General features: G+C 42.6%; 1 protein-coding gene and 1 long non-coding RNA gene across 7 annotated transcripts; one reads left to right on the top strand and one right to left on the bottom strand.

Annotated features, from left to right (window-relative positions):
* Nucleotides 1-22,510: 22,510 nt before the first annotated feature.
* Nucleotides 22,511-54,132, bottom strand: LHX2 (LIM homeobox 2). 4 transcript variants are annotated; one of them, XM_065572003.1, is made up of 6 exons: nucleotides 53,790-54,132; nucleotides 51,009-51,118; nucleotides 50,705-50,907; nucleotides 49,118-49,500; nucleotides 39,863-40,068; nucleotides 22,511-25,518 (listed from the first exon to the last, which is right to left on the bottom strand). In XM_065572003.1, exons 2-6 carry the CDS (start codon nucleotides 51,096-51,098, stop codon nucleotides 25,231-25,233), a joined length of 1,170 nt encoding a protein of 389 aa, XP_065428075.1. In that variant the 5' UTR covers nucleotides 51,099-51,118; nucleotides 53,790-54,132; the 3' UTR covers nucleotides 22,511-25,230. The 4 variants fall into 4 exon arrangements, with proteins under 4 accessions (XP_065428075.1, XP_065428074.1, XP_005279445.1 ...); XM_065572002.1 differs by having other exon boundaries at nucleotides 50,705-50,910; nucleotides 53,790-53,925; XM_005279388.5 differs by lacking the exon at nucleotides 51,009-51,118 and having other exon boundaries at nucleotides 50,705-50,910.
* Nucleotides 54,133-54,592: 460 nt separating this feature from the next.
* Nucleotides 54,593-58,778, top strand: LOC101936478 (uncharacterized). Of its 3 annotated transcripts, none has more exons than XR_010593569.1 (5): nucleotides 54,593-54,725; nucleotides 55,063-55,717; nucleotides 56,377-56,412; nucleotides 57,205-57,530; nucleotides 58,049-58,778. It is a non-coding gene; the product is annotated as an uncharacterized LOC101936478 (long non-coding RNA). The 3 variants fall into 3 exon arrangements; XR_010593570.1 differs by lacking the exon at nucleotides 54,593-54,725 and adding an exon at nucleotides 54,815-54,954 and having other exon boundaries at nucleotides 55,063-55,225; XR_002889440.3 differs by lacking the exon at nucleotides 54,593-54,725 and adding an exon at nucleotides 54,815-54,954.
* Nucleotides 58,779-72,089: the final 13,311 nt, after the last annotated feature.

Here is a 72,089-nt window from a genome sequence, read left to right as displayed (position 1 = left end):
GTAAGGTATTGTATTTTGTTTAGTATATGTTACCTGCCGTAAAGAACCCTGCATAGTTACAGCACTCTGCAAATAATACTGATAACAAAAGTTTAGTTTGCAAGCCAAGCCAGGAGAGTGTTGAGAGCATCAAGGTACCTTGGAGCTAAAAGACAAGTCTCTCGTATTCCCCTCTTCCCCCAGATCTCCTAGTTATTCATTTGTGCGGTGGAAGAACATCCACCACCACCCAGAAAACTCTGAACTCCCCTCTCCCACTCGGAGTGACGAATACTGGTTTGCAGGTATTTGTACTGTCATTGTCTGGGCTGTTCTCTGGGTAACTAAGCAGAGGAATTCACTCTCACAGGCATTCAGTCTTGCACCATTCACTGGCACTAAATTCATTCGGCTCTAATGGCAGTCCCGGAGAGCCAAGTGCTAATTCCCTCACCAGGGCCCATCCCCCCTGCAGCAAGGGCTAGATGCCTGGTGCTGCAGAGGTGGAGCAGGATCTCTCAGACTGGCAGTTTTAAATACTCTAAAGTCTTGGATTAAGTCAATCCTTTCTAAACCTGCTATTGACATTTCCCCAATCTCAACTCCTGTAGTAAAGCCTCTGTCACCAGGGCTCGTATTATTGTATCAGCTTTGAATATACTGTTATCTGAAACTAGATCAGGGACACCGGGAGCAGTCTGGTGACTTTCTAGGCTGAGCAGCAATTGCGAGCTGCTGCTTCTCTTTAACTGACACATTATCCTTCAGTAGGACACCAGTCCTTCGCTTCCTGCCCCTCACTCTTTCTGGTCTGGAATGCAGCCATTCTGTCTGGATTCTTCTCTGTGCCCCTGCTAACGCATGGCAACACCTAGAGCAGGGAAGAGCTGGTGAATGACTTCTCCGTCCGTTCAGACTGCGCAGAAATGAATGGCACAGACACGCAGAACATGAAATACTTTGTGAAAAACACTGGTGCCACCGTGCTCTGGCCACACCTTTCAAGTAGATGGTACAGAAGACAGGCTGTTTTGCAAATTTTGTTCCTGGGTTTTTTGGACCGTTTGGACTCCTATTAGAGCCCCAGTCAGGTGTTCCACCTACTGAATGAATTTATATTGGTGCTGCACCTAAATTAATCTGCAGCTACACAGCCAAAAGGCAGGGTTTAAAAAGAAGTAAAGCCCTACCTGTCTAAGTATTCATGTTGTCCGAATGAGTGTTTATAATCAACCCTATCTCAATCCAGATGCTCACATCGACACCCAGCTCTAGAGTGTCTGAATCCCTCAGAGAAGGCAAGCACCATACATGTCTTCAAGTATTAGTAGTAAAGTTTGCTTGGAGGCAGCATGTCTGATTCTCCATTCTCTTGTACAGTTATTTACACCAGTGCCAAGTGCAGACAAATGTAGATGTAAACCAGTAGAATTCTGATTAGGTAGCATATTACTTCCAACTTGCACTGGTGTGAATGACTGAACAAGGTGCACTGCAATCAAGACCCAAGTCCAGTGTATCTAGTAATTACAGCAGGAAAATTTAAGGCCAGACTCCTACGGTCCATTCCTTGCTCTGCCACTGACGTACTGCGTGACCTTGGGCAAGTCACTTAACCACCCCTCTCTCCATCACTTTACTCCTGTGTAAGACCATTATAATAATTGCTATCTTCCAACAGAAGTTATGAAGCTACATTCATTAATGTTTCTGAAGTGCTTTGAGATCTTCAGATGAGAGGTGAAAGAGAAGGGTATGGTATCATTATAAATAGGAGAAAGTCAGATCTCTAAGCCGTGATGCTGAAGAATCATTTCTTCTCTGTCTCACACTCAAAGCGGTTAGTAGCTCGTTTTGTTTTGTTTATCATCTCCTTTTCACTGTTCTCTTTGCAAACAGAGCAACCTGTGGACCTTTACCTTTTGTCTCTTGCAACCCAATTCTCCTTTAAAATTGTTCTTGATTTGCTATTTTATTCTCTCTCCCTTTTCTCCAGGGCAATCTTTCCTCTGTGAATTTCTGGGTATGGACAGTACACTTATCTCATTTCCTTTCCCGATACTTGCCATACATTTTCATTATTTGGAGTCTACCTTTAGAAAGCACTAGAATATGTTATGCTCATCAGATCTCTCAGTCTCTGAATTGTAGGCGTGTGTATCATTATTTACATATATGTCCCTAAACATGGCTGTGTATAAAAGCATATATGTCTGAATATTTGTCTTACACAATGTTGATAGGATAGTTTCCAGACCAACATGCCTTGACTAAGTTAAATAAGTCTTAATAATAAAAATGTTGGTAGGTTGAAAGGCAAGACTGCAAGGACTAATTGTTTTAAAATTGTATATTTAACTGCTATAACATTAACTTTAGTGGATGCTAAATTTAATTGTCACACAGCCTGAAGTAATAGGCTTGTCAAATCTGCACATTTTCATGTCTTGGGCAGCAGTATTAGTTGGAAGAGAAAATTACCAGTTCATAGAGATGGTTTTTCATTCTATATTTTCTCAAGATTCTTCACAGGTTGTGTGCCTGAGAACTCAAGTTGAGATTGTTCCTGCTAATGAAGATTAAGCTTTTCCTCTGCAATTTTCTTATACATACACATGCACATATGTATATACAGGGATAGCTAGACGCTGAGGGCCTTGAATATCCAATGCTCAGATCTATGGGCAAAATATTGAGAAGACGTCTTGAATTTTGTCGCCCTCCATTTTGGGGTGCCTCACTTTAGACCTGCTTTTCAGAGGTGCTGATCATCTGCAACAATCTTTGACTTCAACGGGAGCTGCATCTGCCCAGCACCTCTGAAATCAGAGCTACCGTGTCTCAGATTGGGGGCCTCAAAAACGAAGGTGCACAAAATTACAGCCCACCCATGAAATCGGTTACTATCCACAGCCAAGGCAAAGAACACAGCGCATGAGCTCTGAGCGTCCGTGATGCAGCTCCCTGCCAGATTGCAACGCCAGCCACCCACGGAGCTGTTGTTTGGGTTCACCTTTGCCTTTTGATATTTTCCTTCAGGGTTCTACACGTCTCACAGTGTCTTTACAGAGTTGACACAAGTCTAAGAGGTGGGGCGGGGGGGGGGGGGTGAGTTTCCTGCTCACCTGGAGTGAGACTCACTACCTCTCCAGTAAAGTGCCTCAGGATTATTCTGTCTTCCCCTACTCCCACAACTAGATTCTTTGCTTACTCCATCTCAGATTCTTTTGATCCTTTTCGGTACTGTAAATAGTTTTGACAAAGCCAGGCCTATCCAGGAGAACAGAGAAGATGGCTCCTTTCTGATTGCTGTGATAATTAGTAGTAGTGGTAATTTTATCAGTGCTAACGTGTGCCATTTCCCTCCAAATAAAGGCCTTCTTCTGCCCTTCTGTGTGGTTAAATTATTGAATCCAAACTCTATTTCAGAAGTTCTTCTGATTAAATGCTGCTGTGTTCCTAAAAGCAATTTAACCTTTCATCTTTTATGGATGGAATTCTCTCTTTTTTTTTTACAAAAATCCTATAGGGCGGTTTTTCTCCTCATCTCCTTCTGATCTCAGTGATATTACGTGATGTGGCTTTTGAAGAAGAAATGCCTCCTGTAGCTAATGCAGCTGAAGAAAGGAAAAGGCAACTTGGAAAAAGTCCCCATGTTAATATTTCTATCACAAACTCCTAAAAAGAATTCCTCAAATTGATTGTATCTCTTTCTAAAATCTAAAGACAAGTGCTGTGGAAGAGGATCAACCCGCCTGGAGATTTTGCTCAATGTAACATCCATGTTTTCTAGCTTTGCATCTTTTCATTACATTGATGACTCAGGTTCCACTTGGTTTTAATTCTTTATTTTCAACAAATGATCATACGTTGTCCAAACTCCTGGAATAAAGAGGTTACTCTGAAAAGAAACCATGCCAGCAAGACATAGTGTTTGGAGAGAGGGATGCTTTCAAGGCATTGTCAGGTGATCAGAGTTGCAGTTAAATCTGTACATGGATCACTTGAAATGCTTGACTGGATCTTAAATCATCTTAAACATACTGCAGGGAACAGTTCTGCATTGGTTCTGAGCAGACAGAGTGCAGGACCTAATAGGTATTTTTCTTCTCTGACTCCTCTAATTCCAGTTTATTGCAGTCTTCCAGAGAAATGAAGTTTCAGCTGATCCTCTTCCCACGTTAATGTGTATTTTGTGGTATCTCTCCTTGGATTTACAACCCAGTTCCCTCTCTTTGAGTAAATGGAAAAATTATGCCACCCTGCAGCAAACTTCAGTCCCTCTGTTTCCTTTAGAGCGCATGAAAGGTGCTGGATTAATAACCCAGAAGCTCTCTGTTTATTCACAGAACAGGTACTGCACCAACAATAATGATACCAGCTTCTCCACAGTACCCTGCCAACATATCTCACCTGGTCACCCCAGTGATGTAGACTATGGATTCCTAAGATCTACACAGCTTTAGGAAGGCTATCCTAGTGACAGAGAGTTTTTCGTAAGTGTCCTTTGCACCAGTTCTGCAGTATAGCTGCATTGGTATGGCAGCTGGCTCCCCTGCCCAGAACAGCCCCTGGGACTGCCCCATAAAACTACCTGGGGAAAGTACATGGAGCCCTGGGGTTCTGGGAACAATGTGTTATTCTACCCCTCCTCCCCATATGGCCCCTGCAGTTTCCTGCAAGTGCCAGGGCTGAAGAGATAGTGCTGCCATGAAGTTAGCTGTCTGCCTCTTCCATGTGGGCAGGGGGGATGTATGCACAGAGGGCCATCCCCACCATTTGGAACCATTGCTCAGCATTATTCCTGTATTTCCTGGTCTTATGGCAGGAGGATAATGGCTCTCATGGACGGCCCCATCTTTCCTACTGCTGCTTGATGCACCAAGTCCCAAAGGAGGCCCAAGCCCTAGAAAAGGAGACAGAGTTGGCTAAACAACATAAACAAATTATTCCCGCAGCCATAACAACATCCTTTGGCTCCCACGGATTAAGCCAGGAGCTCAGTGAGGCACTCAGAGTCAGATGGATTCTCACAGAGGTTGTTCTACTAAAATGATGGTTAATGGGAATTTTCTAAAATAAATAGGCAAGACATTCTTTTTGTTTACTTGAATCCTGGAGCACTTTTCAACAGCTGCTGTATGGAATTTTGAACTGGGGACAAGTACAGATTTTGGGTCTTTATTTTCGAAGGTTTCGTTTGATGGATGTGTGTCCTCCAACACCTGATTTAATGGAGACAGTTAAGTGCTAGTAGTGGAAGAAATCTCCATCTTAGCAGGGACGGCTACCCCTGAACATGAACAGTGCTCACTGACCCAGTAGGCAGGTTGTTTTGCAAGTCTTGTACCGTGGAGACACGGTCTCTCTCTCTGTCTCTGTGCTGTGATACACCAGGCATCGCTTTAGTTTTGGAACGGTTGCTCAGGTGCCGCTCCCAGAAGAGCATGCTTGTTGAGATACTACTGCTGTGGAACAATGTCTCTGTGAGTTAGGCAGGTGGGCACACAACTGAAGAGGGGGACCCACCGTAGAGAGAGAGCTATCTTTTAACTATTAGCTAAATCTACTAGCTTTAATTCACATCTACATTAATGAAAACAATTAAAGCCATAAAGCCAGTGCATCCCCAAACCAAGGAGGCATCATTAACATTCTCTGCACCTGAATAACAAGCAAGGAAAAACAACAAGGGGATTTAGAGTTCAACTTGCAAAAGATAACACCATGCATTAGAAGCGAATGAGCCTCCCGTTGGGAGCAGCACTAGAGAAAGGAAGGAAAATAAAGTAGGGCAGTGTGCCAAATTCAGGAGGTTTAAAAAAATAACCAGTGCAGCGATCACAAAAGAATCCCCATTTCAGCCCAGCATGGGAGGAAGTATGAACTGAAACCCAACGAGGATTTCCATGTTACTGTCTTAATTTGTAAAGGCTTTGAAAAATAACACAATGCTAAGCTGGTCTTTCTTTTTGGGGGGGAGGGGAAAGGGTCAAAGGGAACTGTATTGGTTATCAAATAATGACTGAAAAAGCTATTCTATCTGAGTCCCCCAGACTCCCAAGTGACTTGAAGGGGCACAAAACACTTCCAAAGAAACCCACACACAGGAAAGCAGAGCAAAGCCAGCACTTTTCTCCAGCAAGCTGCTCTTGTGTACCTATTCCTCGCCTTCTTGCTGTGTACTCACACATAGCAGCCATCCCCCAGGAGAATGGGAGCTGCACCTTGAAATGGAGACTGATGCTTTTTCTTGCACTGAGAGAAAAGCTTTACAGACTACAAAGCATAAGGTAATAATGGCAGGATTAGGTCTTGTACATTTGGTGAGAGTTCTGGGTACAGGACAACATGCAGGGCCTATAGCCTCTAATTACCTTCCAAAACCAGAGTGAGTTATTAACATAAACACTACAGGTACTGGACACCGCATTCTACACCGAGCCCCTTTTGTCCCTCTGCTAGGGGATGCTGCATTAGCCCTTTACATTCTCTTCCCTTGTGGTTTTCAAGCCAGATCAGAGTTTGGGGAAGTGGGGGGAAGGTTAACCTTGAGAATTTTAATTGCACAAAGTCAGCTTTTCACCTTTTGTTGGATTTAAAGGAAAGCCAAATAAAGATAGGTTTGACACAAAAGCACGAGGCAGGTGAGCTCTGAAGAAACAGATCCAGGGAGGGAACAAAAAGGAGCATACAAATGGATAGCTGATCTCTGTTATACTCACACCATGTAACAAGCCAGGTAACAGCTCCTGCCCCTAAACTAGATGTCCAGTAGGTAAACAAACCTTCCCTGTGATCAATAGGATAAAGGAGAGAGTCTGATTAGCCTTGGAAAATTACAAAAAGAACAGAACTTTTTCTCTCCTTGGGCTGGGCGATTTCCCTGTGAAAGTTTTTACAAGAATGAGGCTGCATATAATGCATCTTGTTAACCCAAATTACATGCACTCGAATTCCCTCTCTTTCCCCAAAGAAATCAGAGGAGAAATCAGGCGTGAAATGGCATGTGGGTGGGGCTGAGAGAAGCAAGCACTGCACTTGTAATTAAATGAGGCTCTCCAAGCCCCCCTTCTCTGTGCCTTGGTGGGTTTCTGATGGGGGCAAAGTGCCACCAGAAAAAAAGAGGAAGGGGGGAAACACCATTTATTTAGGGATTTTCAGGGCTTTGAGGATGTCCAGCACTACGGCAAAGAAAGGTTAGTACAGAGGAGTGAATGCCGCCTTTCAATTCCATAGTTCATGGAATCCTAGGGTCAACTCCAGAGAGGCCCCAGTGATTTCTCTAGGTGCTGGGGATTTGGACCATTGACATTTGAAAGGAAAAGTTTAGATCATCTGCCCCACAACCTGCCCCCTCTTATGTCTCAGCCACAAGGTTGGATTGTTTCTTACAATTAGTGTTTCATCCTGTCTAGTTTCAAATGTCCTAAACCATGGAGCTTCCGCCACTTGGGAGGAAATTCCACAGGCTGACGCAGCTCACTTTTGGGAAGTCTTCCCTGATATTCAGTTCACATTTTCTTCTTCACCATTTCACCCTAGTCCTAGTTATACACTCTGGTGTCCCCCTTTTTGGTGCTTACACCCTTTAGACATTATCACATTCTCCCTTGGCCCCACCAATTGCAGTGGTTGTTTGGCCCAAGCTGAATGAGAGAATCCTGCAATGATTTTGTCCGTTGTCTCCAGGGGTGTCAGGGGGAGGGGGTTTGCAGGGCCCTGGCTAGCTGTAGTGTGGCAATACAAGAAGGGTCAGGCTCAGCCTCTCAGGCACAGGCTACTTAAACAGATAGAGCGCTACAGGGAAGCATTTGGACATGGAATACCATGACGGGTGGACATCTGACACATGCCAATATATGAAGCACTGCACCTCAGATCCACGTCCATTTCCAGAATTTATCAAATTAATGTTGCACTGCTGCAATATTTGCTTCTATTGGATAGAAATGCTTGTTGTTTGAATTCCCCCTCCATAAGCCCTAGACTCGAGTAGCCAAGGGCTGAAAATGAGAACAGTGTGGTCCACGTGTGGTGCTCCGCCTGCACTCTGGGCTTGGTGATGTCATGTACTGCATGAAGTTTCTGAGGCCCTGCACCTTCCGCTGCATGTGTCACAGTGAGTTCTTGACTCTCATTGGTAGGTTCTGGGCCTTGCACAGTGCAATCTTGTACTGAATTCATTACAATATTTATTCTCTGGGGATTTGGGTAACAAATTATTGCTGCTCAGGATTTTAAATATTTATGATGTGTTTGAATTAATATGGATTAATGAATTGTTGAGTTATTTTCATTTATTTATTGAAGATTTATGGGACATTGATTGTGGGCACAGGTTTGTGCTGCTGAATAAATTATTGCATATTTGTATAACCTAGAGGAGCTGGCCAGAGCCATTCTAGAATCCTGTTTATTGACTTCATGCATTCAGAACTTTCCTTTTTATTTTTTTTCCCCACAGACTTTATGCAATGAGACTGCAAAAGCTACTGTAATTCAGAGAGCGGCAACTCCCAGCCAAGCTATTTATAGAGAAATAGATGCATTTTGGACTCCAGGAGATTCCTTATGAAATACAGAAAGGAATACAGAGTTCTTTAATCCTGGATGAAAGAGTGAAGGTCCTTCCATAAAGCTGCCTGCCTTTGAAACTTTTCTCTCTCTACAAAGTGTCTCTCACATGTGGGCTATTCTGACCTTAACTCCAGTCCTTTGATTAACTTTCAGCATTTCCAAAAACCCTAAACTGATCAGAAGTATTTACTGATTTTTTGGTTTGAAAGAGTCAATGGAAGGGCCCACAGCGCCACCCCCAGGAAATAGAATCCGAGGGAGCTGAAGGCAGTGTCCTGCCAGAGAGCCTGCTTTCCTGCCTCAGACACTTATAACCCAAATGGCTCTCAGATCAGAATTAAGAACAAGCAAGATCAACTTCATGTAATCAAAACAGACTGCAAAGGAAAGGGGCCTGTTCTTATGCAAGTTGAATACTGACCTCTGACTTCAGTTGTCTTTAACAATAATTATTTTGGAACTCACATTTTTTTAAAACACTAGATTATTCTGGTCTGTTGAGAAGTACTACACATGACTGTGCAACTGTATTAAAGAAACAAAGAGGCACTTGGTACTAGGGGGAAAAACCTCTTAGGGAATATAGGAAAGGAATGGGGTAGGAGGACCTAAAGAGGATATGCTGTGTTATTTTAGTACACACAAGTTCTTTGGAGATTTGGTTAGTTATGTGCTAAGTACAGGAGTATGTCAAGGAAAATGTATATTATCTTGCTGTTTGATGTAGTTTTATAAATATATTTTAGTAATGTAAGAGCTGACATACTGGACCAGATCAATAGCCCATCTTAACCACAACCACTTACCTTATACTTCATTTCAATTGTACACAGCAGGGGGGAGGGACAAATTCTTCCTGATTGCAACACAGGTGTTCAGCTTACTTACCTGAAGCATGAGAATTGATTACCCTGATCTTAGCTCACATAGTAACCATTGTTGTTACTGGTCATACAATTATCCAATCCTAATCAAATCCAGATGCAGTATTTGCCCTAACGATCTGATGTAGCAGTGTGTTCCATAGGTCAAATTTACACTCTAGCAAAGTGGTATTTCCTTGTGGAATATGAAAGAAATTGTGGTACTGTATCCCTGGTGCATAGCATGATTGGATGGCTAGAGTATCTAATTCACAATCTCTGGCATAAGACCCCTGGGAATGCAATTCCCATTTCCTGGGTTGCCCAGAGATTGGTGTGTCTGGTTATTGTTAATAATAATTTGTACTGCAGGAGCCACATTTCAGATTGGGCCCCATTGTACTAGGTGCTGTACGTATACATAATAACAGACACTCGCTGCCCTGAAAAGCTTAGTCTAAACAGACAGAGGCTAGGAGAAAGGGAGCATTATTATCCTGTTTTTACAGATGAGAATAGAGCTGCTAATGTAATTTAAAGACATGCTACATATTTTGGTATAAAAAAAAAATATCTTTTGTCTCCTCTTTTGTAATCTCCTGTATGTGCTGTTGCATTTCACTCCCCAGGTCTGGAGATCTGCTATAGCTTCCAGTTCCACACTCTTTCTACTCCTCCAATCTTCCAGCCCACTTTCTCCTCCTTGGCATTCCTCTTTGCATCGCTGCTGTTGTTGCTGTGCTGGAATTATGCCTGCTGTGGCTCCGTGCTTTTCCAGCTTCCCCTTGGTTTCTGGCTGTTGTTTTTGTCAGTGAGGCATATGGTGCAGTGCCAGTGGTCCTGGTGATGCAAGGAACGACTGCTGTTGCAACAATAGGCAGGCTGGGTAAACCCTGGTGGGAAGCAGCCTGTGACAATGTACTTCTAGTGCTGTTCCTCCAGAGGGGAGGGGAGGGAGAGAGAAGGAAAGGAAACAAAGAAAATTAGTGGTAAGAGAAGAGAGAGCAGGTGGCACTAGAGAGAGGGGGTGAAAGTGAGACAGTAAAGTATAGAAGACTAAGAGAAACAAAGGTAAGATGTGAAGATAATAAGGAGAATATGAACTGAGGCTAGGAAAGGATAATACCAGATTCTCAGGTGGGGTGAGGGGGGAAGAGGAGAAAGATATTTGTCCCTAAGTTTTAGGCCTTTGCTGCAACAATTTGATGGTTAGTTCTCTGTGCACTTACTCAGAAAGGATTGGTTGTCTTTTCCTAATCAGACACAGCTATCAAATGTTTCATTTACTTGGGGGTAGAAATTTTCAGTGCCTCCTGCTCTGAGTTGCCTGCGCTGATCTTCAGTCTCAAATCAGGTGTTATCTTTTCATTATCCAATAACGCTACCTTCACTTGTACTTCCTACTCTAATATTACCACAGTACTGTCTGCTTTCAGGGTCTTTTCCATGCCTCAGCCTTCTCCAAGAGATGAGGACACTTGGTAACTTTGTTACATCACCTTTTCAGTCTCAGGAGGATTAAAATTAGGCTTTTCAACCTCATTGGCTAAAATGAGGCAAGAACACATAGTTCCCCTCCCCTCCTTCTCTCTGGCATTAGTGTACAGTGGGATGCATGACTTGCAGTGGTCATGCCAATCATCTTTCTTCTGAATAGGGCTCTGCAGAAACCCAAATCAGACTAATACCTTGATAATTGTTTTTAACTTTTTATGGGCTTTTTTGGCTCAGTGAGCCCTTTCTGGTGGCAAAAATGAAGCAAGGTCTGGTCTGCTTAGAGCATTCTCACATTCCAGATACTAAAATTCCATGAGCACAGCTGATATCTCATTATTTCATTGCCTCATAAAAGCAGACAAGCCTACAAAAGACAAATACAGCTACTAAAAAGAATCCACACATGCCCCTATTCCAGAGCATATATAGGATCATTTCAATTCCATCACTAACAAATTGTGGACTGGCCATCACTGGACCATTGACAGTGTTCAATTATATAAACAGCAAGGGAGGTTACTAGTTATGAACATAGAGCCCTATTTTTAAAAAAGATATGCATGTGACTAGTAAATACTTGCACACCTGTTCTATATGCACTAGTCCAAGAGATAAATATCAGAGAAAGGGGCTAGTAAAAAATATACAATTTGTTTCTGTGGTACCTCATGGTGGCCCATCAAAGCATGACTCACCCAGCTGTCAGTTTCCACAGGTAGGTCGCTGTCTCTGCAACTCAAAACCGGGGTCATCTGGGGAGCCCACCTTTTCCCTCAGGGCTTATCTTCAGTCAGTATTTTGGCTGGTCTCCCAAGGTCCGGTCATCCCTTCCACAAGAGGACTTGTCCGACCAACAAGCTGCCTCAGTCTCAGGCTGAAACCTGGCTTCTCTCCCATGAGAAGTGGAGTTCTGCTCTTCTTCCTGGTCATCCCTAAACTGGGCTAGGTCTCTTCCTTCCAACTCCCCTCTCCATGCCTGACATCAGCTGTGGGTGTCCACAGAGCCTCCTTGCCTGAGTGGCGCCTGTCTGCCCCATCACAAGCAGGTTCTAGATAACTAATATTTTCTGCTTATGCTGAAGCACCAAAGGTTCCTTGTTGTTCTACTGCCCTACAGAGGCTTGTTTAAGGGTCACCGATATAAAAAAATCTCCTTTGTTGGAATCTGTGTGTCTTTTATGTCAGGGGTACTATGATGAAGTCACTCACCAGCCAGTGCGCCACCTTGTGGCTGGGTAGGGTTTTCCCCTCCATGTCCCTGGCAACCGTCCGTTCAGGTCTGCTGGTGCCTTTTGTCTTGTGACTTGGCTCTCCGGCCAGTCATGTTTGTGACTCGCCCCTTTTAGCGTCAATCAGAGTCAAGTGCAATAACAGTCCAGCAGCCTTGTGCCAGATCTCCAGCCCGCTAATCCTTACGCCCTGCCAGGGGGCCTTCCCCAGGTCTTTCCTTGGCCCGTATGGGAGCCCAACCACTCTCTCTATCCTGGGTCCAGTCTAGGCCCTTGCAGCAGATTGGGCTGCTTCCCCGGGCTTCTTTCTACGGCAACCTGCCTGTAGGCTTTCTTCCACAGCTATCTTCAGGCCTCAGAGGAAAGGTGACAAAGGCAAGGCACAACCCAAACATAGTCCAAGTGTTTCCCTGGCCTCCCCCTGTGGGGAGATCCCTGACGAGCCAGAGTGGGCTCAGTGGGCTCAGGGCAGCGTTTGCGGGAGCCCCCAGGCTGCTTCGTCCTCGGCCCCCATTTTGGGAGCTAATAGGAGAACTCTGTCCCCCACCCCAGGGCTGGCCCCTTCTGAACCGGGCTTCTCCCTTTTCAGGCTCCTGAGGTGAGCTGAGGGGAAGAGACTGAGGTGGGGGAGGGGAGGGTTGGAGCAAATAGCCAATCAGCACAGGGCGGAGAAGCTGTGGAGAGTTCTCGCAATGTCCGGAGGGGCTGGCGTTGGCTGCTCCAGCCCCCGGCTGCAGTCTCTGGTGGGTTCCTCTCTGCAGTTTTCTGCAAGGCCACACGAGATGGGAGTTGGGGAAGAGAGGCATGACCTAGGCCCTGGTGCCCTCAGAGTGGCCGGGGGGGGGGGGGGGGGTCTCCCATGCAGAGTTAGGAGTCCAGCAAGGTGCTATATTCTTTTCTCATGCTCAAGTTTCAATCCAGCTGCACGTTTCCTGTGTCTGATGGTATTTGTTATTGTCCCTTTCACCAACTAAGTAAAATATTTAAAAAACCCCAAACACACCCAAGTTTAGGTTCTGTAATGAGGCGTGAAGTAAAGATAACAAGCTTGCGTTTAATAGGCTATTGTTGAACCTGAAATTTTGACAGCGCCATAAATGTACAGTGCTAGTGCAGGTTTCAGAGTAGCAGCCGTGTTAGTCTGTATCCGCAAAAAGAACAGGAGTACTTGTGGCACCTTAGAGTGCAGTAAGTGACATCCAGGACATGTTTGCACCAGAATTATTCATAAATAACAATAGTTACTGCTATGTCACCTTGATCAATCAGTCCTCACAGAGAGAGCACTGATCAAACATATCAGTTGTGTTGTTCTAGCCAGTCCTTCAGCCACCTGCTAGCCAGGCTGTCAGTGGCACTGGACACCTGATTGGCATAGTACACTGCAGCCCAGAACCCCTGAGCAATCTGCCAGCTTCAGCCTCCCAGGAGCTGGAATTACAGGCACACATCACCACGGCCAGCCCTACTGCGATGGATAGATTTTTAATGCACAGAGCCATCTTAGAGTGGCAAAAAAACAGCTTTGGCTAGGACAGCATCTGTAATATCCTGGGACCGAGCCCTTCATAAGACCATCTACCTAGGAGTTGGGAAAAAACAAAGAAAAAAAATGAACCCACAAAGAACCCACTCCAAATTTTACACTAAGTTCAGTGCCTAGGACAGGGCTTTGGGAGATTAGTAAGTGTGCAGATAATCAGAGCTGCATAAAATTTAGATGATCACTTAACTCTTTTTCTCCTCCAACCTACATACCTAGAGTCAGAAACTCCTGATAAAACCAAAAGCCTTACCAATGACCAGAGATGGAGTAGACTCTAGATTCTACCTTCTCTTTAACCCTAAATATCCTGCACTCCTGATCTTTAGGCCCAATGTTCTTGCAGAACATTGCTTTGGTGATTTTTATATATATGATAGGTCTTAAGGTTTCTGTTGTAAAGCCCACTTTCATTGTGTCTCAAGGAAGGAGAAAGGATGGTGTGTTTGTGCACTCAATCGTGTACATATAGCACATGTTTAGTTTTCCACAGCCTCTGTTTTATGGGACCATCTGTTTTTTTGTTGCAGGGTAGAGAAGGGTAGAGGTTAAGGGTAAAGTGATGCTCTCTTTTCTAATCTCTTGTTATAAAGTAGAAAGGGCTCCTTCAGGCTGGCCTGAAATCCAGTGCCATCCAATATAGATGTATCTGCATTTATTGTGCAATAGGTTTGTGAATTTCTCATTCACCCTCGGGAATCACTAAATGGACCCAGTGTGGCTGCCCACTGGCTTCTTCCAGAAGACTGTAAACCACCCTCTCCTGTCTTCAGGGTAGCTATGCCCAGCAGTAGTCAGGCCTTGGCAGATATGACTGGAGAGCCTCCTGGACTTGAAAACACCAGTTTGCATTTTTCCTGGAGCTGTTTGTATGGTATATAATAGTAATTAACAATTCATAATTACATTTTGCACTTCTCTAGCACCTTTCATCTGAGGACTTCAAAGCCCTTTATAAATCTCAATTAGCTAAGCCTCCTAACATTCTACCTGAGGCAGGCACACGGTAACTCAGTGGCAGAGCTGGAATTAGCATCTAGAAGTCCTGTTTCCCAGCCTCTGCTCTAACCACTAGGAAGAGAAACAGAAAGAGGAACAGAAAGCTTTGGAGCCCTGCTAGAAATGCACCCTGTCTTCTAACCCACCTGACATCACCACACATCCCTCCTCTACTCACCTCCTCCTAATTTAATTAATTAAAATTGTTCATGTTTTCATGAAATCCTTTGTTATATGTTAATAAAAAATCTGGTTTGCATTTTGCATTCTCTTCTTATCCAGTTAATAATGATGTTAGCTGCATGTGAATGGCAGCAAAATGTACTGCTCTCTGAACAGGGATCCTTTGGAGTCGGAGATGTTTTGTGGAGAGAATATAGTTTTACAAATAGCAGCAAATGTCTTTTCAGCGACTTCTCCTTTGTGTTGGAATTGCCAGAGGGGACTGTAGAGAATCCTGTCAGTGCTAGTGGGTGTTGGTGTGTGCAAGCTATAACCGTGGGACATAACTGAGAGAGAGAGGGAGGGAAAGAGCGAGTGCGCAAAACATTACAAGAAACATAGTCTGCACTTGGGTAGCTGAATGGTAAAGCATCATAGAAAAGAACCTTGTCTCACTTTTATATTAATCCAGAATGGACTCCTGAATTCTATAGGCACAACAGGATACAATTAGAAGAGACATAAAGGTAAATGAGGGCCCAAAAAGGGGGCTACACTAAAAAAAACACCACCACAAAATAAATAAAAAGTAAATGATGTGAGGTTCATTGCTCTAACATAAATAAAATTTGCTGCAGTGTAACTTGTGCCATCCTTCAGCATGTTGGAATCTATACGAAGAGAGAGTTGATGCCAGGTGTGTGTAGGATGGAGATAAATTTAGATCTGGATTAATTAGGGCTGGTTGAAAGAGATGATGGGAACACCCATGGCAGATTTTATTTCCTTATGTGTAATGTCTTCTCAATAAGGAACTGCGCAGCTCTGCAATGGGGTAGCACATTTCCAGAATCCTAAAAAATCCTGCCTGGATAAAAGTGAGCGCTGCAGATGGTCTGCTAGAGCTCTTTATGAAGAGCCGTGCTGGCTCATGTGCATGAAATATGGCACCACTTTGCTGTCTCTTGAGCCCCTGGGTGACTTGCACATATCTGCAGGCCTAGCCAAGAAAATTGAAAATATTCACCAAGAGAAGGAGAGATTAATCTAGAACAAGACTTACTGCAGTATAACAAGGATGGCACAACATAGCATTTTTGCACTGTCAAAGTGCAGTACAAACACCAAAAAACCCTCACAGGACCTCTGGAGGTGGGTAGGCAACCATGCCAGCTCAGCTCTGCAGGTCATCGCAATGGGAGCCTGGAGTCAGGGCTCCACCAACTCCCTTCCCCTACCCACCAGCTTGTAGGTGGCAGCAGTGGCCTTGCAGAACCCACTCTTCCCTTTTCATAGCCCTGAAAGAAGGGGTCAGACTCATGCCTGATTACTTCCCTGTTCAGTGTACAGTTTATGCTATAGCCCTTTGTTGGTTTTAATTCCCAGAATGGAGGCAGCAAAAAACGTGACATCAAGCAGAGGGAAACGATGAAGGGAGGATCATGAAACAGTCACTGGCAAAGTTTTTCTGGAGGATTGGCGCTTGTAGTCAAGAGCTCTGCTCACCACCTTTCCTTGCTGGTGTCACACCAGCTCTTTTGTCATGCAAGAGTTAAACCAATAGAGCATGTGGGAGTACGGGATATTAATTAGGTAGTGGTGCAGCTAGCTACTGTGTACAGCACTTTGAAGATGTGACATGCTGTCTAAGTGCTGAGTATTATTAACACCTGGGGTGCTTGCTGGCACCAGAGGCATACTGCTACTGGACGGGCCAGGTGCATTCAGCCAAGCAGGACATTCAACATCTGCCAAATACATCTGGCAGGTTTTTCAACAGCAAAGCTGTTGAAGTAAATATGTAAGTAAAGCAAATATGTCCCTTTGGTCCATCTCTCTACTCTGATGAAGGATGACTATTAAATTCACCAGGGACTACACATGGGTAGCTGAGGGCAGAATTTGTTGTTCAAGCTATGCGTTGGAAATTGGACGGAAGGCGTTAGTGCTACATAGTGGTTGGTGATGATTCTTTGCCTGTTTTATGGATCTTGGTAAACTTTGCCATGCAATACAACAAATATTTAAAAAAAATATTTTTTAATATGATAAAAATAAAAGGAAAACCTTCACCCATTTCCAGGGGATGGAAGAGAGAGAAAGCATAATACCTAGAACTATGGAGCCAACTATGGACTTTACTGGTACAGAACTGCTGATAGCTATGTGTTCTCCAGGCTTAATGACAGCATCCATTCCTTAAACTGACCTGAGAATTTCCAGAAGCCAGAAACATGACAATTCACTCTATCCTCACCCTGTGGCATAAAGTGACATGCACTTGTTTTCCACTAGGAAAGTCTCTGTTAACTCATATCACTTACCAGCTCATGGCAGCAAACCAGCATGCAACACACATTCACTTTCCATGAACTTTCTGTTTGTGTATTAAACATGAATGCAAACAGCAGGAGGTTTAAACATCTCTGGGGCTGTCTTCTCATTGCATTGATCAATTTCATATGGCACTTGCAACATTTATCAACACAAAGCATGTGACTTCTATAATGTATCCGGCAATATAAAATGGGATGGGGAAAGTGGTTTTGAATTCTCTAATAAAGGTTTCAGCCTGCACTAGTATTACTTAGGTTGAAGCTTATTATCCATGTTCGTCTCCATTAGGGACATATGCTCATGGAAATTCAAGCAGCCTTTCTTAGTGACACTTCAAATTACAGGGGCATAAATATCTTCTCACCATTCTCTAATAGTAACTGAGGAACATTGAATTACATGGTAATTACCATGCAGTGGCTGGGTAACAGCATGGTTAGTTCTGTGTCATTATGGGGAAAGTACATGGTTATTTCTGTGTTCAAAGTGCTGATTAGTATGAGAATCTATTGTGACTTCACTAACTGTAATTATACAGTAATCAGTATGCGCCTGTAAATAGTCACTGCTGGTATTTATCAGTTAGACAGAGTTACCATAGGATGTAACAGCAGGGTCCTGCTATTTGTGTCCCTCTAGCTGTAACTGTTACCAGTTATTTTGTCCTCATAATTTTTGTAAATACTGGGCCAAATTCTGCAATAGGTTACTCTGGACTTACACCAGTGTAACTGATAGATGAATTTTCTCACACTCCCACCAGCTGTTGCAAAAACTTCTTTTTTCTTTAAAGGTTGGTTTTAATGAACTGATAAACCAATATACCTACAATACAATGCAAACAAATTTAAAAAATCCAGAAAAAAGCCTCTTACAATGAAGTGTTAAGAAAAGAACAGCTCCTGTCAAAGTGGAATCCTCTAGGAAACAAATTACAATTTGCACACTGCAATGCACTGACATTCACTAAATAACTTCACTATACCAGAATTTACTATAAGCAGGTTCCAATGCATTCTAATAAAATAGTATGCTTTGCTTAAATGGAAAAAATGGATGGAACAAATCACAAACTAGACTTACTGAGTCTGATATCTCTAAACTGGTGAAAAATCTAGGCCAGTGGTTTTCAAACTTTTGTACTGGTGACCCCTTTCACACAGCAAGCCTCTGAGTGTGACCCCCCTTATAAATTAAAAACACTTTTTAATATATTTAACATCATTATAAATGCTGGAGGCAATAACATTGCGACCCCATGAGGAGTCACGACCCCTAGTTTGAGAACCCCTGATCTAGGCTGTGGGCCCAGAAACAGCTGCCAACCTTGAATTAATCTGATCAGAACTTCATTAATGCACCAATGTACTTTTGGTGTTTTCACTGAATGCTAGAATTGACCGTTTGATAAATGCCATCTTACAGAAAAACAGTGTTTGACAGGAATCAGTATGACTGGGCTGTTACATGAGAACAAACATTTGCTTAATTAGTACAAGTGGTAAAGATTAGAGAAAAAAGGGGAAATCTGTAGTAAAGATGGGGACAATACAAATTCCCTTCTACTAGAACTATCTGTACTTGTTGCCTTGGTGGATTTTTTTTTAAAAATATTATGAGTTCTCTCTCAGTCAACAAACTCAACTTGCTGCTGCAATTGGGAATAATTCTTTTGGCCTGCCTACTCACTAAGTTAACTACACTTCCCTCAAGGTATAGAGTGAAAACTCACTAAAGGGCAACTAAATGTAGCAGAAATACAGCCCAAAGCATTTGAAGTTTTAGGCTTTTCTATAACTGACATTTCTGACATTGATTTTCAGATAAAAATGGAGAATAATGTGTAATGTACACTCAGCCTTAACTGGAATCTGCTCAGTTACATGCCCCAGTATTCTTTACGTTTGGTTGCCTCCCTGGCATGAGGCCAAAGTCAGTTGCAATGACAAAATCTGGAAATGATACTGTGACATCAGGAAAGTTAAAAGGCTAAATATGGGACAAACCAGCAAAATACAACATTGAAATTAATTAAAAATCTAAATGATTAATTTAATCTAAATTTCCTTACTTAACATAACCTCCTCAGTGATTCAGACAGTGCTTAAGTATTGGCAGGCAAGGAGACATTGGGTATATAGGACTATGAATATACTTGGATAGCAGGATTGTCTCACATAGCGAGACAGTTAAGAGGAATGCTTTACGGGCACCATTAGGCAGCCATGTTTGCTTGTAAAAAGTATACTCTCGTGCTATAGTAGGGCCATCTCTGCATATTAACATCTTAGATTGTTGATAACTCATTGATTGTTACGATAGTGACAAACTTGATTCTCTGCTTTTAAATCAAAATCACATCATAGATTTTTTTTAAACAGCTAAACCCCACAAAAAATTATATACCATCTCTCCATTTGTGGAGGTGAAAGCATGACTGCTCAGAGTCCATCTGCCTCATTATTTCTGTTCTTGACAGTAATCCCTCTAATTGCCTGTGTGTCAAAAATCTCTCCTTTGTATCCCCTTTCTGAAGTAGACTAACCATCCCTGAGACACTTTCTTAAGCACTTTTTCATTACAATTAGATGAAGAGTCTAATACTTGTTTCTTTTCTTCATATGTGAATAAAAAAAGCAGACACCAGTTCGGAACCAGTATTATCTATCCCAATATTGATGTACCCTAGTAAGTTTCTTAGGTTTTTGACCATGCTTAAATGTGTATGAAACTGCTGTGTGTATATGTTGTGCTTTGATGTATTTACTCTGTTAAACCAAGATACTGGAGACTAAGAAAATGACCTCAAATATGGGACAAGGCAGAGATCATCTGCAGCAGAGGGGAGAAAGGCCTTGAAGGGTCTGAGAAGGAAGCTATGTTTTAAACTTTGAAAGCAAAAATATATATGCACTTTGGTGCTAGCATAAGTTGCATACACCAAAACTAGATGTGAAACTAGGATTTGCACTCATGCAAACCTCACTTCTGATGTGCATTGGGCATTTTGCACACATACTTCTACACGTAGCCTTTAAAAATCTGGGCCTGAATGCTTTGAAAATACAGAGGCCACTTGGTGCATTTTAGAAGAAGAGGGGGATGGGGAGAAGGTTTCTTTGTTCACAAGTATCTTTATTAGCTAAGGATAAAAATCATCTCTAGCAGAAATGGTTTAGCTATATCCAGAGAGGAATAAACTGCTCCAGAGACAGGGAAATCCCTCCCCCTTCCCCCAACTCCATCTCACACACAATCAATACCCTTTCTTCAGTTCAGACACCGACTATACCTACACTCTCCTAGACAAGTATATGTTAGAAGATAAAAGGCTAATGTCTGCTTAGTTCTACTCATGCATGCACCCCAGTGTAACTGTGAGTAGAACATGACCCCCAAAGGGAATTTTTTGCACATTAAAAAGTAAATAATGTTGTCTGAAATTGATTATACTTGTGTATGAGCAAAACCCCTTACATTCCCCAGTCAAGCTGCTCCTTAAACTGTTGGGCTGAACTATCTTGGAAATGCAACACTCTTAAGAACTAGTAACTGGCCTTCTTTGCTCTATATCATCCATTCAATGTCTTGTCTGGATAAATGGTGAGGACATTCCTTATCCCATTTGCTGCTGCAATACACATCTCCTCATACAAGGTAAAGGAAAACTTTTGACCAATTGGTTGTTATTGCTGAAGACTCCATATAAGATGCTGGAACCAATGGAACCAGATCTCTTAGTTCTTTTATCTAACCCTATATAGTAGTTTGAACTTTGCTTTCACCAATGATGGACATTCCCAAGTCAGATTGACTGACAAATCTGAAACATTCCAAAGCTAGTCAATGGGCTCAACTCCTAGTCAATAACTCCAAGAGCTGTGGAGATAGCCAAAATAATCAACGCAAAGAGAAGAGTGTTTACAAGTCTGAATGTGCAGGAGGCCCAGGAGCGGGAGGCTAAGCAGAGAAATGGGGTATCAGTCACTGAAACACAAGGGTCTTCCTGCCCTATGAAATAGTAAACTAGGTCCATTACCTGCAATTCTCCATGGGTCTTACTGTAGAAGACAGTACCCAGGATTGAGGTTAAGATAAAGGTGGATGGGAACAGGAGAAAATATCCTTATGCCAATGCTAGTCTCTTCACAATGTAGTGAATGTTGACCTTCTGGCCCTTCCTTCTGTACATACTGGATTTTCCATACAGAGTAACTTTAAACCAACTGCATTTGGAAAATAGTAATGATCATATGGAGTTAATGCTAGTTTTATACAGCGTCATAAAGTAACAAATTAACTAACTCAATTCACGTGCATTCATTAAAAATCTCTCTCTCTAAGCATTACTAAAGACCCTGTTACTGTAGGGTCTAGGCACTGGATGTTACACTGAAGCATCTGTAGCTGGAACTGGTTCCAAGTCCCCTATCAGCAGCATTCCCTGTACCCTAAGACTCACTTTTATTTTTCTTTCTTATTTCTCTCCCTTTATTTTTTTAAGGGAGGTGGTTGCTACACATGCCTGATTCTGTTTTCTATTTTCTTGTTTAAACATATGACATATTTATCTTGCAAGGCACCAAAAATACCAAACCTATTTGTAGGAAAGTATACTTAAATATGCACTGTTCAAATACCTACAAGCCTGGCTTCCAAAACAGTATATTTTATTATGGAGGCACTGGTTGCACCCATAACATTTAAGGTTGCACTGACTTTTGCTCTTAAAGCAGGGATTCAAACTCTTCATTATATATGAAGAATACAATGTATCCCCCTAATCATACAATACGTAAGCTTTGAGTAGAGAATGAAGTTTCTGAAATGTAAAAGTTAACTGTATCAACATATTTTAAATTGTGATAATATTTCATAAGAACAATCGCTAGGGAACTTTACCTTAAATACAGATAGATTTGGTCATCATTCTTAAGATCAAATATTCTTTCCCTCTATTTGACTGAGGGAGCAATCAAGTGTTTCAATGAATTGCATGCTGGCTTCAAAAATTCTCTGATGTGTAATCCATTTTACTGTTTTGTATTAGGTATAAATTAAAAGACAAAATACCTGCATAACCTTAAATAATCTAGAGAAATGTATTTCAAAAAGTATCTTGAGTCAAAAAGTAGCAAATCAATGTATGTATTTTCCATATTTGTATAGTTTTCATTATATTTTTGATCTGTTACTCTCAAGTCTCTTTCATATTTAAAAAATGAACTACACACCTATCATGCAAGATGTAAAGAAGTATGTTCAACTAGTTCAAATTAGATATACAGTAAAAATACACTTCCAAAGAAATATCATTTCCATTTTTGTTCATGTTTTTAACAGAATTTCAGACTAGTACATCAAATGTGGAACTGTACAAGTATGTGAAGAAACATTAGGATTGCAGTAGTAAAAAAATGTACAGCATTCAAAACCAACAAGCTCTAAACAACTGAACAATACCACAGGATTGAAACAATCATGGGGACAACATAGGTCATTGGAGACAGTGAGTGAATCCGAATGTCCCTACATAAAGGCCCTATATAGAATATTGTATCTTACTTATATGCAAAATCCCTGATTTGATTAAACCAGACAATTGATTTAATTGCCTGTTTTAGGTTTTAGATAATAGAAACACGAGATTATTCCCCTCCATAAATCTCAGTTATTGAAAAGGCAATATTGAGAACTGATTTCAAAGATGTGGATTCAGGTAGTTAAAACAAAAGATCAAAACAAGAAAATACCAACAACAACCAGCACCTCTCTTCAAATTGTCAACAGCTACGTTTTGCTGCGTTACTATTGAATTTAATAGTACGTTTTTGAAAACCGTTTTGTTTACATAGGAATAAACAGGTTTTTATTTATGGCCTGTATCCATTTCATATTGGACCAACATTGCCTTTTAAATCAAGAAAAGATCCAACTAAACCATTTAACAAAAATAAAATTCCCAAGGTAATTGACAATAAACAAAACACCACATACAGCAGAATATCTGTGTGTGAACACCCTTTTCAAAAGGTAGAAGCATACTCTTTAACAATCCACTAACCAATATTATTTCCTTTTTAGACATCGTTGCTATGGGGTATCTAGTAAAGTTTGCTAACTCAACCTGCAGGGTTTTTTTTAAAACATATATTTGTAACTGTGTACAAATGTAATGAATATGTTAAACTGTTTGTTTTTTAGGGATGGGAATACAACCCCCTTCACAAATCTTATCCAATCATGATTTCCTATGGGGACTTTCTTGTTTCTCAGATTATTCATCTTTATTTACCAGAACTGAAGAGCAAGAAAGGTTAATAAATATCTTAAATACGTCAGGGTCCCAGGCTCACAGTCCTTGTGCACCCAGATCTCTCACTGACCTCAATGGGAATTTGGCATGCACAAGATCTGCAAGCTTTCAGCTGAGAAAGCTTTATAAATATAGCATTTTAAAAACCAAAACACTGTTTGCACGGAGCCTGGCCTAATGAATCATCTTCAGTACACTGAGAGGAGCAAAGAACACGATTCTTAGCACCTATCTTGCTGCTAGTTCGGAATAATCTTTTGCTGATTTCAATCCTATGGGAGCAACAGAGCAGTTTTTACTAAGTCAGCCACATACAACCTAACACATCTGACTGAAAAACCTTGCAACAAGATTGAAAAGAAACAACCTTATATATGGTACATACAGCTCAAAGTCTGCATTAAATAAACCATTGGGAAAATAGCATACAGCATTCTAACTCAAATGTAAACCTTGCTGAGGTATACTTATTTTTTCCTTAAAGAATGAAAGACTAGCTTTCAAAAAAAGGGAGAAAGAGCTCACAGCACAAATGATACTCAGATCTCACAACTGGAGAAGGAATTAAATTAAATTGAACAGATCCATTATGGTTTAAGGAATAGCCATTTTTGTCAGTATCCATAACAATATATTCTTACCTGCTTTTTTATACCTTCAAACCATTAAAAAAGGCCATATATGTTTGTGAAACATAGTTTTGTCTCAATGTTATCTGCCAATGTTTTAAATTAATCTAACAAATACTTTTTCTTTGTTTCTAGGGGACAACATTACCCAGCGTCTGTCTCAGAAATAGGTTGATCATGGCCACACTGCTTTCAAATGCCTGGCTTGCCCTCTCCACAAAATAGGACAGACACCTTTGGTTGCATAAAAGCAATATTTCTTTCCTTTTCAATATTAACTGAAGTTAAATTGAGTTTCAGCAACAAAATTAAGCAGTATGTTTGTGTAAATTTTAATGTTCAATAACAATTTTTAGTTTCAACTAACAATTATTTATTTCTCTATAACGAAGATATCTAGACCCTGTTATACAAATTGGATTTTTCACCCATATATTTAGGAATCAGGAGGCAGATGTGTATCGTATTTAGAGTTTACTCTAAGCAGATACTGTATTTGATGTGCAATTTTCTAATCAATTTAAATACAGTCAGCCTACCTGCACTGTGAAATTAATGCTAAATGTAACTGCAGCTGTTACCAAGTAGTTTCCACAAGTGGTTTTATTACTGGTTAGATTTTACAAATTCTGATATTCAAACAGACTTTCACCTTAAAATTCTAAAACAACAAAGCAACCAATAAAGGGCATAGGACTATTCAAAGTAACAAACTCTTGTAACATTTTTGCCCTTGTTATAAATATACAGAGAGAAAAAGAGAAAAATGGACATGTAATCCAAGTACGTAGATAAAACAGTATATAAGGCACATGGCAGTCTTTGAAAATTACAGAAGCTTTAGCCAACTTAAATTAATTGCTGTTTCCCTTACTCAGTCCACAAAACTGTACAGTTACACAAATGTTGTGTTGCAGATAGATCTTCCAAGTTATTCCTCAGTCCATAATCTGTAATATCAGAACAATACATTTCCTTCTGTTTTCAGGAGAGATCCTAAGTGTGGTTAGTCAGTTGCTCAAAGCCTCTATTAAAATACTCTTGGAATTCAACTAAGAATAATTTCTTTTTTAAAGAAATTATTGAGAAAGAGTCATCAGAAAAGATTTGTGAGAGTTGTCTGTGAAGGACTTCGAGATTCATGAACCTCAAGACTTCCGGGTACTGACGTCAAGACAGATGTCACAGTAGGCATGGTAGGATTAGTCAAGTCTGTTAAGGTAGTGGGAGTGCTGGATGGACTCATGGAGGCATTGGATATTTCTGAGGCGGGTCCTGACGGGGTTCCTGCTTGGAGTGTGGAATCTGAAGTCTTATCCACCCCTGTGTTTTCTTGACGTAAGAGGTTCCGTCTGAATTTGGCTCGGGCGTTTTGAAACCAAACCTGAAATATTTTAATATAATAGGGTAGCATTTAAAAAACAGCATTTTTTTAGAAAAGCAAAAGACACAAATTCAATACAGCCTCAATTGGGTGTATTCTTGTATTGACTGCATGCAGATGGAACAGCTCACTTTGCTACAGTAACTCCACAGGTTGTGTCCAGTTGTGTGAAGTGTTCTCTGCTTAGCATGTAAAGCATTTCTGTCTGCCTTTCCCACATTTCTCTAAGTAAACAGAGTGTGCACTAGGATATGAAGAGAACTGGGGATGAAGGAAAGGAATCTTGCTCTCCAGGCAATGGAGAAAACAGTCTTAGAGCTTCAGTAGCCGCTGTGGTTCATGCAACTACCCCCAGCTCCTGAGAAGTATTCGTCAGGATGGGGGCAGAACTGACGAGACGATGTGTATAATCTTAGATCCACCAGCCCCAGCCATTTTTTGGTCCATCCCTTCTCCCATCATGCACTGCAAAGGATATAGATCCTATGCATGGCATCCTGCTCTTCCCCTCTCCCTAAACAGCTCCTCTACAGCTCCAGAGGTAGCAGAACTTTCCCCGCTCTCTAAAAGATTTGACACTCTTTCTCCATAAAGCCTTAAATAATAATAATAAAATAATATATGGAGATATACCTATTTCATAGAACTGGAAGGGACCTCAAAAGGTCATGGAGTCCAGCCCCCTGCCTTCACTAGCAGGACCAAGTACTGATTTTGCCCCAGATCCCTAAGGGGCCCCCTCAAGGATTGAACTCACAACCCTGGGTTTAGCAGGCCAATGCTCAAACCACTGAGCTATAGCTATATAAAGGGCTCAGTGACCTTTTGGGGTCCCTTCCAGTTCTATGAGATAGGTATAGCTCCATATATTATTATTAAGCCTTTCTCTCTTCTCCCCACCCTCACCCCAAAAGTGTTTTGGCTTCACCCCCCGCACCAGCCTCTCTGTAGAATGTCTTCTCATACTTGTTATGAAGGTATACAAAACAATTTGTATTGTACTAAAACATAATTTTAGAAGTAACAAAATCAGTGTGCAAAAAGTATATTTATCTGTATGTAACTAGAACTATATTTATCTCCTGTATTGTCTAGCTATTATCTCGCTGTCTATGACTGAGAGACAAAAGCGGCAAAGTTAATCTCCTAAGGCTAAATTGCCAAGGCTTCTCTCCGAAGGTAATGGTGCCCGTCCCATGCCTATAGGGCTAGTTTTAAAATAAAATACTCTGCTAGTTTATCTCAAATTAAATATCAGTAAAAATATATTAAACCCCAAGAATATTTCTATCAAGTCCAGATACAGAGACATATCTCTATTAAATTTCAAAATGGCATTAAAAGTCCTGTGCTCACGCTGATGCAGGCAGATACCGACCTTTTAATACCAGACACTCAGACATTACAGGGATAATATATCCCCTGGCTCTGATCTTACAAAGTGAAGCCCGACTATTTACGTATCATCGGGTCTCAAGTCATTGTGTTGTATCACCTTTAACTGACCCAGTCCTACTCTCACTGAGCTCACACTGACTTATTTCAGTGTGAGCAGCATCAGTCCCTGTCAGTCTAGGTGCCGAAGGCCTTATCGTTCTTTCTGCAGGAAGTCCCACAGAAGGGGGCTAAGAGAGAGGAGATATCGGTGAGGGTCTCCTATCACAACTTTCTGCCAGATGGTCTGTTGTGGAAGAGGGGGTGTGCAGAGCCCAAGGGACCAGAAGGAAGACAGAGCCATCCACACAGAAGTCTGGTGTGTCCCCCCAACTCCCTAACAGTATGGTCCTGCTGCAACTTGGGCAGTCCTGGGAATTCCCTTTGAGTGGGATCCCCACCACACAGAGGAGGAGAGTGAGATGTAAAGATAACACAGTCCTGGGACGATGCATGTGCCCCAGTCTTCCCCCTCTCTCCCCTGGCCAGTCTATTTCCCACTTATGGATCCCCAGAACCAAACACCCTCTGTGGGGCCCAGGGAAAGAGGGGATGCTGTTGCAGACCCTCTTTTCTTTGGGGAAAGATGGGGAAATCCATGTGAAGAAGGGTTTAGGTATGCACTCCAAGGAGTGGAGTTAAGGACAGATGGGCAGCTTGAACATAAAAAATTCCCTTTATCCTCATGTGCAACTCCTACTAATGTCTTCTAGAGTGGTACACATAGACCAAGGGTAATATATGCAGGGCCTCCCAGAGGATTCAGTGGGCCTGGGGCAAAGCAATTTTGGGGGCCCCTTCCATAAAAAAAAGTTGAAATACTATAGAATACTATATTCTCGTGGGGGCCCCTGCGTGGCCCAGGGAAAATTGCCCCACTTGCCCCCCCTCCCATGCAGCCCTGAGTATATGTCCATTTGTGTCCTTGCTTGTGCAGCTTAGTGTTTTTAATAGTTTATGTTAGCATTACCCTTGTTTAAAGGGACAAAGTCAAGTAGTTTAGGCTCCATGCATAGGTTTGTTATATTACAATCAGAAAAAAAAACTATCCCAAAAATTAATGTTAGCACTAACTTTTTTAGTGTTCTTTAAAGATGTCAGATGTATTAACAATGGAAAGTGGGTTTTGGCTTAAACCTTCCCCTGCAATGTCTGCCATTCCTGGTCCCTGATTCTGCAATCAGATCCATGTAGGCAGAGCTCTGAGGCTCTGTAAAGAATGCAAGGGTCTGTCTGCGTGGTTCCAGCTGAAGAACCAGGAACCATGTGTGCAAAGAATAAAGGTGAAACAGATTAATCTATTTTGATTATTCAAGCTGAGAGTATGTAAAAAACAGCCATCAGAAATGACGAAAAGTACATTGGGAATTTTGAAATCCGTTTTTTTTAAAATTTTAAATAATATAAATTATTTGTAGTACAAGTATGGGAATTTTTATTTTCAAATATATATAATCTGACAATGTCCCTTTAACAGCAGGAAAAAAGGGTAATAAAAAGTTTAAAGAATTGCCCATTGTTGTCAAGGCTGAATAACTCAATCATTTATTAATGAAAATAAAATAAAACCGCCAAAGTCACCATTTCACTAGTTCCAATCATGTGCACGTCCCCCCCTGACTTCATCCTGATATTTGCAAGAAACATACTTGCACATAGGGAAGAGGGGCAAGCCCCACATGCTAGCAAAATTTCAGTTTCTAAACATGAAGCAATTTGCTGGTTAAAACAAATTATAAAATTTCCGAAGACATTAGAACAACTTTGATCTCCCACGCTACTCCTAAAGCCCAATGGATCCTTAACTGTGATGCTGCTAAAAAACTCACTATGGTGTCTCTAAATGTCTAATTTTGTATATAATTTAGTGATTTGGAAGAGAGAGAGGGTCAAGCCTCTTAGTTTGTATGTATTTCCCTCCATCTTCCAAAGTCATTAAACACTCGTAAAAGACGGTTACTCACCGTTGTAACTGTTGTTCTTCGAGATGTGTTGCTCATATCCATTCCATTAGGTGTGTGCGCGCCGCGTGCACGATCGTCGGAAGATTTTTACCCTAGCAACACCGGCGGGTCGGCTGTGGAGCCCCCTAGAGTGGCGCCTTCATGGCGCTGAATATATACCCCAGCCGACCCGGCGCCCCCTCAGTTCCTTCTTGCCGGCTACTCCGACAGTGGGGACGGGGGGCGGGTTTGGAATGGATATGAGCAACACATCTCGAAGAACAACAGTTACAACGGTGAGTAACCGTCTTTTCTTCTTCGAGTGCTTGCTCATATCCATTCCATTAGGTGACTCCCAAGCCCAACTTAGGTGGTGGGGTCGGAGTGAGACATTGCTGTGTGCAAAACCGCTGATCCGAAGGCAGCATCGTCCCTGGACTGCTGCACTAGTGCATAGTGAGCTGTAAACGTGTGGACTGATGACCAAACCGCCGCTCTACAGATGTCCTGGATCGGAACTTGCGCCAGGAAAGCAGTCGAGGAAGCTTGGGCCCTCGTGGAGTGAGCGGTGAGGTGCGGTGCTGAGACACCTGCCAGGTCATAGCAAGTCCGGATGCAAGACGTAATCCAGGAGGATAGGCGTTGTGAGGAGACCGGTGAGCCTTTCATTCGGTCGGCCACTGCAACGAAGAGTTGCGTCGTCTTTCTAAAGTGCCTTGTGCGGTCAGTATAGAAGGCCAGGGCCCTGCGTACGTCCAGAGAATGCAAACGTTGATCCTGGCGAGTAGCATGTGGTTTAGGATGAAAGACCGGGAGAAATATATCCTGGTTGATATGAAAAGGAGAAACCACCTTAGGGAGAAAGGCAGGATGTGGACGAAGCTGCACTTTATCCTTATGGAAAACCGTGTAAGGGGGCTCGGATGTAAGCGCCCTGAGTTCAGAAACGCGCCTTGCTGAGGTGATGGCTACGAGGAAGGCTGTCTTCCAGGATAGGTACAGAAGTGAACAGGTGGCCAGTGGCTCGAATGGAGGACCTGTGAGCTTGGAGAGAACCAGGTTGAGGTCCCACGTCGGAACGGGCTGACGTTGTTGTGGGTACGTCCGGTCTAAGCCCTTGAGGAATCTAACGACCATCGGGTTAGAGAATACCGAGGATGCGAGTTCCCCTGGGTGAAAGGCCGATATAGCGGCCAGGTGAACTCTAATTGAAGATATCGCCAACCCTTGCTGTTTTAGGGAGAGGAGATATTCCAAAATGAGAGGAATAGGTGCCTGCAACGGGGACGTGGCTCGTTGTTCGCACCAACAGGAGAACCGCTTCCACTTGGCCAAGTATGTGGTCCGTGTTGAGGGCTTCCTACTGCTCAGCAGAATCTGTTGGACAGAGTGCGAGCACTGCTGCTCTGCCTGGGTGAACCATGGAGCAGCCACGCCGTGAGGTGGAGTGATTGCAGGTCGGGGTGACGCAGGCGGCCGTGGTCCTGAGAGATGAGGTCCGGGCATAATGGAAGCGGGATCGGTGTCTGAACCGAGAGCTCCAACAGCGTGGTGTACCAATGTTGTCTCGGCCACGCTGGGGCGATCAGAATCACCTGTGCCTGGTCTCTGCGCAATTTGAGCAGTACCTTGTGGACCAGAGGAAACGGAGGGAAGGCATAAAACAGGTGGTCCTTCCAGGGAAGGAGAAACGCGTCCGAGAGGGAGCCCGGAGCTCGACCTTGCAGGGAGCAGAACACGTGGCACTTCCTGTTGTCTCGAGATGCAAACAGGTCTATCTGGGGAAACCCCCACTTCTGGAAAACGGAATGTATGATGTCCGGACGGATAGACCACTCGAGTGTTTGAAAGGACCTGCTGAGTCGGTCCGCCAGAGTGTTCTGGACTCCAGGGAGGAACGATGCCGTGAGATGGATTGAGTGGGCGATGCAGAAGTCCCACAGGCGAATGGCCTCTTGGCATAGCATTGACGAACGTGCTCCTCCTTGCTTGTTGATGTAAAACATGGCGGTGGTGTTGTCGATGAGAACTAACACACAGCGGCCATGTAGGAGATTGAGAAATGCCTGGCACGCCAGGCGCACCGCCATCAGTTCCCGAACATTGATGTGCAGGGCTATCTGGGGTGCAGTCCACAGGCCCTGGGTATGGTGTTCGTTGAGATGGGCGCCCCAACCCAGGGATGAAGCGTCTGTGACCAGGTGCAGAGAGGGTTGTGGGGCGTGAAACGGCATCCCCTCGCAAACCACCTTGTGGTCTAGCCACCATGTGAGGGAGGTCAGGACCGAGTTCGGGACCGTGACCACCATGTTCAGGCTGTCCCGATGTGGGCGGTATCTTGATGACACCCATGTCTGGAGTGGGCGAAGCCGAAGTCTGGCATGCCTGGTTACGTACGTGCAGGAAGCCATGTGACCCAGCAGGGTGAGGCACGACCTCACCGTGGTAGTTGGGAAGGCCTTGAGTCCTTGAATGAGGCTCGTGATGGTGCAAAAGCGATTGTCTGGCAGGATGGCTTGTGCACGTCTGGAGTCTAGAACCGCGCCGATGAATTCTATTCTCTGGGTAGGTTCTAGAGTGGATTTGTCCTTGTTGAGTAGGATACCCAACTTGTTGAATGTGTGCACTATTATGTGGACGTGATCTCGAACTTGTTCTTTGGTGCGACCGCGTACCAGCCAGTCGTCTAGGTACGGGAACACCTGTATCCCTTGCCGACGAAGGTACGCTGCCACGACAGCCATACATTTCGTGAACACCCTTGGGGCCGAGGATAGGCCGAAGGGAAGGACTGCAAATTGGTAGTGCACCTTGCTTACCACGAACCGCAGGAAGCGTCTGTGAGGCGGGTAAATTGTTATGTGAAAGTATGCATCTTTCATGTCGAGGGCGGCGAACCAGTCTCCAGGATCGAGGGAAGGGATAATGGTCCCCAAAGAGACCATGCGGAACTTCAACTTTACTACGAATTTGTTGAGTCCGCGCAAGTCCAAGATGGGTCGCAGACCTCCTTTGGACTTGGGAATGAGGAAGTAACGGGAATAGAATCCCCTGCCCCTTAACTCCACTGGAACCTCCTCTATGGCCCCCATAGCAAGGAGCGTGGAAACTTCCTGTATAAGAAGTTGCTCGTGAGAAGGGTCCCTGAAGAGGGACGGGGAAGGGGGGGAGGAGGGGGGGATTGAAGAAAACTGGATAGCATATCCCCTGTCCACCGTGCGAAGGACCCAACGGTCCGAAGTTATAAGGGACCAGGTCCGGTGGAAATGGGAAAGGCGATCCCGAAAGGATGGGGCTGGATCCTGTGGGATGACTGGGGCGCCGTCCTCGACCGCACCTTCAAAAGTTCTGCCTGGGGCCTGAAGGTGGTCTAGGTGGCCCCTGGTTCTGACCAGGTTGAGGGCCGGTCCACCTTCTTCTACCACCTCGCCCTCGCCTCCGGGTCGAGTCCTGTCTCTGACGAGGCGGGGGGGGGTAGAAGCGCTGAGGCTGCGGTCTAAATGGCCTGCGCTGAGGGCCCACAACATGCATCCCCAAGGAATGCATGATCGTCCTGGAGTCCTTGAGGCTCTGCAGGCGAGAGTCCGTCTTTTCGGAAAAGAGCCCTAGTCCTTCAAAGGGCAGATCCTGCAGGGTTTGCTGCAGTTCCTGAGGCAGACCCGAAACCTGGAGCCAGGAGATCCTCCGCATAGCGATACCTGAGGCCAGGGTTCTCGCAGCAGAGTCCGCTATGTCTAAGGAGGCCTGTAAGGAGGTCCGAGCCACCTTCTTACCCTCCTCCACCAGGGCTCCAAACTCCTCCCTGGACTCTTGGGGAACCAACTCCTTGAACTTCCCCATAGAGTTCCAGGAGTTAAAGCTATAGCGGCTCAAGAGCGCCTGTTGATTAGCCGCTCTAAGTTGCAACCCTCCGGCTGAGTAAACTTTACGGCCGAATAAATCGAGGCGCTTAGCCTCCTTCGATTTGGGCGCTGCGGCCTGCTGACCGTGGCGCTCCCTTGCGTTCACTGATGCCACCACCAGTGAACACGGCTGGGGGTGGGTATACAAGTACCCGTAGTCTTTAGACGGAACAAAGTATTTCCTTTCCACCCCTCTCGCTGTGGGTGGGATAGAGACAGGAGTCTGCCATATCGTAGATACATTGGCTTGTATCGTGCGGATCAGGGGTAACGCCACCCTCGATGGGGCATCCGCTCCGAGGATATTCACGATGGGGTCGTGCACCTCCACTATCTCCTCCGCCTGCAGGTCCATATTACGGGCCATCCGACGCAGAAGATCTTGGTGAGCCCGAAGATCTATTGGAGGTGGACCTGTGCACGATGTGCCCGCCACTGCCTCATCCGGAGAGGAAGAGGAAGATGCCTCCGGTGGGACAGGATCTAAGGGAGGGTCCTGGGCTCCCTGCTCCTGGGCCGGAGCATCACCTGCGCTTGAGTCCAGGGCGTCAGGTGGTGCGGACACGGAAGCCTCCATGCCCCCTGGCGGAGGCCGAGAGATGGTGGACTCCGGGGCCCTTCTAACAGAGTGACCGGAGCGAGAGGTCGAAGCAACTGGAGCCCCTTGCGCCTGATGGTACGCCCACGGGGTCCAAAACGACCAGTGAGATGGGCCATGAGAATGGTCCTCTGTTATGTTCTGCCAATGGCCCAAGTCCTGTTCCTCGGCTTGCCCTTGAGGGGGGTATGCCGATCTCGAGAGGTCCTCCGAGGAGCGAGACCCCGATCTCGATGGCCATGGCGGTGCCGAGAGCGTCGAGACGATTCCCGTGGGCTGCGGTGCCGCACGGTGCCGGTCTGGAGATGATCTATCTCCACGCGGTGCCGGCGATCGGTGCCGGGACCGCGACCGGTGCCGATGACCTCGTCGGTACCGGGAGTCGGATCTGGACCTCGACGAGGACCTGGAGTATGCCCGGTACCGGGAGCGGCCTCTCGACGTCGAGCGGCGACCGTAGCGGTGCCGAGAACTACGTCTCGACGTTGATCGGTGCCGACGATCATAGCGGTGCCGAGACGTAGAGCGGTGCCGCGAAGAAGATCTTGGCCGCGAGTACGACCGGTGCCGAGGTGATATTCGGTGCCGGGACTGCGAGCGGCGTGGGGACCTGCTTCGGGACCTGGATCGGTGCCGAGGTTCCAGCCCTTGCGATGGAGGGCGCATCAAGGCAGGTTTCCCCCTCGACTGGACCGGGCGAGGCAACGGTGCCGTCGGTGCCGGTGGTTGAGGCGGTGCCGGCTCCGTGAGAGCTATTAAGTCTCTCGCCGCCGTGAAGGTCTCTGGCGTCGACGGGAGGCACTGTATCACCACCTGCCTCGGTGGAGACGCCGTCTGCACCGGACTCAACGGCCTCGGCGCCGGAGTCGACGGTGCTGGAGGCACCTGTTTCCGGTGCTCCACCGGCGTACGCGGCTCTACCCCCGGCACTGGGGGAGCCAGCGTCTTCGGCACGGAGGTCCCCGTCTTATGGGCTTTCTTATGCCCTGGGGATAATGACCGGCGCCGAGGCACTTGCTGTGCTTTCGGTGCCGACGAGGTCCGGTGCCGGGAAGGCTCATCTGACGCCACTCGCGTGGTCGTCATGGCCGGTGCCGCCGGGGCACTGCGCACCGAGGCGCTAGGTGCCGGGGCCTGACTTGTAGATGGAGCGTCCGGACTAAGTGCCGCCTCCATCAGGAGTTGCCGGAGCCGAAAGTCCCGCTCCTTCTTGGTCCTTGGTCTGAAGGCCTTACAGATCTTGCACTTATCTGTTTGATGGGACTCTCCCAGGCACTTCAGACAGGAATCGTGCGGGTCGCTCGTGGGCATAGGCTTAGCGCAGGAGGCGCACAGCTTGAAGCCGGGAGCGTTGGGCATGAGCCCGGCCCCGCGGCCGGGGGAGAAAGGGGGAGACGACCCCCTTAATCCCCTGAACTATTATAACAACTAGACAACTCTTAAAACTATTGAACTATTTAACTATAAACACTAGGATTATAACTATAACTATAACTGCGAATAACGAACTAAGCTAGGGAGAGTGGAGAACAGCTAAGCAGCGCTCCACAGTTCCAACGACCGTCAGGGGCGGTAAGAAGGAACTGAGGGGGCGCCGGGTCGGCTGGGGTATATATTCAGCGCCATGAAGGCGCCACTCTAGGGGGCTCCACAGCCGACCCGCCGGTGTTGCTAGGGTAAAAATCTTCCGACGATCGTGCACGCGGCGCGCACACACCTAATGGAATGGATATGAGCAAGCACTCGAAGAAGAACCAAATCCTACCTTCAGCTGCCCATGCAGCTATCTGTGAATGCTACCAATGGGAGCTGCACACACATGGAAAGATTTTGACAGGGTGCATTTTCCTTTTAATATGACTCATTCCTATTAGCATTATGGGTAAAATATACCCCAACATCTTATAGGTGTTGTCTAAAAACAGGGATAATTCCTAACTCCCTCCCGCTCCAGGGTGTTGCAGGGTTAACTGGTTAATGCTTGTAATGTGCTTTAGGGATGCACAATGACGAGTATTAATATTGCTACTTAAAAAGCTTCTAGATATTGACTGTACTGAGATTCTGAAAAATATTTAGCCTTGTGTCAGAAAAGAATAGCCTAAAACAGCTACCCCCAACACATTGTATACGAGTCTGCAGTGTAGACTTACGATGTGAAATATTTTCAGCCAACGTTTTTACTCAAGGGAATTGAGAGAAGCAAAACTATTGTTTGTGTGAGCTGTTGGTAATATGGGCCTGCCTTGCAGTATGTGTCATCATTTATATCTCTGCAGATAGGATGTAAAAGGCTACAAAATCAGAATTCTCCACTCAGCACAGCGGTACTGTTTTAAGCCCACTTTGCAGGTTCAGGCCCTGTACCAATAATAGTGCTACATTAACACAAGGAAACAACACAACTGTACATAATAGTTCCAGAAGGGCTCATCTCACATCAGTTAGATAATTAGGAATCTGGTCTTCAGTATTTAGGAATAAATAAATAAATAAAATCACAACAGTGTGGGAAATATTTAATGTCTTTTTGTTCAAATGCATCATTAAAGGTCTGAACTACATAAACCAAAACTACCACTGAAAAACAGAATCAGCTGTAAGTCAATGACTAATAATACTAGATTTGAGTTAATGGTATTGAATAGCTATGGATGGACAGCTAGGCAGGATTGTCCAGTGGTTGGGGCACTAGGCTAGGGCTAGGGAGACCTACGTTTAAGTTGCTGCTTTCCACAGACTTCCTTGAACAAGTCACTTAGCCTCTCTGTGTACATTTCCATATCACTTTCTTTGTCATATAATCTTGACAGTGTGTTAAAGAGATCCTGAATATTACGGGCAAAATCCTGTTCTTGCCTGGGGGAGCAGCATAGAACAGGGTTACATGCTGCTCCTCGGAATAGCATGCATTCTAAGCTATTGGGAAGAGAGGAGGTAGCTGGACAGACCTCTACCAAGCAGATTACATCTCCTTGAGACTATAGATGGAATGGGCCAGCTCATTTGCCAGTCCTCCTCTAGCACTCTTTTGTCTCTATGAAGGATCTTACCCTGCTACTTGCAGGGAGGAAAGAATCCTTTTCTATCTTCTCCCCTACCCCTTCTGCACTAAGCAACAAAGGGCAGAATCTAGGCCCTAAAAAGGAACATTTTGTGCCATTTATCAGAATTTCCTCCCGAAAGCCCCCTTTCCTCATGTCACCTGCAGAAGGTGTTAGATGCAAAAAGCTGTGGGGTTTTTCTCCCTTTTTTTCTTTGCTGGGGAATGAACCTAAAGGAAAGTTGTTGAATTTCAATCAACTCGTTCACATGCTCTCACTGGCTGACATGGATTACGTATGTGAATGGACTTGTAGATCAAAAGGTTAAAAAATAAATAAAAACAAACAGAAATAGCGGAAATTTATGGAAAAAAAGTTGAACATAATTCTGATTTAGATACTTCTGGGAAATAGTCTGTGCATTGCCAAACTGCATCAGGAACAATCATTTAGAGAGTAGTATATACACGTTCCCCTGCCCACTACTGCTGGCCATGGATGATTGATGACTCACTACAGACTAAGCCAAGCTCAAAGTCAGGTCTTCCAAGTGTGACATCATAGATGCTGAAGAATCTGGCCAAATATTCCACTCGTCAATCAGCATACCCACCCCTAATATGTATTCATGGGACTGATGTCCATACAGTAAAAGGACTATGGCCAACTCCTGGTACACTGGAAACTACACTATGTATGCTTAGGACGCTCACCAGTTTCATTACAAGTGTCACAAGGCTTAGAGACAGCTGTTTCTCTGTTCATCAACTGTAGGCAAGCTTATATAGAGTTTCTATTAAAAATTATGTATAAAGAAAGAGAAAGATGTTGAAGGCAAAAACATTGTCCTTGGCCAAATCAGCACAGACCTACTCTTGCAGAAAAGAAGGTAAGTTTACAGACATGCCTGGCAATAACACAAGCAATGTTTGGAATTTAATACTACTGGAACATGTCCATGTATGGCTGAGAGTCCATGTGTCTTCAGTACAAAAGATAGACGAAATCTAATGTTGCATGGCTTAGCTCAGTAGTATTAGTGAATGGCTTTGAGTTCAATAAATGACACGGACTGGATATCAAACTTTTCAATTTAAAAGAACTCATGAACAGCACTGTGCCAAGAGCCAACAAGCATGACGAGACTTCCCCAGCAAGGAGCCACCTTGCAATTACTGCAAGTGAACTTTCAAGTTTGAAAATCATCTCCATGGCCACAGAAATCTAGCTTGCTTCCTCTCACTGATCAGTTAAAGTGCACATTGGACACAGAGGCTCTAAAACCCTGATCTATGCAAACCAAAAAGAAAGTGTTTTCATGGCCCACATTAATTTCCAACATATAACTTGGAAGGGTGGATTAGGGCAATTCCACCATAGGCAGAAGAGGCCATAAGCATGGCTGTAGTAGGCAAAGTGTCACTCTGAATCACTTTTTGGAAACAGTACTCTATTATTTCCCGTGGTCCTACAGGTCCAATCCTCTCCTCCTTATTGTGCACCTCCCACAGTGCTGCAGGCAAAGCAAACCAGATATACCACTGTGGGAGCAAGATGACTGATTCTCCAATAACTTTAGCAAGCTCATAAAGAAGCTGAATGGAACTGCAGGGGGCTGGACAGGATGAAAAGAAGGGAAAACATTCAGCACCCAGAAATTTCAGTGTTTAAGTGTGTAAGACAGGGGTAGACGGAATAGAGCAAGAGCAAAGAACCAATGATAGAGGGATGTTGGAGTGGGGGCAGTCACAGAGTAAGAGGGTTGGAGAGGGAGAACTAGGGTGTAAGAGGGAAAGAAGGAATGGGAAGAATAAAGTGGGGGGGGGGAATGAAGGGCAGAGTATGAGTAGAGAAAAGAAAGGAGAGGGATGAATGCTAAGACTGATGCAGCTGGGATGGGATGAGAGAACAGAAAGATGATGTGAGAGAGAGAGAGAGAGAGAGAGAGACAGTAATGGCATATGTGACTCATGTTGCTTGATGCACTATAGGAAGGCACTCAGAGAGCTCTGTGATAGGTGAAGTTCAAGGAATAGAGAGGAGATGATTAAAGTGAATCAAAGTGTGGGGAAAAAGAAGAAGAGAGAAAAGGAAAAGAGAAGCCAGAGAAACAGGAAGAAAACGGAAGAGAGGAAGTGGCAGAAGGAACATGGAAACATGCAGAAAATTCTTTCTTGCACAAGCAATAGCTCTTGTCAGGCACATATGGGAGCAGCTGCTGCAAGAGGCACCGATTCAGGCATTAATAAGTGTAGGGACTAGCAGGGTAGGTATCTGTCCCACTGCGCTGAGGTAGGGCCATAAAAACAAACAATGTCAAACAGCAGGAAAGATGTGCAAGAGAAGGAGTCACAGTAATTTTGTTATTACAGTTTTTTCCAGAGGAACCCCAACCTCCGCTCCTTTTTCTCTCTATCCATCTATCACCACAAGATCTAGGTTTACTCCAGCAAACTTATCTTTTCTCTTAGCATTGCTTTCTCCACCCATCCCCCATTTCACTGTGAACTTGCCACGGTGCTAGTGTTTCCCCATAGTTCCCTGTCAGATTTTGTCACTGTACCCCATTTGGTTCCTAGAAAGTCTCCAACCCATTTCCCCACAAACCCCACTCAGGCTCTTGTTTGCACTATTTCAATAGGCGGGTCTAGCACACCTGAATTCCCAAATTTACCTCTGGCTAAAAAGTCATTTTGGATAAGAGCCCACCAAATCCAATTTGGTGTAGCACAGAGTATAGATTTAGATGGAGCTGAAGGATCCAACATTCCCATCTTTTGCTTCCCATAAAAATTCAGAGGGAACAAGTGCCTTTGGGCCAAGAAAAATCCAGCATGTAATGGAAAAATTTCTTTAAAAATGCCTTCACCCTTGGTTCTAAATTACAAAACCATGAATGAGAAATTAACGTGTTTTAATCTTTGAAAAATCTATCTATTATTCACTTCAGCTACAAAGCCAAGATGTCCGATCTGTCCTGACTGACAAAATAGATCAATATTTCTGTTTAATTTCTTATGCAATTATTCATTCAGAGTGACTTCTAAACTTCTATACTGTTATTTACCTAGAAAAGGAATATGACAGCTAAAATCATTCACCTCTCCTTAAAAGCATACTGCAGGAAAAATGCCTGGCAGATGTAACTAACTGTTTGATAAAAATAATCAAGACACCTAATTTACACAACTGTGCTCTAAAAATTAGAACCCAAGATATATTCCTCTGCTAGGCTGTAAAGAAATGGCTTTTCTCTTACTCTCTGGGATTACTTTACGTGTCACAGGGGGTACCAACAAATAAGAAAAATTTGGACATTAGCAATATGTGGAGGTATTATCCACAGTGTTTCAACTGAGGCTTGTCAAACATGAGATCGATATTTTATTTACTGCTAGAGACAGAAGTCTTTGCTCTTCTTACCTGAAGAACTCTTTTGGTTAGGCCAGTTTTCTGAGCTAGCTGTTTCAAGTCCTTGGCATCAGGATTGTGGTTAATAGCAAAATAAGACTTCATTGTCCGCAGCTGGTGGTGTTTGAATGATGTCCTCATGCGCTTTGTTTTTTGATTACTGGGGTATTGCTGGTCTCTATCCAGGTGGTCACCATCGTTTTCATTGCAACTTAAAGCTAAAGACAACAAGAAGGAAACGGTTGTGTAAATCCATCACTCTGTGACCAACATTGTTTGCAAATCATCTGAGTGCAGCGATTAAAAGAACATACTATGGCATGTATTGTAATGATAGAAACCCTACTTGCCTTCCCCTCCATTCCTGCATCTTTCTATTCTTCCCTTACAATAACTAGTCTGCAAGAATCCTCACCTGCATCTTTACTGCTTTTAAAATGTCAGGTCTCTTTCCTTTTTTCTTTTCTCCATCTCCACACATCCATTCCATGACTTTCTGTCTGTAGGACAGTAGCTGTCCTCAACTCTGTAAAGTGTTTTAATGCACTTTGTATCACCATAAATTGCATTGTACTGTACACAGAAAGCTCCTAAATAGAGTCCACTTAAATCTTGATGGAACAGACTAGTTAAAATTATAATTATTTCCTCCATCAAACTAAACCCTGTAGAATACAAGAGAGACCTATTAAATAAAACACTATTAAAGGAGTAAAGTTTGTGTACCAGACAGAAAATTACAACTATAATTTGACTGGTTAAAGAAATAAGCCTGTTAAAATATGTCAGTAGTGTGCCAAATCAAAAATATACATTTTAAAAACTATTCTCTGTATATTTATATTTCATTAAAAACAAATTCTCTTTAAAAATAGTGGTTCAAAGAATCAATTTTCCATGTATCCATTTGAGATAATTTAACAAGACTGCCCGATAGATCTGAAAAAAATCAGTAACAAGTCTTGCAAAGAATGTTTAGGAGTAAAGGAACATTACAATAATTACCAAATAGTACTAAAAGTTGCACGCCAAGCGAAATATTCTCATAAGCCAAAGGTATTATTTTGATTTTATACATGCATACAGTAAACCACAAAAAATCCTCTTAAAATAACATTAAGGATCAAGACTAAACCCACGAGAAAATTCAGTGATACGTCTAGAAATCTGTTCTGACATTTTGTCATTAATTTAGCCCTCTGTGCTCAGGTATCAGCAACCCCCCTTTTCAGTTTTTTAAAAAAGTTTTGTGTTAAAAAGGGGAAAAATCCCTGTAATCTTCATTTTACACTCTCCCTTGATAATTATTCATCCACTCTACCAAAAGGGCTAAAAAAAAAAACAACAACAACGGATAAATATGTATCTTGGGAGCTGTAAAATGTGAATTATTGATCCAGCTGTCCAAACAGCTACACACAGGTTTTTAAAATAGTCCATCATTACTGATCCAATACAATGTAATGTAACAGATAGGTATGGCCTTATTTTAAATACAGATTATTTATCCAATTGGAGCTGTTCAGCTCCATAGAATAAATATGAACTTTAAAAATCAGGTGTGGAAATGAATTTAACAAAATGTTCATAATATGCATGTGTGTCTTTTATACCAATAATAATAAATATATTCAAACATTATAGAAAGCAATTAGTCAGCATATACAGTGGTTGCTTTGCAAACTTCAGCATTTCAGAGACTTTTTAAAGGCCAGGACACATTATGGAGTAAGGCCTGAAACATTTCAGTTTGAAAAACAAAGGCATGTAAGTCTCACAGACATGTAAAAAGCATCCGAAACCGCAAAACTTCTCTCACCGTTTTTTAGACTCCTATAATTTAAATAACTAGCCATAGATCTATATCTATATATATAAATCCTTTCCAGGCTAGCCTCATGCCAAGTTTCAGCAATGAGGGGCATTTTTTCTGCTGAGTTTTAAACTTGGTTTTCTCATGGAAAAACTGACAGCACCTGAATTTGAGGGGGAAAAGGAGACACAAAAGGGGACAGCAGAATGCTGCATTTATTAAGCTGAATGGAAAACTTCAGAATCTTCTTCTGGCTTGGTTCGTTACTGAAGTCTGGTTGCCAAACATGTAGTCACCCTATGTACTTCAGTCTCCCTCATAGTTACATTCTTCTCCTCAAATAATGCTGGGAAGAAGATTATCTAAAACTATATTGCTCAGGGAAATTGGTGCTATGAAAAAGAGGTAAGATAATACATTATTTATTATTGTTGTTTAAAGATATTCACTTAGAATTGTAGAAATTCACTCATAGAAATTAGAGATGGAAAAGACCCATGAGCATCATCCTAAATCTTTTCTAATCCTCCCAGAGGTGACAAGTCAGTGATTGGTGATGAAAAACATCAAATTATTTTCTGAAGAACCAAAACCTGCTTTCCTTTCATTGCAAATATATATAACTTGTTTCTTATAATTTACTTCCCTACCTCTTCTCCCTACTCATCCAGTCCTCAAATAAAATAAAAACAAAAATGTCCCATTTGAGGCCTGCAGAACTATTGTCTCCTCCTAAAAAAGGAACTGCCACAACAGAATTTCAAAGTGCATGGGGGTGGTTGCTGCGCACTCTTGTTATGCCAGCTGGATGGATACCCCTCTCAAGCTTAGCCTGAGATAAAGATTTCTGATTAGTGCCAGTAGCCATTCACATTGGGGTGTGGTACTTAGGATTGTATTATTATACGTGACTCTCCCAGAATCTGGATTCCCTCCCAGGGTGTGGGTCAAAAGATACTCAGTGGGCAGAAGGGAATTTTCATGGGGATGGGGAGAGCAGGGGGTCTCCTATAGAATACCTCAGTGCAAAGAAATAATAGATGCTCCCTATGTACCCCCTCTCCTTTTCAGACACTTTTGCTCCTGTTCTTTGTGTGCCATCCCTGTGTATCTCACAGAGGATCTGTTAGACAATCCAAATTCCAGGTTTCCTCTCAACTGCAGGCTGAGGGCTTCCTGCCATGAGACAAGTTCCGAAATGGAATTCAGTGAAATGCCAGTCAAATGGGAAAGCTTAAATGAATGAGACTAGTGCTTGGTTCCCACTTTGGGGATCAAAGAAACCCAGATGGGCACTGAGTCCCTTTTTAGCACACTGAGTCCAAGCTATCCACTGTGCCCTCCCTCCCAGAGCCTCCACCAGCCACCGAACCACATTCATGCTGGCCATCATATCCCCCTCCCTGTGAATCTCTGGCTGGCCACTCTGACTAATGACTAGTCCTACACTCTCCCCATTAAAAACACTGTACAAAAATCAGCTCAGGCAGTATCACCAGCAATTTGAGCCTGACAATCTATGCCAAAAACATTGGAATTTGGTGCTAAGGAACAGAATGTACTCCACATATTAATGCAGCAAAGTGCCTGGTAAAAGGATGACAGGGAACAAAGAAATAAGGGATTGTTATTATAAACTATATTTGAGAAGAAAACACAGAAAGATCTTTCTTATGCCAACCTGGTCCTTGGATCCTACCAGCTGGGGTTCAAAACAAACCTTGCACTAATGTTCAATGTGCTGCTGGATGCAAGGGGCAGAAGCACTTCCTTTGGGGAAATTTTATCTTTATTTTATGTTTGACATGTTAAATCACCAAAAGGAAAAAGCAAACCAAATCTTGATGTCAAGAGAATGATGCGATAAGAGACATATGGTGGAGACATCAGCTCTCCACTCCCAGTGGCTCAGTGACCGGCACCTTTTCCCACCTGGAAGAACAGGAAGGGAGAGCAGCACTGTTTGTTGTTTGAGGTAGGTCTGTGAAAGGGTTTTGTATCCTTGTGGGGGGTAAAAAGATGAGAATCCTTCACTGACTCATATCACCTGGGATATAGAGTGGGTTGGATCTCCCTCTGAACAAGGGGGGGGGGGACGACTCTTGGGTCCTTAATAGCAGGTGGAACAAAAAGGGGATTTTGGTACAAAAAGGGGGATTCTGTGCTCAGGAGGAGGAATCTGGGGCACCTGGAACAGGGAGTGTGTCCCCCTCCCCAGGTCTGTGTGCAGGGAGGAGGAGGAGACCACACCTGTGAGGTTTCAGAGTCGGGGACCCAGGAGCTTCCTCCTCAGCCTTGAAATCTCAAGCAGCGCTTTGGGGAATACAGGAGACAGGGGATGTCCTGGGGGCGGGGGAGATGACATAGCGTGGAGCTCCCTTTTTATCCCTACCGCAACCTTCCAGCTAGAAAGAAAGCTCAGGGCTCTGTCTGGGTCACATGCCCTCACAGTCTCGCTTGGCGAAACAATCCCAGGATCCCTCCCTAGACCTCAGAAGCAGAACTGTGAACAAGACTGTGGCAGATGCAAGGGTAGGGATGGGATCTTATCCCTCCTCCTACCAGAACCAAAGGGCACCTCGTGTGGTCTCGGTGCAAACCCCAGTGACTTGCAACCTGTGTGACTCCTCTAGGGGGAGAAAGAGGCTCAAGATCGGAGTAGCTGCCGGACTGGCTGTATGTCGGGGGAAAGAGAGGGAGGAGCGGAGGGGACAGGCCTAAAATGGGGGGAGAGGAGAGAACAAAGGGGTCCTGAGGAGGGCGCAGAAGGGCCAGGACTACGGGGGGGAAGGTTTCTATGGGGAGTAGAGAGGGGCCAGGCCTGCAAGAAGAGGGAGTGAGGGGTAGATCAGGGTCCCCGGTACGTGTTTGCCCGGGGTGCCCCAGCGGGGAGGAAGGGGGCATCTGAGCCCCCTGTGGGGGCTGCGGCGGGGGTGTCCGGGCCCGCCTCCTGGAGAGGCTGGCTTGGGAAGGTTTTTTCCTCTCAATTAAGCCAATTGAATGAAGCTAAATTGCTGGTACGAGCGCTCAGTAAGTCCCTGCGCTGGTGATTAACCCCGCCAGCCTCTCCCCAAGTCCAGCGCCAGGGCCAGGCTGGGGCTGCCAGAGCCGGGGTCATGGGCTGGAGGCAAAGCAGAGTCCCTGCAGCGTCTCCCCTCCCCTTCCAGCGCTGACCTCCCTCTGTCCCCATCTGTCCCCTCCCACCCAGACCCGGCCCCGGCCCCGGTGTGCGCACATGCAGCCCCCTCCGCCCAGCCTGCCCCAGGCCCCTGGTAGCAGCGCAGGGGCTGGTTCGCTCTTCGCTGGGGCCACATTTGGTTTGGTCCCGTTCTACTCCCGAGAGGCCTCCCTGGGAAATAGCGCAGTTCAGCGGGAGCCGGGCGCGCAAGCCGCGCCCTTGCTCTCCAGGGGGCGCGCAGCAGGTCCCCAGCCCCCCAGGCTCCCAGTCCCTTTGGGGTCCCGGGGGAGAGTCCTCATCCGTAGCTGTAATCTCCCGTTGGAGGGGCCCGCTTCAGGGATCGTGTCCCAGGTGCTCGCCCCAGCAAAGCAGGCTCCCCAAAGTTGTACCGGCAGTTATGTATTTGACAGACTTTTTTCGTACTAAATACTTAAAAAAAAAAAAAAACCCAAGCCACGCCTGAAAGTACGAAGCCCATCGGCCGGGGAGGAGAGTGTGATTTTTCTCACTAACCTCCTGGAAAACATTCGCGCTTGAGAATCTCCATTTTGTCTGGCTTTGTAATTTCAGTGGCAAGGAGAAATCTTTCTTTGAGTTGTCATTTGTTGTTTGATTTTTGTGCAGAGGCAAGAAAAGCGATGGGATAAATTAGAATAAAAGAGATCGAACAATTTATTCAAAAACTTTACCTGCTTTTTATTGTATTTGTTTGGTGGTTTATTTGTCTTTCCTGTGAAACTTTTGGCTGATACCAGAGAGAGAGCCTGCGCCAGAGACACTCCTGACTCCCCCGAACCTTGCTGGGGATGGGGGGGGGGGGCAGGGGGCAGGGAGGTAGGAGCAAAAGACTCTTTCGTTGCTGCCTGGATTCATCAGAATCCCTCGCAAGCTCTACATTTATTCTTTCAACGCTTGTTCGATAGTGAAAGGAAATAAACGAACTCGAGCGCTGCAGAAGTCCAACCAAAGCGAATCTAGGGATAACAGTTACTGCTTTAACCTAGCTCAAAAGCCTTTTCCGTTCTACATTACTAACAAAACAAACAGAAAAGAAAAAAAACTTTTTCACAAGTGCACACCTTTCTCGGGACTAGCTGTCCTCTCCCATTGTTTCCCCAACCCGAGAGTTATGTCTGCGCTGTATATTTAACCACCCTCCGATTGACAGACTTTATATCCTCCAGAGTCCAGCTAGTAAAGGAAGAAAATAGTTCTTAATGTGGGTCTTTGCTCTTCGCAAAGATTGTGCATTTTATCAGTCTGTGGGGCCCTCGGTATGCACGGTACATCTGTCATTTCTAGGGATATTTTAGTGTCTTCGCGTTAAAGGGAGACTAGATATGAATGAATAAAATATTCCAGGCTGTGGGAGGTTCGGGGTCCAATTCACAAAGGGAGTATTTTATTCAGAATTCTTTACAGGTGCTCCTGTGTTCAGCAAGCTTTCAGCCATTGATTTACTGACCTAAAAACCCTCTCAAACTCCATTCCAACAAGTGAAAGAAAAAAAATTATGATCATAGGAGCAACTCTTACACAAAAAGAAGAAGAAGAAGAAAGGGGGGAAAATCTTTTTGAAGTTCCGGCTTCCTTCTAAGCTATTTTCCACTTGTCAGGCTCTATCCACATCTAAAATCCCTCAACCATTCCACCCCACTGCAAACTGGGTCTTGTTTGAGTGGAAAAAAAGAGTCAATCCAATTTATGCTACAGATGAAAAAACTGCCGTTTAGTAAATAATTTATTTCTAAACTACGGTCAGGTTTTAGGTGTCCCTCCCCTCCCCACCCCTCCCCAAATTTATGTGTGTGGTTTTAATTTTTAGAAGAATACGATGTATTATACACAAACCCCAATTGACAACAAAAAGAAAGAGGGGATGGCAAATATTGTTTATTTCTAGTGCATCTCTCAAAGTGGGAAGCAGTCACACACAAACGTTAAAACATGTTTTCTTTTAAAACTTACTAAGTGTACACTTTGCAATCCGTTACTGTTTTATTTTAAATCAAAGGACAAAATGAGTAGATTTCCAGAACTTCCTTTATAATCACTTCAGTTAAGAGATTTTGTTTTAATCATAAAAAGGTTTAGCAAAAGAAGATAAAACCTTCCCAGGGAAGGTTGTTTAATCTGCAGTTTCACAGTCAAAGCAGAAATTTTAAAAAAAGGAGAGTAATTATTTTGAAAAGGAATAAAAAATAATTGCAAATAAACGTGCTGAGTTTAAGAAGCCAAGGAGCTATAATGTTTTTTCAGGCTGCGCACCTATCCAGGACAGATGCTGATGGTTCGGTTTACTGGTCCTTTGAATCTGAACATCTGCCCTGCATAGGGAGACAGCGGAAGGACAATCCTCCTAAAAGGATACAATTTTAAACGTGAAACTCGTGTTTTCTATATATTTTAAAGCTCGGAGTGAATCTGAGGAAAACGTCATATACACCTTTCAAAGCATAGAAGAACTTTTCCTTCCCAAATCTCTCCAATGGCACTCCCATTGACTTGTGTATATTTTCCAAATTATACAGCAATCGAATTCCAGGTGGCAAACGGTTCCTGAAACCTGTTTTCCAGTTAGTTAAAGTTGCGCCTTTCCTCCTCGTTATTTTTAGGCCAAACAAGTAATTTTTGCGCATCCATCCCCATTGTTCCCAGCCAAGTTGCGCGCAAAATAGGCGCAGCCTTAGCCGCATCCTCCGTTCCTCCTGCCCCCGACTTTCAAAGAGCGCTCAGTCTACAGGGCTGGGAGATCACTAGCAGATGAGGAGATTTTCACAAAGCCATACACTGCGCTGCAGTTTTTCTTGATTATTTTTTTCTATTTTTTCTAATATTGAGTAGTAGAAAGTAAAGCGCTGCCCAGAGCAGCATATTCCAGAGATTTACGAGAGAGGGAGTTTGCACCAAACAGCAGCAAACTGTACGTTTGCCTGAGGGCCCCATCCCCTCAAAAAGTTCAAGGCAAAACTGCACCACACCCGCATCCCCAGGTCATGTACGAACGTCATACCAGACAGAATTACACTCTGCCAAGGAGGGCTGAAGGACTCAAGGAGCTGTGAAAAAGGGGCAGCACTACTGAAAAAAACTCTTCTTCAGGGTCTCCCCCTGTTTTACAAACATTTGCTGGACTCTTGATCTAAGAGTTTACAGAGATTTGTGTCTAGAGAAAACCTTGTTCCCAACACATCTGCTGGAAACACTTCTAATAGAACGGAGATCTAAATCTTTTCCTCTGCACAAACCCTTTTCTATCTCTTCTTGGATCCACACAAACAGGAAGATAAAAATAATTCTAACATTTCTGTTATATACAGGCTACACATGATACATTAGAAGAAGAGTAAAGGAAAGAAATAATTTTCTTTGATAGGATGGGCAGCCAATTGGAATTCCTGTGCCTGCAAAATTACAACACTGAGGTGAAGGGAAACAATCTGGGATATTAGCTATTGAAATTTAAAGAACTGGAGAGCCATGGGTTTTTGCAAAGACACAAGCTTGTCCCGGGACCCAGGTCTGTTCCTGCGACCCCTTGTCCTTACTGCTGATCTCAAATTTGGAGTAGGGGGGTTGTAACTTGAGGCTAGTGCATGGTTAGAATAGTGATTTTTTTTAGTTTTTTGAGACTTTTATAATTCACAGTTGATGAACAAAACTCCAGTCAAACTGGTCATCGGGCAAACAGTCCAGGGCTTGCCTGCAAATACCTGCTTTCTAAAGACAATTCCGCAGACCACCAGACTGCGCTATGCATGTGCCTAAACACAAAAACGCTGTACCCCCACGCCAGAGTTCCAGCACAGCCCCATCTCCCTTCCAGTTCAGTTCCCAGTGAAATCACCACGTTGTTGGGTTTGGTTTGGTTTTTTACTCTCCTCTTTACCAAAGTCTTTGGTGCAAAAGCTCAAAAGTGGCAGAATAATTCACCCAACAGCAGCCTTTAAGAACTAACTACTAAAGGAAATTCACAGCTCTCTGAAGTGCTAATTTACAATCTCTGGTTTCCAGATTTTATTTCAAGCTACACCCGTCCCCTTTTCCCCCGCCCCCAACCAGATGACCTTGCTTCAAAACATTTTATTTCCAACTGAAGTGAAAAATGCTAACATATCAGCTTCCGTAATTGCAGTTTGACAGCACTTGATCTCAATAATTATGCTGCAGCTAAACTATGATTAAGAGTTTAAGCTAAAATAAAGAGAACCTCCCCCCCCCAAGGGGAACAGAAACAAACCATCAGCATTATTCTTGGCGGGGAGGGGTCTCTTACCTGCATTGTAAGCTGCCAAATCTGCCCCAGGCCCTGGGCTCTTCCTTTTCCTGGGTCTCCCCTTCTGGACAGTCCCCACGCCGTTGTAATAAGGCAGTCCCAAAGTATTGGCAGAGCCCGCTCCCAGTGCTGGGCCCTTCCCAGCGGCTACATCCGAGTGATTGAAATGCACCTGGTACTCCCCCTGGATGAGAGTCTCGAAGTGGAGGCGGCAGTACACCAGATTGTCCTTCATGCCAAAGTGGTCGCCGGTGGTCAGCATCTTGTTGCAAGTGGTGCAAGTAAAGCAGTTTAAGTGATATACCAAATCCCTGGCCCTCATGACCATTTCGGAAGCGGAGATCCCCAAGTGACACCTCGCACATCTCTGCACCGAAAACCTCCTGCAGAACAGAACCGCGACAGGAAACAAATGAGAACCGCATTTCCCCTTTTTATCGCGCATCTCCTCCCCATCCCCCTTCTGCAATTCGCCGGTAAAAGCTTAAAGATGTTTCTCTTCTCCGGCCAGAAGGCTTTATTCAGAGCAGGCTGAGCTCCAGACCGCGATCCCTGGATGAGCAAGGACCGGGGAACAAGGCAGTAAAGTTTGCAAAGTGGCCTTTGTCTTCCAGTGCTCTAAACTCTTAAGAGATTCAAGCCGTGGAAAGCCGTAAAACCAGCTATGGTCCTGCCAGACCAGTCCGAGGGGAGATACCCCTGCCAGGGTCCCTGGCTCATGAGGTTTGCAGGGCATCCAGTTCTGCTTCCCATCTAGCAACAACATTATTTTACACTCAACCTGCCACCCCGCCTCACTTCTGCAACTCCAATGCAGCGAAATCCCCCCTCAGGGCCATGGGACAGCAGCGAAACTTGTCTGCTGTGGTTGCTCGGGAGATCCGAGACAGCAGGAAGGGACTGGGTCTGACCTTCAGCTTGGGTGCCAGGGGAGAAATTCGGCATTTTCCAGCTCAAATCGCCCGGCACCATCACAGCCTTTTCATTGAAACCCAGAGTACTGAATGGAGAAATATCCTAACGAATAACATTTCTCGCCCTTCTGTGAGTTATCCCCAGAGCCTGCCACTCCATCCATCCTAGCTGGCGACGGCTGCTGAGACCCCCTCTCCAGGCTGGCTCCCTGCATCTGGGGCGCCAATCCATACACAGTTTACCGTGTGTGTGTGTGTGTGTGCCTGTGTGTATTTAAAGTAATACTGGAGGCGCGTTAATTAACTATCATTATTACTATTTTTTTAATACTATTTGCCAAGGGCTGAGAAGAAAGCGAAGTTGTATTTCTCCTTAGTTGGTTCGTTTTACTTCAAAGAGTGCAGGAAACCGAGGGGGGGCACGTGTTCCAAGCCTGGGTGGGGTTCGTGCCCCGATATTGGCCCATTCCCCCCAAAGACTGCAGCCTGTCCTGCCTACCTCATTATCCCCCCTCTGGATGGAGACGCTTAGGGAGCCCATATCCTGCCCCGCAGGGAGGGTCTGCCCAGTACCCCCCTTATGCAGTGTGCAGTGGGGTTGGATTTGTTCTGTGGGTGGGTGGGTCTCAGAGCCCTCCCCCGCTCCCTGCACTGGGGGAGGGGCAGTCCGTACCTGTAATAATCCTCCTTGCAGTAGATGCTCCCGTCCTTGCTGAAGCAGGTGAGCTCGGACTCCAGGTTGAGTTTACATTCACAGCACTTCAGGCAGCGCATGTGCCACTGTTTATCCACTGCCAGGAGGTAATAACGGTCGGAGATCTTTCCCCCGCAGCCGGCGCACAGGGCAGCCCGGTCACTGCTGATGGAAGGCATGGTCTGCTGGGGGAAAACAATTACAGACAGTTAGTGACAGAGGGAGAAACCCTCCTGCACCACTAACCAACCCCCCTTCCCCTTCCTCCCCCAAGCCCAGTTACCATCAGGGCTGGGCTTCTCCTCTTCCACTCCAGGGGGCTTAACTGAGAGACCAGAGAAAAGGGAGCTCCGAGGACTCCAGCCCCTGCCATCCTGACCTGCTTCTCCTGCCCTGGGAAAGGGAAGTTTCCTTAAGATTTCCAAGGCTTAAAATATCTGCCCCTATCCTAAGCGAAGGGACGTTGTTGTTGGCAGAGGGGATAGGATGCGAGAAGGACATATTACAGGGTGAGGGGGAAGGCCATCCGGGTTAAATCTAATAAATGGTATATATGAACTGGATCGGCCAGTCCCAGAGCAAACAAAAAACATGCTGCTCTGCAAACAAACAAGTCATAATAATCATACAGCAGGCATATCGCAGACAGTTAATTTGAGATATCTATATCTGAATATCTATATAGTGGAGACACGGAGAGTGACTGTATAGGAAAGGCTATGTTTGTGTGTGTGTATATATATATATATTAAAATCCGGGTAAATTACAGATCCTGGCAGTTATAGAGTTATAGAAAGAGCTCTCTGTAAATTGATTCCAAACAAAGTGTATTCCAGCCCAAAGCACTAAACAGATGAGTCAATAAAACTGCGGAGGAGATGAACATTACTAAATTCAAAGCGTAGAATGCTTTGTCAAGAATACTACATAGTCTGAAATGTGCAATCAAGAAAACAGGGGGAAAATCCGCAGCAGAGCATTTTAGGTTATGCCGGGATAAAGTTGGAAGCAATAAACTAAATGTAACCCCTATATAATTTAATAGTTTAGTGTCAGATCACAACCCAATCGAAAGTTCCTTTAAAAAAAAATCTAATCAACTTCAACTAACTAGTGAGAAAATAATGGTGGAAACCATTTAAACCAAAAGGAAAACATCCTTATTTGTTTTATCCTGGATCTTAAAATAATATTCACGTGGAAAGATAAAATGCGAAGCACTATTTATGGCAGACCTTGTAGCTGGCTTTTGTACATTTCCCTCTTCGTTTGCTTTTAACATGGCACCTAAAACTCCCTATATATTTACTTATTGTGGGAAAAAATAGATCTGACGGATACAATTTTTTTACCCATCCAGCACCTTAAACTGGTGCGCAATACAAAAATAAAGAAGACAGCTAAAAGAGGAACAAGAGAATAGAGGGATAATGAAGGGAATGTCTTAAAATATACTAGAACTATCCAGTAGCCCAACTACACTTGTACAAGCCACATAAATCCTTTGCGAATAGCCCAAATGCCTATATTTCAATGAATCCACTCTCAGAATTTAGATTTAAATGAAAGTATAGCAATGTATGGCATGCTGTCCACACAGCTCCACTGTTTATGTCTTTAAAGAGTTAACCGAACCCTGATTAGTGATCGTTTTATAAGCAAAAGCAGCTTCCTGTAAATACAGTTTAAATAAAACACTGTTTTTCTGCTTTGTTCTTCCAGTGACATGAATATTTGGGGACCCAAGAACGGTGCTTAAGAAGTTAATAGTCTAAGCCCCTGTTTATAATATCTTACACACACACACACACACACACACACACACACACACACACACACACGGTGGCTTACATATATAAATGTCATAACAATTATGCCAAGAGAGATCAGTTGTCTAATTCAAACACTGTTTACCTGCGGGGAAAAAAGAAATCAAACTTTTCAAAAGAAAACTAAAAATATTTAGAGCATAAACCAGGTACGAAGGCTCTCTTTTATAGCCGTCATTTCAGCCTTAAACATACTAATTGGCAGTTATTTTCTACACAATGCTGACAAAAATAATACAACATGGAAAAACTTAAAAACAAATTCGGAAGGTTTTTTCGTGCACATGGCCATATCAGCTCTATAGGAAGAGGCATATTTGACCTAAATACGGATCTTTTTGCCTAGCAAGAGTTATCATTCCTATTTAATAAAAAAAGTAGGAGATATACAAATGTTGAAGGAATTGAAAATCTCTTCGCTTGATTTTAAGTTAGCTTAAGACATTTAGAAGGAATACATTATTTTATTCAGAAGTATCTATTCAACTCCATAAATGTAATACATAAATATTATAAATCACCAGATACAAAACGAGCCCTAGCAAAATATTTTAAAAGGAAAAAATTGTGTCTTCGTTCGTAACCTTTGAAATTCGTCTTCTCTTTTTGTCGCATTGTAGCGAGAACAGATTATATTTGTTATTAGTAGTAGTAGTGGTAGTAATAATAATAAGAATGGATTATAACATTGCAACTAGACGCGCAGTAGTGACTGCCTCAGTGTATTCATCCCATCTGGAAAAAAAACAGAGACAGAAATCCTTTGGTGTTTGTGTTTTTCATTTTGCAGACAGGATGCTGTCCCTTCTCCCTAAATCTGGCTACACCAAAACGTTAACTACATAAAAGAGCATGTCGCCCTCTTCCCAAAAAACTTTAGGAGAAGGCCAGACAGGCTGTGGGCAGGGGAGGAGGAATTCCTGGGCTCTTCCAAAAGGCTGCTGCTGCTTTATTCCTGTTCTCGCAAGGGCCGTGCCTTTCAGTTCATCCGTCCGTTCCTATTATTGTTATTATTACTCATTATTATCAGGTACATGCATAACCCCTAGATTTTATTTCGCAGATTTTAGGTGCGTTTATGCTTGGTTTTTTTGTTCCTATTAGGCGTCTTAGTTATGATTTTTGCCTACGTTTCCCCCTGTTTATTCTTGTTAAGGGAAAGCGTTGTTACCGTTATGGGTTCGCTATTTTTAGGGGGTCGAGGGGGTATGTCGCCCGCTCTCTCGCCTCCTACCGTTTCGGTCTCTCCCCTGTCTATAGCCGAGCTGATGGCTGGCGCTTCGCTCTTGGCTCTCCGGTCCATCTCATCGATGACCCCGTGCATCTCAGAGCCGGCCAGGCTGTGGAAAAGCATCGCGGAGGAAGCGGAGGAGGAGGAGGCCCCGAGTTGCGGCTGCAGCTGACAGTTGTCGGGGTCCCTGCAGGAGCCCAGCACTTGCATTAACCGGAGCCCTCCCCCATGCATCTAGCCCGGCCGCCCCGTCTCTCGCCGGGCTCCGGATGCGCCAGGCAGCGAAGCTCTCCGGAGCTCAGCGCAGGCTCCGATCCGCGGGTTTCAGTGGGGCGAGGGGGCAGGGGAGGTTGCGGGGAGGGGGCAGGAGGGCTGTTGGTGTCGCAGGCTTCAGGGCTTGGATCTAGTCAGTTGCGTGGCCCCGTCACGTCCCTCTAGGAGGCTTCTTCAGAGCAGGGCTCATCGCCCTCGGAGCAGTCCCAGGCACTCCGCCCCGGCCCAGCTGGCAGGAGGCTGGGCAGGCTGGGGGGATGGGGGGTTAATAGACAAAAATTAAGCCATCTTCTGTGCAAAATAAACTGGAAAACAACGACAGCCCCCTACATGGCCCCGTGCGAAGCCGACGAGGAGAAAGCCGGGAGCAGGGCAGGGGAGCAGCGGCGGGAGGGGAGCTGGGGCAGATGCCAACGCTGGGCACTCAGTCCAGAGGGCTAGCGGCAGGAGCAGCTCGGGGCCAAAGTTTGCTCCTTTCCCCGCTCCTCCCCCAACCTCCCGGTTCTCATTGGGAAAGGGAAAACCCGGGGGGGTGAAGAGTGGGACGGCCACCAATGGGGATGGGCACTCTGCAGCCCCTGCTCCCCACAGCCCCCTGGACCATGCACCCCAGGAGCTGCCGTGCGCCCCGCTGTCCCCAGGAACATAAGTTTGTGGCGGAGCCGCGTGAGTAATGGGGGGCGGGGGAGGGGGGAGCTGCTGCCGCTCGGCGCAATCCCTTAAAGTGCGAGAGAAGCTTCTGCAGTCCCAGCCCAGCGCAAGCCTCCGCGCCTTTTCTACAGCCTCTCTGACATCATGTCCTGGCCAGCCCTCATTGGCTGCAACAGCTCCTGGCCCAGGCAGCATGTGCTTGGGATGGAGGCACTGAGTGGAGACGGGAGAGGCATGACTAGGGGTAGGCTGGGGGGGAGCTGGAGTTTTCATGCTATTGAGGCTTTGCTGCTATTTTCCCACTTTTGCAAAAAAAAAAAAAAGGAAAAATAATGCTTCCCATCTTCTTCAGACCCATCACTCTAGGTAACTAACATCTGAGCACGTGGGGGTCCAGAAACCCAGCAGGGATCCTGTTCTCTGCAGCAAATCCAGTGCCGCCTTGCCTCGTGCACCCAGAAGAGAGAGTGCTTGGAGCAGATGAACAGCAGCCACTCAAACTCAGACCAGCATCGGTAAGAAGATTCGCATTAACTAACTGGCAACACTAAATGATTTAGATGTTACAGTGGCCGCTGCAAGCAGGATATATCAGAGTGAACTGACTCCCGGCAGGAGACTCAGGAGGTCAAGGAATGGTTTACACTCAGAGATCATCTGATCCGAAACATATACAATTCATTGAATGCAACCAACATCATTCACCCTCCTTCTGAAACATAGTCATAACTAGAATATTGTCATTGGTGCCATTAAACTGCATGGAGTCTCTCACAAACTGATCCTTCTCACTTCTCTTCTTTCCAAGTTAACTTTAAGAAAACTAGGCCAGAGAAGCCTCTTCCCAATTTAAGGCAAAGACATCAAGGAATCCCCCAGTAAAAAACGAAGGAAACCTCTCAAGATTTATAAATATTCTCCAAGAAGATGGATGGCATGGAAGGTTTAGTGCTCTGAAGTCAAATATCAGTGTTTTAATTATGGTAGCAAAGGGATTAGGTTGGAAAGTAAGTCTTAATTTACTTATGAGATCCCAGAATTTACTTGGGACCTGTGAATAAAAATTATTACATTTTTTTATTATTAGCAGTAGTGGTTGGCATCTTACAAATGGAGTAAAATTATTACTATTGTTTATTATTTCATTATTATTGTTAGCAGTAGTAGTGGTCTGCCTCTTACAGGTGTAATAAAGTGAAGAAGGCTACATTTAGCTACAGTTGGAATTATTCCTTTTATTCCTTTCTTGATTTTATGTATTTCTTGACATTTTTATAATAAACTATACTCACTGCTACCTTTCCCTTTGAATAGTTTCAAATGATTAAATACATTTTCACCTCAGAGTGAGGAACAAGGTGTTGTCAGCATATTATGTCTCACAGAGATTTATATAAAAAAACCCTCAAGAGCCCTCGAGGAGTCGTGCAGAACGCAGGCTAATCTGGCATCTGTGGGATATATACAGAGAATGTGCCAAAGTTATCAGTGCTTGGAAACAAAGGAAACTGGTATTTTAATTCTGATTAGAAAATGAAACAGAATGATCAGATTTGTACAGTATTTCTCTTGACAATCTGTAGTTTATTTTGTGTTTTCATATTCTCATTGTTTCTTTCACTCCATTATATATATATATATAAATTATTTTTATTATAATGTACAGGGACAGATGAATCACCATACATGTTGATAGTAACAGGTATGTGGCTTTTGCTCTTTTCTACACTTTATTTACCCCTTCCCAACTAATCAACATGCAAGACCTCACTAGTATTCTCTATGATGGGTGGTTTGCCTCCATTTAATAGTGTACAGGGGTAAAAAACTCAGGTAAAAAGTTACACACAGTACTGTTTGCCTAATACCATGTCTTGTCACGGAACATAATTGCATTACTTTTACTTAGGTATCTTGCTGTATGTGTTCTGTATCTACATACTGTATTTTCCTTAGATCTCTTCAGACAAGTTTAATTCTATAATACAGAACTTATTGCACATGTTCTAAATATATTTATAGCTGAAACAGGTCATAGCCTCTTCTACTTAATGTCAGGCCTCAGACATTGCTAATTATCTCTAAAAGATTAGATTATATTTCATATAATTATATTGAATAAGTGGCTGGAAACAATAACAGAAGTGATATGATTGAAAAGGTATGGCAGTGACATCCAGTTCTTAGGCTACTATCTCTGATTATCTTCTTAAGTGATATACAAACACAAGAAGGCATTCAACCCTTGCTACTAGAATACAACAAGGAAAGTAATAGATTGTAAACACAAAGCTGCTAGTGTACATACTGACACATGAATGACATTTACATTGTTCAGAATAAAAAGCAGGATATTCTCGAATAATGAACAGAGGAAAAACCACTGTAATACAAATCATCTTTTAAAATCAAATAGGGTCTCTTTTGAAATGGGAAATTATTCATTTTAAAAAAGTGAAGCTAATAATAAAGTCTCTTAACCTGTATTTTGTAGTAGGTGACAGGTGAACAAATCACAGGTCTTGAGTTTCTCTACCCTGCCTCTCTCTGGTAACGTCATCTCCAGTACCATCTGCTACCTACCAGCTAAACAGACCAACCACATAATGAGGTACCAGCTTCCACCCAGCTACCGTGACTAAATCAGAACAAAAGAATTCAACGCCTCCTTCAACAAAGGGACACAAGTCTAAGCTGTCTTTGCTAATTGCTGGGTTTCAGGTTGTCTGTTACAGATTTTAAGTGAGCTGCAAACTTGCATCCATACTTTATAGCTGTTGGATAAAGATAATGCGAATAAAAGATAAAAGGAAACCAAAGGTAAGAAAAAATAGAAGAAAGCTCAGAAAACAAGTAACTAGTTATGGCAAATTAAAGGGTGTGGAATAATATAAACATGAGAGAGCAGGGGGCAGAGTGATTGATATCTCATATGTTTTTGATGCCCCATACGGTTATTAGACTGCAATATACGGGACATACAATAAACTATGAATTAAAACGTAATTGCAGCTTCAGGCATCTTCTTCATTGTCTGCTGTGGTGTTATGTCTTCATGCACCGTGATTGACAAGGTGTAATTAATCATCTTACTCAGTTGTAAATATGGGCACCCTTCACAGTAGGCATCAGGAAGTGTGTACCAGCAAAGAAAGCAATAGTTGACGCTGATATACCATTAAATCAAAATGAAAAGTCTTATATGTTCAGAAATGTGTGTTTGGTGTGATGCTGTTATCGTTTATTTCTAAAATACTGTATCAACAGATTTACTTGATTTGCAAGTTAACTACAACATTAACTGGTTTTATTTTTTTGTCTCTTCTTCATTTTTATAGGCAATGATGCTGTTCTCCTAAAATGTGAGACAGTTTTCTTCTTGACAGCAAGTGGAGCCCAGCTCTGCATCTCCCTCAGTCACTGGAGAAAGACTAACATGCTTCAGATTCAGTTGCTTTCCAGACGGACTTGAAACGATTCAATGAAATGATTACTCCATTCATCTATCCCATTTTATACTTATTGTGTAACAAGTGAGACACTGTGGGTCATTTTAAAGTAAAAGAGAATAGTGGTATAATCCTATTAAAGACATCAGACTATTTAAAATAGGACAGATATTAACATCACCCTAAACTGTAAATGAATGTATTTGTAAAGGTGTTTTAACTTTCCAGAGTGAAGTACATTTTATGTTGCTGTTTCTTTGCTACACCATCACTATACTTATCCAGCTAGTGCAGCCGGGTGTATGAGTCATAGGAAATTATATTTCTTGCTTATTAAAGTGGTTTGTCTCAGGAATATTTCATAGTGTATATTTTTTTCACTCACATAAAGATGTTGAGAGAATAACTGGCAACCTATTTAAATGTCCTTTGCTTAAGAGATGTCTATTATATTTGCTGCGGATTTTTTAAATTTTTATTGCCTTTCTAAACTGTTAATTATGTATCGAAATGTATTGCTGTCACCAGTCTAACATGAACAAAGCAATAGAGTGAACTGCCTGAGATATTTCAGCATGGTATTAATTACAAGCATAGTAATAAATGAAAATTCTACAAACCTCTCCAATTGCATTTGTTTGTAACATCAGTTGATGAATGTTTTATACTAGCACGTGTCAAAAAATACCATTCCAGGGACTCAGCAACTAAATATGATCTAAACCCAGAATCTTTGGGGCAGGGTAGCATCTCTTGGATCTATAATCTCACCATTTGCTCCAATCTGAATGAGCTCCCCTGCTGTATCTCAGCAATATACCTAGTTTAAGACAATGCAAGCAGCCCACTTTCCAGAAGATGATCAGCAAAGAATGTGTTTTATTCTGATTTGAAAATCTGTCAATCATTGATAAATAAGATCAGATAGTATTACTCTATAAAATTAGCTAATTGTATTTGTCTGATTTGCAAGAAGAATAAAAAATGTTTCTAAGGAAAATATTGAGGATGATTTACCCAGATGTTGTATAAAAATTGCTTTGTCATTGATACAGGCAATTGGCTTCAGAAATAAATACAACCCTGTAAGTGTGTGTGTGTGTACATATACATATCTCAGACCTAAATAAGATATACATAGTCTTAGATTTTTTAGTTTATAGGACAGTAGGTATTTGAACAATTCTGAAAACGCCTTTATGTGTGTCAGAGAGGGAGGGGAATCTTCAGCCACATGATCTTCTCTCCAGAGTCCTGTTAAGTGTACTGAACGTAAAACGGAAACAAGAAGTGTGAAATATAGGTTTGAACATGATATGTCAGAAATGTAAAGGTTGTAAGCCTTTTTAGTAACCGATATTAATATTGTATTAAATGTGATGAAAAGGTAGATGTTGGGGAGAGGGGCTGGGCTCATAGGCAATTTTGTCAAGGTTTTATCTGTGATTATGATTCCAGATGTATCTACTCCCTGAGGAGAGGAATGAAGTGAAGTTGGCATGTGACAGGTGTTTTAAGGTGTTTGGCACAGTTTCCCAAAGTGGTGACAAAATCTTCATTTTTATTACAGTGAATCAGTAAAGGAAATACAAATGGGTAGGTCAATGGTTATGTATTTTAGATAAATAATGGATTATTATTTTAGGGAATATAGCTTTTTGTTGATGCCTTTAAATCTTCTATCCTGAATCATCATGCATCTGTCATTAAATAATACTTGAAGTATGATTTTAACAAAATACATAGTACTTAGATCATACAAGTTAAATTTCATGCAGAGGGTATAAGAGTACATGTATGTTACAAAAGTAAATATTGCAACAAGATGTCTCTGCTGCAACTGCTCCTTAATGTTAATCTATTTAAAATCTTGTCCAGAATACTTCTGAGTTCTTTAATTGCCATTTTGCTAATCTGGTTACTTTATAAGACTGTACAGTTAAGGCTCAAATAACCGCAGTAAAATTCTTCATAGGAATACACTTCTTGCTTAGCATAAACAGATTTTGTTTTAACAAAGCGGTGAAGGTATTTTGTCTCACTGAAAACTATTGTGTCTAAATGCACATAAAGAGTTTAGATGGGAAAGTTCCTGTCCTCCCCCATTGCCCTTTTTCACTATGTAATAGTATCAGTAATTCCACTCTGACAGCAGGGCACCAAGAACTGCATTGCCAGGCAAACACTCACTCATAAACATTTTACAAGTTCCATATCAACCAATCCTAGATGTTTTGGGGGCTGCCCTGATTGGGTATATTGTGGATTTGGTAAACACTGCTACATAACAAAAATAGGGTTTGTAGTGAAAGACTCCACTAGCACTGCCTCTTCTGAATAATCAGAGACTAAGAATATGACTCAGTCCATATTTTACTTAATCGCTAACTAAACCTTGTATCCAGCTACAAATATTTAGAGAGATGTGCTGAGTATATTCCTTTCAGTTCTATAACCAAATTTAACCACATCAGAAAGTACTTCAGATTCCTAACACAATATTAGACTCATTTAATGTAAGGAAGTCTCCTTCATTGGTTGTGATTGGGAACATTTTGTATTTTATAGGTATATTTAAGAGGTTAGCAGTAGGGGGGGAATCGTCTATGGAAAATCTGTCTACAGTTGAAATTTTTAGATGCAGAAGTGTTGCTGAAATGCCTAATACAGTCACATTCTTTTGTTAATCAGTTCATAACAGTATCCTCTTACCTGGCAGACACACATTGGAAATCAAGTTTGTCTGTTTTTAAAAATCAAACATCATTTCTCTTTCCTCTGTCATTTATCAACTCCAATGACATCTACTTGTTTTTTTGGTTTTTTTTTTTTGATGTGCAATATCTGTCCTTACAAGCTTTTCATTTTCAAGGATTCTACCTGGCCAGATTTTTGTTACCATATTAATTTAAAAAAACACCTACATTCCGCAACTTTATTTTACTTTATTTTTGCATGTGTGAAAATCATTAGCAAGCCCCTTACCATTAAATTATGAATAATGGTATGCAAGTTTTCACACTTTGATTTTCTGTAGTATAATTTTTCTCATACATAATTAACCTGACTAAATAAAAACAAAGCTTGAAATGCTTTACAATATAATTCAGAAGCTAATTGTTAGAGTATGTGTTGATGTTATACTTGAGATTTTATAACTTAATTTTTATTTCAGTATCAGAGAAAAAAATCATACAATGTGTTTTAAAATGAGAACTATGGTGCATGTCAGATATGAAATGTGTGGGCTTCATGCAAGCACACTTGCTCACCAAATTTACTTTAAAGCAGTACGTTTAAATGTTCATAAATTAATATGGCAGTTTGCAATCAGATACTGATTACTATTTCATTTGAAATTTGCAAGATATCTGGCCATTTAATATTTATTCTCTATTTCTCTGAACTGCTCTAATTGCAACTCTCTATTTTGCATTTATTTCTCTTTGCAAACACTACATTATTCACCCTTTTTTGTGCTTATTAAACAGTGCCACCTGCACCAAATGAAACAAAGCTTCCCATCAATTTATCCCAGCTGAAGAACCCTGACTATATATTATCATTAATTGAAGATCAATTGAACACTTGAGTGTGAACCAGATATAGGAACCAGAAGAAAAATGTAAAAAATGTTCAGATGTACTTTAAAGAAATCTTTTAAATTAAAATGTTCTTTAAAACAGAGAACCTAACCTTGTACCAAGCGCTCTTCATCAGCTCTGCACTGTGACTCAAGTAGCAATTAGCAGGTCCTTTAATTAATTAACTATTCCATGTATATGGCTGAGATGTCTGTGGAAATAATGTCATTCTTCATAAGTGAACACCAAATCCAGTCAATATTTTGTCACTAAAAACCTTTATCTGGACTAACCAAATGCCCACCATATGTCTTGGAAAAACACTTTCAAAATACAGCAAGCAGGTAGGGAAACCAGATGCAAACTTTACAGAACTAACGCGGGCGATTAGAGCAGACAAAAGTACAAATGTAAAGGCAGATACAGATATCCTATGTAAGTAAATATTTGCAATAGCAATAAATTATAATGGAGAACTAAGGAGAAAATTGAAAAGATGAGATCATCTTATAGACATATTTAAGTAAAAATAAATTATTCATTCAAGTTCTGTCACTAAAAAAATGAATATAGTGCATCCTTTAAAGTTCTATGTGCTTTCTTCAATATACTGCTTATCTTGAACATTGTCAGCTCTCAAACAAGAACAGATTAATTAAGTGGCAGTTCAGACACAATAAGGTGAAAGGCCATTTCCAACCAATCAGTGACATTTTGCCAAGTTTATGCTATCTGAAGTTTTCATATAAGTACAAGTGGGGCTGGTTACTTTGTGTGTAATTTGAATTTGGAAAAATATTAAGATATGTTTAGAGATACCAAATATGAAAATGATTGAAAATATGCAGGATATATTCAAGGTGTACCCTGTTAATACTTCCATAAACTGCAATTTCTGTATATATAAATCTGTATCTATAGATTTGTGTTTATGTGTGCATATACATATCATATCTCTGTGTTTATGTATACAAAGGTGCATGTTTATACACACACACACACAAATACTGAGACTTATTCAAAGCTAATATTTTTGAACATTATTTTTAGGTTAATTAGTTTTCTTTATATATAATAAGATTATCTTACGAGATTTCTATATGCAGGATAGGTATTGTCAATTCACTTAATTTACAGCATAATAAAACTCAAAGTAGACCTCTTATATGATTTCACAAGAATTACACATTAGGTTCTCTCTTACCATGTGAAATAATTTGGCTTGCAAAACAAATTTTTTAACTACAGTAAATTCAAAAACAAAAAGATACAAAATTATACATTTTTGAAGACATTTTAGCTATCTATTGGACATAATATAAATATTAAGAAACACAAAAGGACAGCTTTAAATATTCTGGTTTACTTGCCAAATATACAGATCTACTAACAAAAAGTGTCTAATTAAAACCATTTATAAAAAAACCTAAACTTTTTTTTTTTTTTACCAAAACAAATGAAAACAGCTGAATTTGTCTATGGTTTGATATTCTATAGGAGTGACAGAAATAAAGAACTTCCTCTTATCATCTATTCTATTACATCAATATTATTGCAAGTGCAGTTAAAGAAATATATTGTGGCATAATTCAAAATGCAAGGAAAGGTGTGAGGGCCAACAGATAAGCTATGATTCCATCTCTGTTTTTCCTGTATAAATCTGCTCTTATCAATTATTCAATATTTATGTTATACAAAAATGATGTCCTAAATTTTGAAATTGCTGTTTATAATTTACCAATGACAGTAGAAAAGATGAAATTGTAACCTCAATATTTGGAGTTCTTGTGTGATAATATACAGCACACATTTTCCAATCGGTTTGGCAATGAATCCACTATTTTGATACATCTGTGTCAAACAAAGGTAGACTCTAATGCAATTTCTTACTGTTCATTTCCCTGAATCTTTTGGGATATAAAGAATCGTGCACAAATACTTAACAGTCTGATCAATAACCATTGACCGTTTTGAGGTCCTCATACCCTAACAAGCACAGCTTGATCATGTATATTTGATCATTGGAAAAATTCAAAGCATCTTGGTACAGCAGAGCAAGCCCTTCTGTAGTATCTTTTTTGTTTCTTAAAGAATATATGCACCATAATTTAGCTATATCATTGATGAAAACTTATTGCTCATGTATTTGATGATGCACAAGATAATTAATTACAATACTATATATGCATCCATAACATTTCTTATCAATAGCAAATATATAATACTGTCCTAACATTTTAGGAGGGGAAAGTGTGGATGTGTCTATGGATTCAATGGACCCTAGAGTGTAAGTCTAAAAAGCCCTATCGTTATAAATCTTGCATTCCTGTTAAGTGTTGGCATGCACGTTACACAGAGGTGTGTTTATTTTAGTGGAAATATTGTCATAAAATCCTTTCCCTTGCTATCTTTTAAAATATATATGTTCACATACATATAAAATAAATGAATATGCAAGCTCAAGACTGTGTTATCCTGGATCCTGTTTAATTGTCATGTAGAGATAAAATTCTATAGAAAAATATTTTCTGTGAAAATTTATCTTTTCTGTGCAATTCTAATATTCACTGTTTGTAATTCAACATCCAGTATTTTTCATACAGAAATTTCAGATTATCATTAAAAAAATAACATTTGTGCTACATAGCTGCCTTTTTTTACTTATAATCATAATATTTATTCTAACTTTCTGGGCTTATTATTTTAGACAGATATCAGTTTAATTAGCTTAAGCTGTCATACGCTAATAAATACAGATGGGTTGCCTGGTTCAATAGCATGAAGGTGGTTGCAGATTTCAGAAAGTGGAGATAGTAAATGTTTTACACATGATCATGTAAACAGCAAAAGGACAAAAATAATTACCTGATAAACTTTCCATTTCTGAATTTCCCCTAAATGCTTTCTGACCGATTTTCTAAAGAAATCCATACAAATTAAGGAAGTCCTCTAAATATCTGCAGCATCTGCTGGTTCAGACACCTTCCTTTATGCAGAGTACCATTTTCATATGATAATACATGTAATATGATATAGAATGACAGAATGCATGACAGTTGCCCATAATACATAGAAAGTCACTCAAAGGACAGAAGCGACATTTGGATAATTAGCATCCATTGGGCAGTCAATCATGCGAACAGAAAAAACTGAACAAAACCCACAATGGAGTTAGAAAACAAAAGGGACCCTAGCCAGTCTCAGGATTAACTGCTCTAAAGCGATCTAAATGCTTTTGTATCTAAAGAACTGAGGCTCCCAGGGTTGCCCTGTTCCCCTCTAGATACCCAGGGAACTAATTGTGGCGATCAAAGTTAAAGCGTTCTCTCTTCTTTATAGACTGCTAAACACACAGAAAAATTATTTCTCCATTCATGTTCATTAAACTATTTTAAAGTTAAAAAATTGGTGCCATGTCCCTTTGCCAAGTGAAATGAGCTGGAGTATTGTGATTGTCCTGCTTTTATACGAATACAACAGCCCACTTAATAAGTATGCTTTTGTTTGGTTAATATTATTTTGCTCTTGCCCAGTTTGCTACCTCTTTTTTCCTGGATAACGAATGCAATTGCCATTAAAAACACTTGTGTGGGAAAGAACTTTAAACCAGGTAGGAATAATAATAATAGTAATAATAATAATGCCCATTAACAAAAGTAGCCAGAGAGATCTGTTAATTCCTTAGCGGGTAATTGCCACTTCTCTGAAATAAATTTTCTCACTCAACATTTGCAGCGCCAAATAATTCATTTCCCCAGGATTAGCTGGAAGCTGAGGGCAGTCCCCTCCAAAACCCCATCTAACCGGGAAGAGAGAAAGAAAGAGATACAGAGAGAGCCTCAGGATGTGGAAAGTCATGAAAATACCTACCCCGGAGACTGTATTCCCATAGGATCCTCCTCATACAAATTCCAACTTGCCTAATGCCCTTAATGAATGAAATAAAGAGAGATTTCGGAAAGGCCCATGCTGGTGGCTCCTTCAGGAAAGTGTGTGGTTTGAGGCATAGCTGCAGCAGTTCTGGGAGGGAATCGGCTCCGGTCCCTATCAGCCAAGCAGACAGGAATCACTGGGGCGAAATCTTCCCCTCACACATTTGCAATTGACTTGAAATAACATCACGAGACCTTTGGATAATTGACGCCTTCTTACCTTTCGTTGTCTTTTGCAATTAATATTTGTAGATCTAGAGGTTTCTCTCAGCCAGAGATAATGGGAAGGTGGGGGGGGGTGGTGGAGAGAATGTGTGTGTGTGTGAGAAACAGAGAGAGAGGGGCGATGCAGTTTTGTGCCTGTGGTGGTGGTGGAGGGGGGCGGGGGTGTTTCTGTATCTCTGTGTGTGTGTGTTTTGGGGGGTTGTAAACCTCTAAGGTTCTGAAAGGCGACACTGAGAAAGTGAAAGGTACGAAGAGCCAGGATCTCCCTCGTCTCGTTACAGGGCTTCAGCAGCAGTGACCTCCGACCCTTCAGTTCTGTGTCAGCCTCAACCTGAGCCCCCTTGCCCAGCCCGCAAGTGCCAGCTCCAAAGTGTGGAGAGAGAAAGAGGGACAGAGGAGGTAGGGAGGCAGAGAGAGATTAAGATCAGAAGGGCTTTTCGCCCAGTCAAATGGGCCTCTGGTGACAAATCAATCACGGCCTGTTCAAACCAATGATGCTGCCAGTCTCCAGCTCGCCAACCTCTCCACAACCTCCCCCAGCTCTTCCTAGCTTTCCTGCATGACACTCAGCTGATGACTGGGGCTCCAGTCAGAGCAAGGCTGCTTTTTACAGGTTGATTTGGTCATTAGCATCATCTTCTACTCTCTCTGTCTCCCTTTCTCTCTGACTAAACCTTTCGTCTATTTTATTTACCAAAATACTGGAAGCTGATACCAGAAGAGTGTCTGTAACACACAGAGAAATACTTGTAAATACATTTAAGTACTGCAGAATGAAAAGCATCCAGATTTGTTAGATTTTTATAGACTTTAGAAAACTCACTTTTTTCAATATATTAGTGAATCAGAGTATTGTAATCAGAAGCAAAGACCAGAAGCCTCAGAAGCTTATCAACCACTTACATCAGTTTACACTGATACAAGTCCACTGCCTTCAGTTATTTCTGATTTGCACCAGTATAAGTAAGAGATAATGGTCCTGATTCCACTCTCAATCATTTTTTGTAGGTATTTGCTAAGAGGAATTTTTGAGCCTATTTCCATTTATGGGGGACATCCTCAGCTGGTGTAAACTGGCTTAGCTCTACTAAGTTCCTATGTTTCTAGATATTTTAATGAAAAAAGGAAGATGAAATCCCTTCTCCAAGGAATGTACAGTGTAAACAAAATAAACCACAGAGACCCAAAATGTCCTGAATGATCAGATGGTTATAGTTTGCCAGACAAACTGTATCCCAATTTTTTACCAAGATAAAATTTCTTTACAGAGACAAACAATTAAATTAGTGTCAGATTATTAATAATAATTAATTAATAATGTGCTCTTTGATTAGTGGCTTCCATCTGAGGATCTGAAAATACTTTATAAAACAGTTAAAATGATAAATACTCACATAGAGAAAATTTAAGAGGCATGGACAAGGAAGAGCCGAGGACTCTCCTATAGGTCTTGCGGTATTATGGGTTACTCTCTAACTCTGTTTCTTTCCTCCTGACCCTTAAACACATACAGGGAGTTAAAGTAAGGTGCACATAGAACTTGCATTCAGTTTTCCTCATCCTCCCTAACCCTAAATCTTCTGTTAGAATCTGAATTTTTTTTCCTTGTCTCTGGCATAGGGGAAAAGTCCCTCCTCAACCCTTCCCCGATTTAGTGCCAAGACACTCCAGTTTATAGACCTCTCATATGTGTAGTCAAGGGAATGTAAATTTTTTAAAATCTATTTACATGTTGGCTAGCAGAGAGCCATTGGCCAGTTTGATAGTGCAAAGAGAAGGAAGGATGATGAAGATGAGCCCGATGGGACTGAACTCTCATAGGTCAAGAGACAGCAGCATTTTTCAAAATACAGTAACTATTCAATATACAAAAAACAACCCCCCCTACCCTTCTCTTGCTTTTAATACTCTGTGAAACTGAACTGAAGTGCATTGCAGATAGCAGTGCAGGGTGCTGAACAGCCTGTAGCTGGAGAGTGCTTCTGTCTTATCTTCAAAGCTGTCCTGTCAAATACAAGGTCTTTTTAACATCAGAGGGATAAAGTTTCTGATTCCAAAGAGTTCGTTTTCCACTTGGTTTTTCTCTAGTGGAAGCCAAAGTCCATGTGACCCCCACATTAAGCTGGCTCCAGGACTGCTGCCCTGATACCTACCCTATGATTTGGGGATGCTTGTGCACAGAAATCTTGTTTTACTCACTGTTGGTTCAATTCCCCTCGCTCTGTCTCTCTCTCCCATTTTATGTGTCTTGAGACTTCTGCCATGGCAGCAAATTGCACCTTGTGAAGTTAAAGAAAAATTGTGGCTGGGGCTTGGAGAATGTTCATCTGCAGAAAATGCTGAAGTTTGAACGTGTGAGAATTGAGCTAATGAGACATTTTTTTTCTTTTGGTCTCTCAGCCTGTTTATTTCAGCCAGGCTTTAATTGCGGTGTTTCCTGACACAATAATCCTAACTCTTAAAGGTTATAATTTAAGCCTTCACTTCACTGCCTCCACTTCCTCCCACCTCATACCACACAACAAGAAATGCAGATCATTTTAAAAACATACATCACTTTTCAGTTTTCTTATTGTCACTGAACAGGTTATATCCCTAAATTTAGTTGATTTTTAAAATGAAAATTCACTGGGTTTTTTGGTACACTTGAAGCTAACAGATCCATGCATTTTAATTAGACTGTCTCTTTTTTCATTTATTACTAATACAATCCTCTTAACTATGATTTATTTGTTAAACAAAGTGCCATAATCCGTCACTTATTCATCTTAATTTCAACAAAATTAAAGTAGTCGCTGTTATATTACACCTAATTGCACTTGCAGTGAAAAGAACGGAGATGTTAATCAAAATAAATTGAAGATAAACAATAAAATCATTAAATCTTTGCTGCAGTAAGTGTAACTAATCAGTTTTGACTTGAAGCGACCGAACACAAATAATGAATCTGTCAGTGAAGATGTGCTCATTAAATACAGCCTCGTCCGCCAGGGTCCTGCAGGCAGCCTGTAACACACAGCCCCATGCGACCCTCCAGTGCCTTTCTGCTATTAGGAGAGGGAGTGGGGAGACAGGAGGACAAGGAAATTACATACCATTTCCAGAATTAAAATACAGATATATACTGCAAGTTGGCTTAGTGGAGATGCAAATATCATAGGTATAGAGTATGCCCTGTGTTTCCCTGCAACAGAGGACGCAGTGAGAGTCACAGTGTTTTATTCAGGAACTGGCCAGATAAAGATTAGAAAAAGAAAAAGAGACCAAGAAGAAGGGTAAAAGGAGGACAGAGACATGATGAACGTTGCTCATTAATTCCTTGGAAATTTTAGAAAAATAAACATTTCATTGCAGAGTGGGTTTTGGTTTTGTTTGTTAAATTGTATATGGTGCTAGTAAAAGATACTACTTGGAGTCCTTTGCTTATCCACAGAACAGGTCCAGCACAGGCAGCATAATGTAAGCCTCCCACAAACTCACTAACATGCATCAACTCTGACCTGGAGGGACCACCAGGAGGGTTGAGATGGCAACTCTAAGTATTTCCGAGAACACCTGCAAGGTGGAGACCTCTCCCACTCAGCAGCATGGCGAGCTGCACTGAGGTATTTGTCACTTTCCACCTCAGCTTCTAAATAATTTCCTCTTTTACTTCAATCTTTCCTAACATGAATATTTCACTGGTGAGCATGAGCAGAATATGAATTTGCGTGGGCTAGGAGCCTTTTTTTCTATAAAGGTTTTAGAGCTATCCCCTCACCTGAGATGAGACAAGAACCAGACAGGGCCCACTGCATTATTATTCTTTTAAAATAAATAGAATTGTCAACTCCTAAACTCCAGGTAATCTGCTTTTATTTTTATATGATCCCTTTCTCCCTTATGCCAATGATTTCACTTATTCACAAATGTCATTATTTGCCTCTGATGATTTTCTGAGCTATATAATTCAGTCTAAAGTTCTAATTAGCCCAGGGATGCCTGCCTTAGACCTGAAGTCATACAAGAACGAGTCAATATTTTAAGATGCTAGTGCTTCCTACTGAATTTTAAAGAGCATTCAGTCCAAAGGACACAGCAATCATTTAACAGCAGTGAAGCTGCGTCTTAGGTAAATTAGAGAATTAAGCATCTTTTCCAGTGTATTTTCTGTTATCTAGGTAGAAGAAGTTGACATAATTACCTGTGGACAAGTGGTTAACTTCAACTCATCTTTCTCCTTTCCTTATATAGGTGCTTAGGGGAAGGTCTGAAAATTGGCTGAGTGACACAGAAGTGAGAATGTCTCTGGGTCTCCACATCCAGGGGTCACAGGACTGGGAGCTGGCCAGAATTGTGGGCAAGTTTCCTGTTATTTTCTTTTGCTTATGTTAACTTGATTTGATTTCTGATTATAAACCTCCCTTGGGGAAAATCTCTTCCTGATGGCACAGGTGTTTAGTTTCTGTTGGGTTATTCTAGCAGCTTACAGCATCTGACTGTGGCTACTAGATTGTTCAAAGCACTGGTATAGCACTATTCACCCTAGGTTTGCTAGTTCAAAACCAAGCCAGGTTGGTAATAATAATAATAATTAATAACACCTAGCTGTTATATCATACTTTTCATCTGTAGAACTCAAAGCACTTTACAGAACAAAGGAGGTCTGTATCATTATCTCCATTTCACAGATGGGGAAACAGAGACACAACGAGGGGAAGTGACTTGCCCAAGGTCACCCACCAGGCCAATGTCAAAGCTAGAAACAGAATTCTGGTGATGATCAGAAGTTTTTAACCATATGAGAGACATGTTCATGCTGTCCTTACTTAGTCAAAAACTCCTGTTGACTTTATTAGGACTCTAGCCTGAATAAGGACTGTAGACAGGGCCTGATAGTTGTACAGTGGCCTGTGTAAATGTAATTTAGGATCTCATTTCAGTTCTTTTGAATAAGTGTCAACAGCACAAAAAAGCCACCAACACAAGTGGCAATAATTGGACCCCTTGCTGGGAGCCTTAGCAGAGAGGCTCAGGATTGACTGGGCCTAAACTGAACTTCCTTTCCTCTGTAGATATGGTCCATTCAGGTCAGGGCTAAAGCACATCAGATAGTGTGGAGGAAGGTTACATTGCTGCTACCTTTGCTTTACCTCTTCAGTAGATAGAAGACTTCAATATTCAGGCTTGTCAATACAACAGCTTTTACTTGCTCTATATTTTACCCAATATTTTGTTTCCTGTTTAAAAAAATACTAAAATGTAAAGGTTATTGAAACAAAAATGCATTCTGAAAAAATAAGTAAAGAGGAGCTCAAGAAAGTAAAATTATCCTACTGGAGGCCTGAAAATAAATAAATAAATAAATAAATACTATTATTATTATTATTATTACCATTGTAGCACTTAGGAGCCCCAGTCATGGTTCAGGACCTCCTCCACATTGGGCTGTGTTCCACATAAAACAAAAAGACGGTCCTTATCCTAAAGAGCTTATCATCTAAGTATAAAACAAGAGGCAACAGATGGATACAGACAGATAGATTGGGGAGTACAAGCTTTGCGGATGTTTATGGGGCGCTCCTCCAAAGCATGAGAGGCAGTACAGGAGAAAGCACAAAGATGATTTTTTGAAAATGTAACAAGTAGGCAATGGAGGCTGGCATCACTGGCCAATTGGAGGTGGGAATTGATATCTTGATAGTGAATAAGAGATGATAGGTAGGGTGGGGATAGGCGGTGAAGGGCCTTGAAAGTGGAGACATGTAGCTTATGACGTGGGTGGTGAGACAAAGGCAACTGAGAGACTAAGGGAGTTATCCAGCTGAGTTTGCCAGTGGAGAAAGACAGGGAAGTAATTTTGTTTTTTTCCCTCTTAACTTGCAGTCACTCTGCAAGGAAGATGAGGAAAATGGCATGTCAGCAACACAACTCCTAGTTCTTCCTCTGCCTGCACCTGTTGGGGCCCCCAACAGACAGGCATTCTGACCTTGGAAACTTCTACCCAGACCCTGGTCTTGAATTGCTGGGAATACAGTCTGCATGTCCTTGTCAAAGAAAGTTAGGCAGGGGGAACCACCTGGTGTGAGAGGTGTCTGCATTTGGAGTCCCTCAGGAAGCAGGCAATAGAGCTGCAAGAGGATATGGTTGGACTGCCTAGCATTTGGGAACATGAGACCTTCATTAACAAGACACCTTGGATGGAGGATG

Source organism: Chrysemys picta, chromosome 18 (assembly GCF_011386835.1).
Source record: "Chrysemys picta bellii isolate R12L10 chromosome 18, ASM1138683v2, whole genome shotgun sequence".
Lineage (NCBI taxonomy): Eukaryota > Metazoa > Chordata > Testudines > Emydidae > Chrysemys > Chrysemys picta.
This window is presented reverse-complemented; position numbering and strand designations above follow the sequence as displayed.

Coding starts and splice junctions, on each gene's coding strand:
- LHX2 (XM_005279388.5), bottom strand. CDS start 54,020: ATGCATGGGGGAGGGCTCCGGTTAATGCAAGTGCTGGGCTCCTGCAGG. Junction 49,501..50,704: donor TGCAAGGAGGATTATTACAG/GTACGGACTGCC, acceptor TCTGTTCTGCAG/GAGGTTTTCGGTGCAGAGAT. Junction 40,069..49,117: donor TTTGGCAGCTTACAATGCAG/GTAAGAGACCCC, acceptor TGTTGTCTTTAG/CTTTAAGTTGCAATGAAAAC.